This window comes from Pinus tabuliformis, chromosome Q, assembly GCF_031772625.1.
Source record: "Pinus tabuliformis cultivar Carrire ecotype Pingquan chromosome Q, CPIR1, whole genome shotgun sequence".
Lineage (NCBI taxonomy): Eukaryota > Viridiplantae > Streptophyta > Pinopsida > Pinales > Pinaceae > Pinus > Pinus tabuliformis.
In genome coordinates this window covers 465547564-465619652 of record NC_142296.1, presented here as the reverse complement: position 1 = coordinate 465619652, position 72089 = coordinate 465547564, and positions in this window count along the sequence as shown.

The following is a 72089-nucleotide window of genomic DNA, read 5'->3' as shown; positions in this document are numbered from 1 at the left end:
CCGAGCTTGTTAATTTTATATTATTTTGAAAGATTTTTAACAAAGTTTTTATTTTGTTATAGGTAAAGGATATGGGTCCTCAGACATGGTTCTATTTTTCCCTTGGGTATAATATTCACCCAATTGTTTTTTTAGTTTCTGCTTTGTTAATATTTTTTTTCTTTTGATAATCCACAATTCATATTTCATATTGTTGGGAATTCTCAAGTACACTAAATCGTGTCATTCTCAAATGATTTTATTTATACTCAATATGGAACTCTTCTATTCCCTTGATGATTTCGGCTTCCTCCCTTACATGTTGGATGCTCTTGAACTCCCTGGTCGCTTCTTATGTATGTATTTGATTCTCTCATCGAGGATAGAGACACTAGGGCTTCTACTTTAAATTAGTTATCATGGAATTTTTTCATAATATTAGACTCAGGGGAAATCTTAATGTTAAAGGCTATCATGCCTTATTTGTATTATTAAAATGACTAAGGTTGAAATCCTTCATTCAAAGAGTATTGTTCTTTTTCAATTGTAATATGTTTATTTTCAACCATTACATATAAACCACATTGTGTACTAAGTTTTTGTTTAACTATTCAAAAGGAATTGTTACTTAAACTATAGTTTCATTTTTCTTTGTTATTTCATATATTACCAGTATATGCTCTTGTTATCTTTCATCGTCTGCATGTTTTTAATGAACTTCTAGGATAAATGTTATCGAATAATTCTCCCCGCTGATGGGTTTCTTTCTCTTTCATCTCGAATTATAAAGGTTGCCTATTTCCCCTCATTTTCTCACTTAAATTATTGTAGTAGACTTACCTGAGATTATCTATACAGAATTATATTGTTCTCTAAAGATTTATTCACATACGCTTATTTGTCCATATCTTTTATAGTTAAAAATGTGTTTGGCCTAGAGTTGTGACTCAAATTATGTTATTTCCTTATGTATAAGGCTAGTTTGGCCTCATCATTTGAATTCATTAGTTTTTATGGTTACAATATCTTCTTCTTAACTGGAATTTCATACAAGGGAGACTACCAACATACCCTATGTATTTTGTATTATACTTGTGTTCAATTATAGGAATTATCTAATTTAGATATTTTCTTTAATGTTTACATATACGTGATGAGCCCCAATTTTGGTACAATTTGGGCTCATTTTGGCCTATTCTACTTGCTCAAACCATTCATATTTTATTGCTTATGCATGCATTTCTTAGTTTGTTCGTGTTGTTTGTAGGAAGAAGGGTAGACATATTATCTACATGACTAATGCATGATGCTTTCAGGTTTTTTGCATTTAAAGGGAGAAAAGACACGAAAAAGGAGACAAGGGGACAATGAGGTGGCACTGCTGGTTTTTAGGAGAGGATGTCCACAGTCTTGGGGACCTTCCTCGTGATTCCCACCGTAGCTCCGAGCTCCAACCAATCTCCCCACCGAGCATAGAGCACCGAGCATAGAGGCAGCCAACTGTTCTACAGGAACAGCAGTCATAACTGTTCTACAGGATCACCAAGTTAAACTTCAGTTGGACAGCCGAGTTCCTAAAATCAAGGAGACCTGTTGGATGATCGTTTTTGCATAAGTATAGAGGCCGTAGCCTTTGATAGGTTGTTGAAATTTTCGCATTACTATTGTAATTTTTGAGCACAGCTCGGTGTTAGTTCTTGTTGTAAGCCAGTTTTGGCATAACATCAGATTATGAATAAAGAAGGCAGATTTTGATCTAGCTCTGAGTTTTCTTAAGGAGACTATAGCTCTCAAGTTAGGGCCCAACCTGAGAGCCATAGATCTCCTCTGCTGTAGTGTTGTTTTCATTTCGTTTCAGCACTCTGAGTTTTCATTTTCACATGCAATTTGAATTATAGGTTGTTGAATTAGTCTTTTTCATGAGCATAGATAGGACTAGTTTATGGTTGAATTGCTTTCAGTTGTTTAGTTAGATTAGCAGGTTGATAATACATTGGAGCTCCAGCAAAAAAGGTTGAGGAAGTCTCCACTGCCATCTCCGTTTGGAGATTGGAGTGCAGCCTATACCAGCCACAAAAACACGCAGTTCTTCACTTCCTACATGCTGCAACATAGTCTCGTTATGATAGATCTTTCCACATGATTCACACCTGCACACACGCCTTCATCACAGCTTCATGCACATTCTCCTTCGCGTTTTGGATTGCTGTTCATTGAATTTATACGCACAGGTAGTTTAGGTTGATGCATTTTCGGTTTGGTGACAGTCATAAGCATTTGTTTCACTTACACTGCTCTCTCTTGTTCCATTACCTCATTCTCCATCTTGATCCCGCATGCAAACACATCGTTGACCCCTGCTCCGCTCTGTTATCTCCCAAAGTCTTTCACTCCTCACATAGTTTCATTCTCTAGCCCTTTCGTTGACCTAGTCCTCTATCTTCCAACCTACTCCCTACACTCACTCCCTATCCTATTCTTCCACTTCTGAGCCATCACCAGCCTTATTCCTACCTTACACATCTCCCCCTACCATTCCATCACTCCTCCATCACTTCAAACACTCACGGTAGGTCATCCTGTAGCAATTTGTAGACATCCTGTAGAAATCTCTGTGTATCCTGTAGGATCCCCTGCAGACATCCTGTAGGAGGCCACTCACTCGGTTGTTGAGCATCTGAATACGAGGAACCTCTGTGGATGGATGCTAAGGATCCCTAGGGACCTCTCCTAGCCTCCCCAACCTGTCCCACGCTTTCCTTCCTTCTTCATCCCATCTGCACAACCAAACCCTAGTTAGCACAAAATCACAATCATTCCATCCACTTAAAGGAAAAATACAAAAACATGTCTTTTATGATGCAAGTAGCTTAGATCCATGCATTTCCACTTATAGAGGTAACAGCAGCATTGGTAGAGGTTTCATTCACATTCTTTGCATTGTAGAGGTTAGACTAGTTAAATTAGGGTTTCCTAGGTTTACATGCTTTGATTTGCTTTCAGTCCATTTTGTCAAGTAGAGTAGTTTCCCTTTGAGAATAGCTTTCGTCCATCAATTAGCAAGCTTCTTCTGAGAGCCTATAGAAGTTGGCTTGAGCCCTAGCGGACTTGTGCCAGCTGACCAAGTGACAGCTGCGACAAGAGCTAGTACTTGTGCATATAGCACCGTCGCTTCCAAGTTTGTACGAACTACCGGGTTGATAAAATGAGAGACAGGAAGCCCCAGGAGTTGTAGCATTATTGCTACAATACTGGAGCTCACCATCTTTTTGGCGCCGTTGCCGGGGAAGCGTCAGAGTATTAGTAATTGTTGCTCTTCTTCTACTTTCGTACTCTTACTTCTGCTCAGTAGTTTATTTCATTTCCATTCTGCAAAAGTAGCTTAGTATTTCTTGCTTTCCTAGCTTAGTATTTCCTGCTTTCATAGATTAGCATTTCCTGCTTTCCTAGATTAATATTTCCTGCTTTCCTAGATTAATATTTCTTGCTTTCCTAGATTAATATTTCCTGCTTTCCTAGATTAATATTTCTTGCTTTCCTAGATTAATATTTCTTGCTTTCCTAGATTAGCTTTCCAATTCCGCAAATTTCATTTGAGCAATATAGTTAGTTGTAGATCACTCTGTTTCAGTTTTGCAGGTACCAAAGAAAAAGCAAAAGCACTCAAAAAAAAAAGTCCTTTCCATTTCATGCCTCGTAGGAACCGAGATAGATCAGGCAAATTCCTACCAATCACCCCCACCACATCTCTGAGTCACCCTTCTCTCTTCTTTGGTGACAGTGACCCAGAGGAACCTATAGGTGAACATCCTGAGATATACCAAGACCCTATAGAAGAAGAAGAGTTAGAGACCACTCCATCTGAAGCCATGGCTGATAATAGAAGAGAAGATGAGAGAATAGAAGGAGCTTTCCCCATCCGAGAGACCAATGGAGAGATGAAAATGAAGAACATTAGCCCCTCCGCCTTGCCTCACTTCCATGGACTGACCACTGAGGATCCTGATACCTTCTTGTTTGAGTTTGCTGTCCTTTGTAGAACCTATGACTATACTGAAGATGAGCAAAAGCTGAAGCTTTTCCCTTCCACTCTTAAGGATGCAGCACTACGCTGGTTCATGGGATTACCTGGGAATAGCATCGCTACTTGGGCTCAGATGCAGCAAGCCTTCAATACCAAGTATCGGGATTACTGTAGGTCTAAGGAAACCAAGGGAGAGATCTTTCGGATGACCATGGGGAGTGATGAGTCTTTAGAGGATTATGAGGAGAGGTTCCAACTTAGCTATAAGCGGGCCAGGTGCACACTTGACCCTGAATCCCTCAAGTTGGTTCTACTCCGAGGAGTCCCTGAAGATCTCTTAGACACCCTTCACATGTTAGCTGGGGGGGACATTTACCAACTGCCTTATGAGGACATCAAGACTGTGTTTAGAAATCATTCCAGGGCAGCTAGGAAACGAGGTAGAGGAAATCTCCTCTCCACTGGTGTCCCTTTCTCCAAACATGAGTTTACAAACCAATTAGAAGATCTTAAGAGCGAGGTGAGACAGACCATTGCCATGCAGCTGGACACATTCAGGATCCAGCAGAAGAAAGAAGAAGCTGAGAGAGCCTTGGCTGTCTTCTGTCCTAGGTGCACCAGAAGACACCCTAAGAACGAATGCCCATTGCATTCGGTTGAAGTGTGTTTCGTTTGTGAGGAGGACCACCCAACAAATCAGTGTCCAACCTTACCTGGGTTTAAAGCCATGTACCAAGGGACCGAAGCTCCCACAAAGCCTCTCTATTACCTCAACCAAAGGAGGCCTCAAGGATCTAGACCTTATCAGCAGGGGATGCAAGGGGCATCTCAAGCTTATTACAACCCCAACCAGTCAACTCCTATGCCTTCCTGGGGTCCCCCTGCTCATCCTTCATGGTCCATGCCTCCTCCATGGTCTTATCCACCTCAGTACCCCACTCAACCTACTTCTCATCCATATCACTCACATACCCAGCCACAGCCTCAATGGAATGCACCTCAGTCGGGGTGGAGGCCTCAGTACAACACTCCACCCGCCATTCTGCCTCCACCTCCAGTTCAACCACAACCATTACCTCCTGCTCCTCCAAGGCAACCTCAAATGCCTGCTCAACCGAACCCGAACCCCAACAATAGACAGGCCCAGCAGGTATACACTGGGGAAACCTCATGCCCTACCTATGCTGTGGAGATCCAGGAGATCAATCTTAGATCTGGAAAGACTCTTCCAGATCGCCAGCCTCCTCCCCCAGAGGATGAGGAAGACCATCAGGAGAGTGAACCAAAGCCTATTCCACCCTTTCCTAAGAGACTAACAGCCACCACACAACCTAACCCAGAAGAAGATGAGCTTTTGGGTGAGCTCAAGCAGTTGTGTGTAAAAATCCCACTTCTCCAAGCCATCAAGGATGTGCCAATATATAACAAGCTGGTTAAGGAGAAGTGTTTCAAACACCCAGGCAGACGGAAGAAAGATGCCTCAACTATCAATGTCATAGGACAACTGTCTGACCTTATGCTAGGACAAGTCATCTGCCCAAAGTACCTAGATCCTGGAAGTCCTGTAGTAGATGTTCACATCAATGGCACCATTATCCCCCACACCTTGATTGATCTGGGGGCGGCCATCAATGTGATGACCAAGGATACCATGCTTAAACTCAATCTTCAGGGTTCCTTGAGAAAGACCTCGATAGTACTGCAATTAGCAGATCGCTCCACCGTGACTCCCGAAGGGATTGTGGAGGATGTCATGGTCTCCATTGATTCTTGGGAATACCCTGCAGACTTCCTGGTTCTGCAACCAAAGGCCAAGCTTACTGGATATCCTCTCATTTTGGGAAGGCCTTGGTTAGCTACTGCAGATGCTTACATAAGTTGTCGGGCAGGAAACATGACCATCAAAAATGGTCCCATGTCCAAGCAGCTAGTCCTATACCCTCCTGCCCAACCTTCTTTAGAGCATGATTTACCACTCTGGTTGGAAGAAGGAGAGGAAGACAAGGTGTACTCAGCACCTCTGTGCACCTTAGATACCACTAGGAAAGACCCCCTAACCGAGGATGACTTGATCGAGACCTTGATCCAGGATCCACCTACCAGTGCACTACCCTTAGAGGAATTGGTGGAGGATGCCCAAGCTAGCACCTTAGTGGATCTTTGTACAACCAACCCTGTCACTCCCAGAGTTAAGAATGTGGAGTTCGGCCCTGAGAAAGCATTGAAGATCAGCTCCTCTTTATCTCCTTCCCAGGAAAAGGAGCTGTGTAGTCTGTTGGCCAACCACCTAGATGCTTTTGCTTGGAGCTATAAGGAAATGAAAGGGGTCCATCCTTCAGTCTGTACCCATCATATATACATCAAAGAGGATTGTAAACCGGTTAGGCAACCTCAGAGGAGAATGAATCCAGCTCTTAAGGACATTGTCAAGGAAGAATTGCAGAAACTGTTGGATGCCAGATTCATCTACCCCATCTCAGATAGTGAATGGGTGTCCCCTCTAGTGTTGGTTCCCAAGAAGAATGGGAAGTGGAGAATCTGTGTGGATTACCGGGAGCTGAACAAAGCTACCAAGAAAGACCATTTCCCTCTACCTTTCATAGATCAAGTGTTGGATGGACTGGCAGGAAAGAAGTTCTTCTCTTTCCTGGATGGGTTTAGTGGGTACAATCAAATCCAAATCAGCCCGGAAGACCAAGATAAGACCACCTTCACTTGTCCTTGGGGTACCTTTGCCTACCGAGTCCTTCCCTTTGGGCTATGCAATGCTCCTGCTACTTTTCAGAGAGCTGTCTTGAGCATCTTCTCGGAGTTGGTCCATGATGCAGTGGAAATATACATGGATGACTTTACTCCTTATGGGGCCAACTTCCAGGAAGCATTGTCCAACCTTGGGAAAGTCCTAACCAAATGCACCGAGATGAACTTGTCCCTTAGTCCTGAAAAATGTGAATTCCTAATGACTGAGGGGACCGTGCTAGGCCATACCATTTCTTCCCAAGGATTGCAGGTGGATCCTAACAAAATTGCTCTCATCAAGAGGGTTCCACCTCCTCAAAAAGTAAGGGATGTCCGGAGTTTCTTGGGATTAGCAGGATACTACCGGAGATTCATTAAAGATTTCAGCAAGCTAGCCTCGCCATTGTTTGGTCTGTTGGCAAAAGATGTGGAGTTTAAGTGGACTGACGATTGTCAGAAGAGTTTGAATGAGTTAAAGGACAAGTTGGTGTCAGCACCAATCTTGAGAGGTCCAAACTGGGCCCTACCTTTCCACATCCACACTGATGCCTCGAACAAAGCCATAGGTGCAGCTTTAGGACAAGTTGAGCAGAAACTTCCATATGCCATTTACTTTGTTAGCAAAAACTTGTCCAAAGCTGAGCTGAATTACACTGTAACCGAGAAGGAATTCTTGGCTGTGGTCCATGCATTAAACAAGTTCTGACATTATATTACTGGTTACCAGACCTTTTTACATACTGACCATGCTGCTATTAGATATTTGATGAATAAACCAGATGTGAATGCTCGTATTATTAGATGGTTACTTTTATTGCAGCAGTTTGATCTAACCATTGTTGATAAACCAGGTAGAGAAAATGTTGTTGCTGACTTCTTGTCTAGATTGGATTTGTCTGCAGATGAAGATGGGACGTTGGATGACCAGATGCCTGATGAGCATCTGTTTGCTATCTCAGTACTCTCTCCATGGTTTGCTGATATAGAAAACTACCTTGTTTCGGCTCAGTTCCCTCCGCACCTCTCTTCAAAAGAGAAGAGCAGAATCATCAGAAAAAGTGCCTCATTTACTTGGATTGGGGGCAACCTGTTCAAGCTTGGCCCCGATCAGATCTTAAGGCGTTGTGTAAGGGAGGAGGAAGTCTTTGATATCCTCCTCACTTGTCATGATGGGCCTTGTGGAGGGCATTTTGCAGCAAAGAGAACTGCCTTCAAGATCCTGCAGGCAGGCTACTATTGGCCCACACTTCATCAAGATGTCAGAAGATATGTCAGTCAGTGTGACCAATGCCAAAGAATGGGGAAACCGACCCAAAGGGATGAGATGCCTCTCCAACCTCAAGTGACTCTTGAGCCATTTGAGAAGTGGGGCATGGACTTTGTGGGTCCAATCAATCCCTCTTCGAGGCAAAGATCCTACATCATTGTGTGTACTGACTATTTGACAAAGTGGGCAAAGACCAAAGCAATCAAAGCAGCAACAGAAGAGAAAGTGGCCGAGTTCCTAAGAGAGAACATCTTCTACAAGTTTGGCTACCCAAGAGAGCTGGTGACCGATCAAGGGAGCCAGTTCACATCCAACTTGGTTGAAGATCTCCTAGCTCATCACAAGATCAAGCATAGGACTTCCACTCCCTATCATCCTCAAGCAAATGGGCAGGTGGAAGTCACCAATAGAGCATTAAAGGGGATCTTGACCAAAGTGGTGAGCAGCAGCAGAAAAGATTGGGCAGATCGCCTGGTTGAGGCCACATGGGCTTACAACACCACTTGGAAGACCACCACCGGCTTCACACCTTATGAGCTGGTCTATGGGAAGAAAGCTTTGCTGTCCATTGAGTTTGAGTACAACACCTTGAGGATGGCAGCTCAGCTGGATCTAGATCTCAGCCATGCACAACAAGAAAGGCTACTGCAGCTGAATGGACTGGATGAGCACCGCATGCAGGCCCTCCTTCACTCAGAAGTGGTCCAACTTCAGAGAAAGGTGTGGCATGACCAACATCTCCATGACAAGCAATTTCAGCCGGGAGATTGGGCTTTGTTGTACGATTCCAGATACAAAGATTTCAAGGGGAAGTTGAGAACCAGATGGCTAGGACCATATACAGTGGAGAAATGCCATGACAATGGATCTGTCCTCATTCGAACCATTGATGAGGAAGCCATTCCCATGCTTGTCAATGGGCATCGATTGAAGATCTACAAGAGACCTCTCTCAAGACAAGAGTTTATCAAAACTATGGAGAAATCTGTATTGGTCATAGAGAAGGGTTCTGCCTCTGCCTCTGGCACACCCTGAAAGAAGATCTGAAAAAAAAAAAAAAAAAAAAAAAAAAAAAAAAAAAAAGATCCTTGGGTGAAAACCTCTCCGAGGCGCCCAAGGCAGGTAGTAGGGGTGAAAACCTCATTGAGGCGCTCCTATTGCTTTTGTTTAAATTAAAAAAAAAAAAAAAAAGGAAAAAGTTGAAAAAGATCCTTGAGTGAAAACCTCTCTGAGGCGCTCAGGGCAGATGGCACGGGTGAAAACCTCCTTGAGGCGCCCCTGCTATCTTTCAAAAAAAAAAAAGGAAAAAAGAAAAAAAAAACAAAAGAAAAAACAAGATCCATAAGTTATTTGCATGCAGATTGCAGGTGTTCTATGGAGGAGAGGAAGCCTCTCAACTCAAGGTCAAAGGTCCTTATCATGCGGCCAGGACACCTCACCAGCACCTCCTCCAAGAATGCTTATGTTCTTCAAGGTATATGCACTTTCATTATAGATTGAGTCTCCTACAGGAAGACACAGATTTTCTACAGGAAGACACAGATTTTCTACAGGAAGGTGCGAGTTTCTACAGGAAGGTGCCAGTTTCTACAGGAAGAGATGCCTGTCTACAGGAAGCTCTGTATTTCTACAGGAAACTTCCTGTAGAGGCTCAGAACGGGCCAGAATGCATTTCATGAGCAGATCTAATGACTACGGGTTGGTGTGGACGCATGCAAGCCTCTTTTGGGCCCATGCACGACGCTGTTACCTTGCTCCACCATCCTCGTCAACATGCATCCAAGTCCCCTGCACCAGCAAAACAGATCAATGAGTTCTTGCGAAAAAAGGCATTTTCAAAGATAAACAAGCGCGGAGATCTTACACCACAGGCATCAGAAGCTCCGGAAGCGGGATTGAAAGACCAGATCCTCCGCCGTGCAGCATACACCCAAGGAAGAAGAACTGGTACGAGACACCCGCGGGAATCCTGTAACAGTTCAACCTGCTGGAGTGGATACCGTTCACAACACCGCCATTTCCAAGGTAATGCGAGCGCATGCAACCACAGCATTCCCTCCATCGTCAGCAACCTGTAACCATGAGCCTCCGGGTCTGTGCGAGTGCGCATGCAGCAGGTAGATCCGCTCACCATCATCGAAAAACTGGAAAAATCGTGTGTAGCCACGCAGGTAAGCGTCTAACCCCTTCCTTCCATCAAATCGCATGAATATTACTTTGATTTGTTTGCATGGCGTAAAGGTGAATGGTTGAGCAGCCGTATGGCCAAGTAGACTAGCCACGTCGGCGAGTTATGGTATAGTTGAATGTTCGGGTGGCGGCCACAAAAAAATCAGCAGCACGCACGTGAGAATCCGTGGGAATGAGTTCAACAGAAAAAGGCGGCGGCAGATCTGTGGGAATGAATGCGGCAGCAAGTGAATACGCCGGTGAGTGGTTGATGACATCGCTCAACGGTCCGGCGGGGGATGAGCTGTCCCCCGCGCCACGGATCGCGCCGATTCAAAATCTAATCGGCTAGATTTTGACATGCATTCAATCAACCACCACTTCGAACTCGAGTGGCTATTCCGATCGTCTCTGCACCTTGATACGCCGAGCTGTTGGCTACCAGAACACCGGTGAAGCGCACCTCAACCGCGGTCCAATTGCAGTCCTCCCGGAAATTTGCGCACTACTCCTACAGGAACACAGTTCTACAGGAATGCAGTCTACAGGAACGCAGTCTTCTACAGGAACGCGGGTGTTCACGTAAAAAAAGGTGGCCGAGTAACGAGGTAACCCTGGACTTCTCATGCAAATGGTCATGTAAGGTGGTAGAATTGTCAGTTACTGTCTGGGTATAGAGAAAATGGTGAAATTGCTGTCTGTAGACTTATACTGTCATTCTACAGGATTGTTGAAGTAGTTAGACTGTGTTGTAAAATTTTGTGGATTATACGCATTGTTCTGCACTCTGTCACCGAAACTTCACACTCCTCCACCATCACCACCTCCGGTTAAGAAAATTGTGCATCATGCCGGGTGGATTTATCAGGCGAGAACCCACAGATTCAGAAAAATTGAGGAGAAATCAGGCCGTGGTAGAGCTTTTTACACGAGCACAGTGGATGTCTTTTTGTGATAAGTTGCAAGGGTACGATGAGGAAGTGGCCGAGGAATTCTTGCAGGCCCTGAGGCCAAAATCCAAGGTGCTGGCCACAGTCAATTTCAGAGGCCTAAGCTTCAAGATCACCCCGGAGTCTATCAGCAGAATCACTGAGCTTCCTATGGGTGTCCCGTGGGATAAAGAAGAACGAAAGCTAAGCCAGCAAGCCAAGAAAGAGTTCTTCCCACCTGAAGAATCATTCACAGAGGACAAAAATGGGGTGAGAAGGACAAGCCTGTTGCCACCATGGAACGAAGTCAGTTTGCAAATCATGAAATATATTACCTGTGAGGGTCGTTACAGCATTGTGTATGCATATCACTTCCGGCTGTTCAGTGAACTAAGACACTGGATTGATCTTCCTGTAGAACAGAAATTAAGCATTCCTTATTTCCTGTTACAATCCTTGATTGAGTGCGCTACAAAGCTCAGAGAGGGAATACCAGATCAAGTCGCACACCATGGGCTTATCAAGCTTCTTGTAGGAGACGCGCTCCACTCACAAAAGGTTCCCCTCTCATGGGAATCCTTCCGGAATTTAACTCGAGAAGGAGACATAAAAATGTTGATGGAAGAAACGGGGTTGTCTAGCAGTGAAGAACAAGAAGCAGAGGCCGAAGAAAAGAAGGAAACTAGCCCAAGTACCCCGACTACCATGCAGGAGAAGCAGCACGAAGAAAAAGATGCTGAAGAAAAAGCTGACTCCCCCATCCTGTCAGCAAGGGAAATAAGGTCAAAGAGCAGAAGGGACAAAGTTGGGGCGGGCCATGTCAGCCCAATTACCTCTCCAGCACTCACAAGCAAACAGAAAGGTAAAACCCCTGCAGCAAAGCAAGTGAAAGTGAAGACACCTGTCACTACAGGAAAGGAGAAGCGGGCTTCTACAGGAAGCCCGAAAACAGCTTCTACAGGAAGCACGAAAGCGCAGAAACTGGCTTCTACAGGAAGCCATGCGAAATCAAAATCAAAGGAGCAGAAGGTGGATGTTTTGGCCAGGGAGGCAGCGGCTGTATTAGCTGGCCTCAGTACGCCGCCTAAGCCAAAAGGAAAAAGGAAGAGGGACCCTCCTCTCTACTTCAAAGCCCGGAGAAGTGTTTGGATAAAAACAGGGAAACCGTAGACGCAGTCCAGCAGCCCAATTGTCATCGAAGACACTCCTGCTTCTCCCAAAGAAAAATCCCCCTCAAAAATTACAGTTACCTACAAAAAGGGAAGTCCAAAGAAGAGCACATGGCGAGAAAGGTTAGACCTGTTGGATGAAAAAACCAGGCTACAGGAAGCCGAAAATGTCCTACAGGACACCTTGGCTAGGCTACAGGAAACCGAACAAAGAGAAGAGGAAGGACCCTCGTCACCAAAGGAGGGTGAGCTAGCACCTCCTGGAGAGGAAGAAAGAGAACATATCCCCGAGCCTAGCCCTTCACCTAATCTGAACTCCTACTACACCTTCCTGGAGGCGGGAAAGGTCATACCGCAAAAATTTACTGTACCTCTATTTTTTGCATTAGAAGAGGAGAGGGTCCATTCCCACACATGGATGCAAATCGCCAAATCCAAAGGTGTGGCGGACATAGGTCCCCTGCAAGAACAACTTAAAGAAGTCAGGAGTGAGTTTGCATTGGCTAAGCATGTGGCTAATTGTCAACGTGTACTTCTACAGGAAGAAAACCAGAAGTTGAAATTGCAGCTACAGGAGCTAAGGGCAGGGGTAGGAACATCCTCCAAAGACACCACAAATGAGCAGCAAGGAAAACAAAAGCTGACCACCCATCTGGAGGAGCCAATTACACTTCTACAGGAAACAATGCAGCAGGGCCAAATTGAAACACAAGCTCTGAAAGAGCAGCTGAAACAAAAGGAAACACAATTGGCCTGCATGGCCAGTTGGGCCATGGAAGCCCTGCAGTGCAGACATCCTGCAAAGTCTTATGGGTTGTACTTAAAGGATCAGTGGCTACAGTTCCAGATAAACACATTAGCACAAAGAGGTATTGCACAAATCCATAACCCACAGCAATTTGCCGAATTATGCAATACTAGCTCAGCAGAAGACAAAGCCAAGCTAGCAGAATTCTACATCCACAATCTGGTTTTGCCTAATGAAGTCTCTTGGGATCCCAATATCGCCTTGGGTGATATGCAGTTGATGGCCTTCGCTTCATGGTTAAATCATGAGGATCAGAGAGCAACCGAAGAAAAATCGGTTATGAGCCGAGAAGTGAGAGAGCCACTGTACATTCGAGCAGAACCAGAGAATCCGGTTGCCCTCATCTCAGCCCGCCAACAGTTGTCTAATGATCCCACAGCTTCCTTGAGATTTATGGACCAACAAGCCCAAGCAATAGCCCACTTTGAAGACATGGACAGATTATTGGGAGAAACTGCTGCCCACGCATGTGCACGCAGGTGGCATACCTTGGCACATAGTTTGAAGATCCGGGAATACCATACCCCGACCCGGATGAGGGGAGCATTGGCAAGAGTGGACCTTTACAAGAAATCCATGCAAAGACTTCAGGCCAGCTGGATTGGCCTTAAACTCAGCCCCCCATTGCTGCTAGGATTGACTGAAGGAAGTACAGAGAAAGATGACAATGCACAATGGGAAAAGGTGGACCAAATAGCCGGGTTTCATATCAACAAAGAGGACATCACCATAGAAGCTTGGGATGTAAGGGGAGCAGTGCAAGCCATGAAGGATGAGGATCTTGACTGAGTTGCTCAAGGATGAGCAAATGGTTCAGCTGGGGGGTGATGATGAGCCCCAATTTTGGTACAATTTGGGCTCATTTTGGCCTATTCTACTTGCTCAAACCATTCATATTTTATTGCTTATGCATGCAGTTCTTAGTTTGTTCGTGTTGTTTGTAGGAAGAAGGGTAGACATATTATCTACGTGACTAATGCATGATGCTTTCAGGTTTTTTTCATTTAAAGGGAGAAAAGACACGAAAAAGGAGACAAGGGGACAATGAGGTGGCACTGCTGGTTTTTAGGAGAGGATGTCCACAGTCTTGGGGACCTTCCTCGTGATTCCCACCGTAGCTCCGAGCTCCAACCAATCTCCCCACCGAGCATAGAGCACCGAGCATAGAGGCAGCCAACTGTTCTACAGGAACAGCAGTCATAACTGTTCTACAAGATCACCAAGTTAAACTTCAGTTGGACAGCCGAGTTCCTAAGATCAAGGAGACCTGTTGGATGATCGTTTTTGCATAAGTATAGAGGCCGTAGCCTTTGATAGGTTGTTGAAACTTTCGCATTACTATTGTAATTTTTGAGCACAGCTCGGTGTTAGTTCTTGTTGTAAGCCAGTTTTGGCATAACATCAGATTATGAATAAAGAAGGCAGATTTTGATCTAGCTCTGAGTTTTCTTAAGGAGACTATAGCTCTCAAGTTAGGGCCCAACCTGAGAGCCATAGATCTCCTCTGCTGTAGTGTTGTTTGCATTTCGTTTCAGCACTCTGAGTTTTCATTTTCACATGCAATTTGAATTATAGGTTGTTGAATTAGTCTTTTTCATGAGCATAGATAGGACTAGTTTATGGTTGAATTGCTTTCGGTTGTTTAGTTAGATTAGCAGGTTGATAATACATTGGAGCTCCAGCAAAAAAGGTTGAGGAAGTCTCCACTGCCATCTCCGTTTGGAGATTGGAGTGCAGCCTATACCAGCCACAAAAACACGCAGTTCTTCACTTCCTACATGCTGCAACATAGTCTCGTTATGATAGATCTTTCCACATGATTCACACCTGCACACACGCCTTCATCACAGCTTCATGCACATTCTCCTTCGCTTTTTGGATTGCTGTTCATTGAATTTATACGCACAGGTAGTTTAGGTTGATGCATTTTCGGTTTGGTGACAGTCATAAGCATTTGTTTCACTTACATTGCTCTCTCTCGTTCCATTACCTCATTCTCCATCTTGATCCTGCATGCAAACACATCGTTGACCCCTGCTCCGCTTTGTTATCTCCCAAAGTCTTTCACTCCTCACATAGTTTCATTCTCTAGCCCTTTCGTTGACCTAGTCCTCTATCTTCCAACCTACTCCCTACACTCACTCCCTATCCTATTCTTCCACTTCTGAGCCATCACCAGCCTTATTCCTACCTTACACATCTCCCCCTACTATTCCATCACTCCTCCATCACTTCAAACACTCACGGTAGGTCATCCTGTAGCAATTTGTAGACATCCTGTAGAAATCTCTGCGTATCCTATAGGATCCCCTGCAGACATCCTGTAGGAGGCCACTCACTCGGTTGCTGAGCATCTGAATGCGAGGAACCTCTGTGGATGGATGCTAAGGATCCCTAGGGACCTCTCCTAGCCTCCCCAACCTGTCCCACGCTTTCCTTCCTTCTTCATCCCATCTGCACAACCAAACCCTAGTTAGCACAAAATCACAATCATTCCATCCACTTAAAGGAAAAATACAAAAACATGTCTTTTATGATGCAAGTAGCTTAGATCCATGCATTTCCACTTATAGAGTAACAGCAGCATTGGTAGAGGTTTCATTCACATTCTTTGCATTGTAGAGGTTAGACTAGTTAAATTAGGGTTTCCTAGGTTTACATGCTTTGATTTGCTTTCAGTCCATTTTGTCAAGTAGAGTAGTTTCCCTTTGAGAATAGCTTTCGTCCATCAATTAGCAAGCTTCTTCTGAGAGCCTATAGAAGTTGGCTTGAGCCCTAGCGGACTTGTGCTAGCTGACCAAGTGACAGCTGCGACAAGAGCTAGTACTTGTGCATATAGCACTGTCGCTTCCAAGTTTGTACGAACTACCGGGTTGATAAAATGAGAGACAGGAAGCCCCAGGAGTTGTAGCATTATTGCTACAATACTGGAGCTCACCAATACGTTGAATTCTAAATTGATTTATTATCAATGCATTCAAAAATAAATATTTATCACAGGGTTTTCTAGAAAATCCATATACAGTAAAAAAAATACCTAACTTTTTCAGATATTTGTAACATGATCTTTACCAATCTATGTATACATGAAATACTTGTACAATTTTAAATTACTTGAACAATATAATTTTATTTTCCTTTTCATTCACATGTATATTTAGAAAATTTTCATATTTTAACAACACTACTACTACTACACATCTATTCAAAAATAAAATACTTAACATGTAACAACTACTAAAATACAAAGTATTTAGTAACTGACTTGTCGATTTGTTCTGGAAAACAATACTAGAGCTACAATACTCCCCCCAACCCTGACTCTTCCTCCCGGATCAGTCCCCCCTAAGCTTTAATGGGATAGAAAACAAATATATTATTCTCTTCTTCCTTTTTTATTATTATACCTGCTCACCCCTCAGCTTCCACACTGCGTGAGTCTACCTCCAATATAAGACAAAAAGTCCCTTTTTCAGTATCAATTTATCAGTTAGTAACTACCTCCTCCCTTATCCAATAGCTGGAAGGAAGTTAATTTTCTCATTAATGAGCTCCACCCTCCCTAGCTTCCTAAGAAAACATTATGTCTATTAGGGGGCATTATTAACCAATTTAATATTCCATAATTAATAATCTAATCGTTAGATTAGATTCCTAGGTCTTACATCATCCAAGGTTAAATAAATCCAATCATTTTCTTGCAAACCATAACTTCTCTTTAGCCAGTTGCCTTTAGCCAGTTGTAGCTCCAACATTATTTTCTAGATTCTTTTTTTAATAACTTAAAAACCTATTTACATAGAATAACTATCAACAACAAACTATTTAAATTTTGTTGTTAAACCAGTTTCATTTAAGTCTAAAATTCACAACATCGTCACACTTGACATATCCAAATTCAAAACTAACACTAAGTTAGGGGATATCATGCTAGTAGCCGCATACAATTGGCTCACCAGCCTAATATCATAAGTACACATCTTTACATTATCATAAACGATTAGGGGTATTACATTCCCCCCCACCCCCCGGCTTATTTAGGAATTGTCCTCAGTGCATCATATATATACATGTATATACCACATATTAGTCAAAAATATGAGTGTGTTCCTACCTAATTACATCTTCCTACCCTCAAGTCACATTCTCAAGACTAAACATGATCCACTGCACCTTTATCATACCAATAGCTTGATTCCAGAGAACTTTGAATTTCCTTTCCAAAATCCATACCGACTAGACCTAGAAGTCTCCCTTAGGATCCACCTGAATCATATGCAATTCAATTACATGATTAGTACCAGGAACGTACCCTTTAAGAAAATAAAAATGAAACGCATCATGAATATGCATAGATGATGTAGGCAATGCAAGCTTATACGCAACTGGGTCGATAATATCTAGGATCTTAAATGGCTCACAGTGTCTCACTACCAACTTGGCACAACTACCCAATCTTATTAAGCTCCTCTTTTCTTTCAATTTTAATAATACATGTTCCCCGATATTCAATTCTATGTTAATTCTATGCTTATCTGCATAAATTTTCTTCTTGACCTAGGCAGCTTTTAAATTCTGCTTAATTTTCACCACCTACTCTTCCATATCCCTAAGCAATATCAATCCAATCACAATCTTGTCCATTGGATTATTCCAAATCATGGGAGTATTACACCTCCTGCCATACAAGGCCTCAAACAGACCCATTTTCAATGATGTCTAATACTTGTTGTTATATGCGAACTCTACCAAATGCATGTAGTCCTTCCATCTTGATGGTTTTTCCATCACATACATCTACAACATATCCTCAATTATATGATTAACTTGCTTTGTCTGTCCATCATACTCTAGGTGGTATGTTTTGCTAAAATTCAAATTGTTACCCAGTCCTTTAAATAAGCCCATCCATAATTTTTTTGTGAACTTCATATCTCTGTCTGAAATAACTATCCTAGGCACTCTGGGAAGTCTAAAAATTTCCCACATATAAATTTCAGGTATATTAGTTTCCATATGTATTGAATTTACCATAATAAAATGCCCATCTTTGAGGATTTTATCCACCACCACCATTATAGAGTCATGCCCTTTCATTTTTCTGGAAAACTGGTAATAAAGTTAATTGATACCACATCCCATTTCCACTAAGGAATGGGGATTAGTTGTAGCAAGCTAGGTGGGTGCTTGTGCTCAACCTTAACCCTCTGACATTTTAGGCATCCAACTATGTAATTAACCACTTATCTCTTTAAACTTGACAAAAATTATTGTTTTTAATTGTTGTAAGAGTTTTATGCTGACCTCGGTGACCATCATACGGTACCTTATGCACTTCCTTTAACATTAATTTTTCACTACAGGTACAGCTAGCACATAAAATCAGACTTTATAGAGAATAATCCCATATTTTCCTAACTCATTATCTTGGTATCTTGGTTTTATATTACATTGTTGTAGGTTATTTTTAATTTCCACATATTGTTGGTTTGAATTCCCATCTTCTAGAATTTTACTCATTGAATCGACCTTGCAAATAATTTATTTTGAAGTCATACTCAGCTAGCAATTCTAGCTATCTAATTTGTCGGGCATTTGAATTTGTCTGCTCAAACAAATTATGTAATCCATAGTGATCAGTCTACAATTTAAATCTTCAGCGCATGATATAATGTCTCCACATTTTGAGAACATGAATTATAGTTTCTACCTCCAAATCACGGACAAGATAATTCCTCTCAAGCTCTTTTAATCTTATGGACTCATCACAGATTATCTACCCATTCTACATGAGGAATCCTCCCAAACCTTCCCTACACGCATCTGTGCATATGAGGAAATCATCATTTTGATCTGCAATTTTCAATACTGAAGCTCTGTTCAATAAATCCTTTAAATATAGAAAGGATTTTTCACACTCAGCTGACCATTTTAATTTTACACTATTTCCTTTTAATGAAGTAATAGGATGTGCTATTATAGAAAACCCTTCAATACCACCTTCTAAATTGAGTTCCACCAAAATTCCATGGCCACCAAGCCATAACCAAAGCCACAAAGATCTTGGAGCTACCAAGGCTCTCAAAAACCAGGATAAATCCAATATAGTATGATTAACAGAATAACCACACCTTAGTCAGTTCCAGAGTTCAAGCCCTAGGACTCATTGACTCTAGGTCACATAATGACCTCCTTCACATGAAAAATTACACTTCTTATATGTATGGTTTTATCTCTCCATGTGGTACCCTTCAAAGCCATGTGGAAATTAGGTTCCTTTTCACCAAAACACCACACAATTGTTTCCTTTTTCCATGGAGTTACTCCCCCCCATACTCTTTACCATTGAGTGGGCTCCACAACTAGCCTATTTTATTATGAAAATATGTACAAAGGATTACATCATATTTACAATCTTGGCCCCATCAGCCAGATAGCCAAAACAACATACATACCTGGGCATTCTAACCCCAAAACATGGGAGTGTAGGCCCGCAAAATAACTCTGACTCACCAACCTAATAGTAACTTACATTTGGCTCACCACTCCATGGTAAAGATTATTGGGGGGTGCAACTCCATGGACAAGGGAAACAATTGTGTGGTGTTTTGGTGCAAAGGCATCCAGGGCCCACGTGGCTTTGGAGGGTGCCACATGGTAAGATAAATCCATGCATATTTGAAGTTTGGTTTTTCTTATGAAGGAGGTAATTGTGTGACATGGAATCAGTGAGTCCTGAGGCTTGGATATTTTCATCGTGATCTAATGGGGAACTTCACAAAACCTATCGGAATGCTTGTCCATCATCTTGAATCATTCTTATTCATGCAATTTTAGCAATTTATTGCCAAATTTATTCGTTGTTCCGCAATCTATAAACTTGTAATACCATTTAATCACCTGATTTAGGGCCATTCCTACAAATATTGCTTCAATATGAGCAATTTAACCATTTCCAATTATGAACTTTATCAAATAGTTTGTAGGCAACCAATATTCCCTATGTCTATTTTCATCCCAAGCAAGTCTAGAGTTGCAACCTCGACTCTGGTACCTCCTTGTAACCTCCCTCACCCCTAGTCGAGTAATGCTACATAACTGGAATTGCTAAAATTTATAAGATTTTCACTACATGAGCATTAAAACTCTAACTCTTCCATGATTATTCTTGTACCTGGAAGCTCCTTGTTAGCATGAATGCAATGCTAAGTTCCATTAATTAAGTATTCACACACATATTTTATGTGCACATGAATGCATAGAAGAAAGTAGAATTTAATTAAAGACAATAAACATAGAACACCGAAACTAGGGTTTCAACATAAATTCAATAGACAACACAACACGCACACACTCACAGACATATATATATATATATATATATATATATATATATATATATATATATATATATATATATATATATAGAGAGAGAGAGAGAGAGAGAGAGAGAGAGAGAGAGAGAGAGAGAGAGAGAGATCAACACACATGAACTTAGGCACGCACCTCGTAAAAGAAAACCAATTGGCAGTAGGCTCTCCATTTTCCACCAACCCATAGACCACATGGTTCATAAATCTCAACCACAGTTCACCCCCGAGTTCGGACTACAAATCCATAGGTAACCGTTTGTAAACCAAACATAGATAAAACATTATCTAATGTGTGAACCCCAGCAGACTCAGTCTCCAGCGACAAAACTCATTGACTCCATGTCACACAATGATCTCCTTTAGAGGAAAATATACACTTATATGCATGGCTTTATCTCACCATGTGGAACCCTCCAAATCCATGTGGGCCCTAGGTGCCTTTTTACCAAAACACCACACAATTGTTTCTCTTGTCCATGGAGTTACACCCCCCCATACTCTTTACCATGGAGTGGACTCTATAGCCAGTTGTTATTTTATTAATATATGCATGTGTACATTATTTACATCACAAATAAATTTATAGGATCTTCAGCCTCACAACCATTAAAGGCATATCTACCCAAGCATGCTAACCCAAAACATGTATACATATATACATGTGCACACCCCAAATATAACCTCTTCTCACCAGCCTGATAGTCACATACAACCGACTTACCAACCTAATATCATATGTACACATATTTACATTATCATGAAAGAGCAAGGGTATTACAACTATGGTTTAAGATTAATGATCATGTTAACCATGATTGACCATTGTTGAGTTGACTAACTATGGTTGAACTTCTTGACCTTGTTCGACCACAGATGAGCTTGTAAGAGAATGGTTTGACTATGGTTGGCCATTGTTTAACTACGATTGACCATGGTTTGACTATGTTCAATCATGGTTGACTATAGTTGATCATGGTTTGAATATGGTTTGACTACTATGGACCATTATTTGACTATTTTTTTATGGTTGACCATGGTTTGACTATGGTTCCCATTTTGATAACGGTTAACCATGGTTGATTATGGTTTTCCATGGTTTGATTATGATTGATAATGGTTGATGATGGTTAACCATCATTTAATTTTGGTTGACCATGGTTGATTATGGCTTAACCAAAATTGACTATGGGCTATGGTTTGATCATGGTTGTCCATGGTTTGACTTTGGTTGATAATGGTTAATGATGGTTGACCATGGCTTAGCTACTGTTAACCATGGTTGACTATGGTTAACCATGGTTTGACTATGATTAACCATGGTTGTCTTTTGTTGGCCACGTTGACCATCTTTAACCATGGGTGATTATAGGAGACCATGGTAGTCCATGTTGAGAATATATGTCCATGATTATCCATAGGTGGTGACCATAGTTGACTATGGTTGACCATGGCTTAACTATTGTTAACCATGGTTGACTATGATTAATCATGGTTTGACTATGGTCAACCATGGTTGTCTATGGTTGGCCATGTTGGCCATATTTAAGCATGGGTGACCATATTATACCATGGTAGTCCATGTTGAGCATATATGTCCATGGTTGTCCATAATTGGTGAAAATAGTTGACGACAATTGACCATATTGACTATGGATGACCATGGTTGAATGATGTTTGATTATGGTTTCCCATAGTTAATTATGGTCAATATTAGTCAACCATTAACAACTATGGTTAACCATGATCAACCATGTCAATCCTGATCAACCATAGACTACATGGTAAACCGTGACCAACCACGGCCATATTTTGTTAACCATATTCACCCATAGACATAATGGTCAGCCATGGTCAAACCTAGTAAACCATGTTCACCATATTCAATGTCATATTTTTTTCATTACATTGTGACATTACTACTTGTTTGTCTTATTGTGACATTATTTTTTGTTTCTCACATTGTGGCATTGATTTTGGTTCATCATATTGTGACATTGATTTTATGTCACATTGCAATGTTTATTTATTTTTGTCACACTTTGACACTAATTTCTTGCTCAGAACATGAAACATTGAAAAATTTTGATTATGGCTTGACTATGGTTTTCCATGGTTGTACATAGTTGGTGGCCATAGTTGAATATGGTTGTCCACATTGATATTTTCTTACGATGGTTGATGATGGCTTATTATGGTTTCCCATGGTTGATTATGGTAAATCTTAGTCAACCATGAACAACTTTGGTTTACCATGATCAACCATGTCAATCTTGATCAATCATGGACTACATGGTAAAACATGATCAACCATGGCCATTTTTTGTCAACCATAATAAAACATAGACATAATGGTCAACCACGGTCAAACCTAGTAAACCATGTTCATCATATTTCATGTCATATTTTGTTCGTTACATTGTGAATTGTTATTTTTTCGTCTCATTGTGACATTGTTTTTTGTTTGTAACAATGTGACATTGATTTTGGTTCATCAGTTTGTGATGTTGATTTTTATTTGTCACATCGCAATGTTTATTTTTGTTTGTCACATCGCAATGTTTATTTTTGTTTGTCACATTGTGATTCTAATTTCTTGCTCATAACATTCAACATTGAAAAAGGTTGATTATGGTTTTACGCTAACTACCCATGGTTGTCCATAGTTGGTGACCATAGTTGACTATGGTTGACCACATTAACTATGGATAACCATGGTTGATGATGGTTGATTATGGTTTCCCATGGTTGATTATGGTCAAACTTAGTTGACCATGAACATCTATGGTTAACCATGATCAACCATGTTAATCCTAATCAACCATGGCCTACATGGTAAACCATGGCCATCTTTTGTTAACCATAATCACCCATAGACATAATGGTCAACAAGGGTTAAACCTAGTAGACCATATTCACCATATTCAATGTCATATTTTGTTCATTATATTGTGACATTTTTATTTGTTTGTCTCATTGTAACATTTTTTGTTTGTTTGCCACACTGTGACATTGGTTTCAATTCATTAGATTTTGACGTTGACTTTTATTTGTCACATCGCAATGTTGATTTTTGTTTGTCACATTATGACACTAATTTCTTGCTCATAACACTCAACATTGAAAAAGGTTGATTATAGTTTGAATATGGTTGTCCATAGTTGGTGACCATAATTGACCACATTGACTATGGCAACCATAGTTGATGATGGTTGATTATGGTTTCCCATGGTTTATTATAGTCAATATTAGTCAACCATGTAAATCCTAATCAACCATGGCCTACATGGTAAACCATGATCAACCATGGCCATCTCTTGTCAAGCATATTCATCTATAGACATCATGGTCAACCATGATCAAACCTAGTAAAATATGTTCACCATATTTGATGTTATATTTTGTTTGTTACATTGTGATATTGGTATTTGTTGGTCACATTGTGACATTGTTTTTTGTTTATCACATTGTGACACTAATTTAGGTTTGTTAAATTGTGACATTAATTTTTATTTGTCACAATGCAATGTTGATTTTTTTTGTCAAATTGTGATGTTAATTTCTTACTCATAACATGTACAACATTGAAAAAGGTTGATTATGGTTTGACTATGGCTACCCATGGTTAACTATATTTTTCTATGTCAACCATCTTGGAGTGTGGTCGAGCATGATAATGATGGTTGACTATGATTGACCATGGTTAACTATTGTTGACCATGTTTTTACGATGATGTGACTATGGTCAACTATGTTTGACCATGTTTTAACTATAGACGACCATGCTTAGACTATGGTTGACCATGGGTGATGATGGATAAACATGGGTGACCATGTTTTTACTATTGTTGTCTATGGTCAACATCACTATTTCACTATGGTTGACTATGGTTGTCCATGTTCACTATGTTTGACGTTAGGTGACTGTAAGTGACCATGTAATCCACGTTGAGCATGGATATCGATGGTTGACTATGTTTGACTATGGTTTACCATGTTTGACTATGTTGTCCATGGACGTCCATGGTTAATTATAGATATACAAAAATAGATGTATACATTGCTCTATGAGGCAACACTCATGCACTAAATAGCAGGTTGGGTTTGAAATAAAAATGATTCTAGTCTAACTTGAGCAAAGATCATAAATCCCCAAAATTACATACAATTTACAATTATATAATCAAGGATATGAAAAGTAGAGGGTTTTAACAAAGGAAAGCATTATAATGTTTTGTTTCTACAAAACTCTTCATAGACTTCATGGAGCTATGGAGCATATACACCACTCAATGCTTGCAAAGTCAAGGAAGGAAAGAGTAACTATAGAGATAAGTATCAATTACCAGTTTGAATAATTTCCCTGTTAAATTTGTGATGTGAATTGATTTAAAATTTTATGGTTAAACTCATAATTAATTTACTGATGAAAGTCTGGTTTAATTTGATTTAAAATTCTTATGATGAATCAATATTCCTTAGCAATTAGCACTTTTAAATATTTTCAGACCATTAGTTAATCTTCAATTATTATTAATGTTTATGCAATAATAATAGTAAATAAAAGAACACAGTAACCACAAGAATTTTAGGTAGAAAACCCCCTCGAGTAAAAATTCACCGAACGCTTTTCTAATAAATTCTTTAATCTTCAACCCCCAACTGAAATGAAAGCAACAAATTCCTATAATTCTATAAAACCATTCTTCTCCATCTCCCACTAGAAGGACGCCCCAACGCCCTGGTTTCTTCAATAATCAACTGAATGGATGTTCCAACACCCTAGTGAACCATAACTCACCCTAGCACCACCCTACCACCCTGAAGTTTTTTTGTCACTTTTGTTATTGACTTGTTGCAGCAGTAAACAAAGACTCCCACTCTTGATATAGGCCTAGACTTTATGCAAGAGTATATCCAAAACTGACCTAAAGATATATACAATTAAAACTGATGACAAACCCTAGACTTGTCATGGACCAACTTCTAAGTACAACAATAGAGACCATTCTATCAACTACGACAAGACAAGTAACATGAACATACAACATCATACAGATTTAGCAGACTTGGTGTAGCATCAAGAATATGTAGCATCAAATGTGTAGTATCAATAATAGGACATTTGAAAAGCTAACTGTGACATATAGAGACATACAGATATAACCGAGACCCTGCATATACTTACGTTGTCCTGCAAAAACATATGTCAGAGATGATACTAAAAATTCAAATGTAAACACTAATCATACATACCTTGTTGTAGGATACTTACCCTTGAATGTTGATGTGTGGTCCTTACTGCAGTGATCCTTGAATGCATGTTTTCTCTTTTCTTCTAGGATGTCGATATTGAATCTATTGTATCTATGTAATTTCAGATTTATGGGGTCTAACATTTCATCCTGTGGTATCCCTCTGATTCATCTTTCCAACCCCATAAGTCAGATCAATATTGGATTCTTTAAGAAAGAGTTAGGCCCTATCTCCCACGATGACTTGATTATTCACTATTTTAGTAGAGCGAACTTGTACAAAGTTCCATGTGTCACTGTTGCGACCTTCGGCCCTAAAAATGATACCCAACAAACTACAGTCCGTCCACTTTCTGTCAATATTTAGGAAATTTGAATCCAATGCTCAGAGAGACAGTTATGACAATTTTCCCAATGTCACCTATTTGACATGGAATTCTGGAGCCTGCAAAAACCTTAACGTCCTCAGATCATATCTCTGAAAATATAGCAAACCAAAATTTGAAATTAGGTCACAAGTTTCATCAAGGTTTCAGCTCAAATGGGTCTTAATTTCCACTTTTGAAGCTTCGCAAAAACAAAAAACAAAAAACAAAAAACAAAAAAAAACAAAAACAAAAAACAAAAAAACCAAAAAAAAAAAAACGTTATAGCAAAAATTCCACGATGACCTGTTTTAGGCCACAAAATCCCCACTAGAGGAGGATATGAGGGTCACTATTTATATGAATGTCTTGAGTTGAGAGGGTCCTCAACAAGTGAACATTGGATGGATTTTAGGAGAGAAAAAAACAGTATTAATTATTGAATATTCAATTACCACAACCAATTATGGGTATCATGCCACAACCCCATAGGTTTTTAGCCCACTAACAGGGGTTACTTACTTCAAACACAAATATATCTCAAACCATGAATAATTATGTGGCGTTCCATTTATCAACGGAAACATCTCAACGAGTAGAATCCATCTAGAAGATCCTTGTCTCAGAATAGACTAAGTTGTTATGTCAAAATTCCGAGGCAAGATTGGGGTAGCCACTGGTGTTTCTTGGGTTGACATCAATGACAACCACCGATCAACATACTACAAAGAAAAGAACATCAACTCGATAATATTAGTGTACACAGCAACAACATACCGTAGTTGGAGACTTCGGGAGCTCGGCCATTATGGTGACACTAGGAACCTATGATATGCATTGATCGCCATGAGGTATGTCATGAAACATACATTGTATTATTAAATAAAGGAAAGGGTATGCGTTGGATCAGAATATTATTCTTGTATAAGGAAACCTTGCCAAGGTATGGATCGCCTGAGGGACTAAGGAAGCATAGAAAGGGATGCCTGAACTTGGAAGGTGAGTGGTTGAATGGAAGATGAAACAAATTACCTGAGGGACTAATGAGTAGAGAAGGGGATGTCATAGTTTGGAAAGTGAAGTGGTTTTAAATGAATAATGTGAAAATTCATTAGGATCATAAAAGAATTGGGTGTGTCCCAGGAGAGCTGAATTATCTTTGAAGGAGCATTGAACTTAGTGGAAAACATAGCTAGACATTATAGGTGGATTGCGCTCCAAATTTGAGTAATCGAGTAGGACAAGGTGTAATGGAAACACTTTGAACCAAATGAAGATACTTGGGAAATGGTTTTTCAGATGAGGATATTTTACCCATTTTTTTTACTACGTAAGTAAATGTAAAAATAGTTATGTATATATATAAATCTCAATGTTGAAATTTTGTGTTTTCTATATAGAACACCGAGGATGGTGTTCCTATAAGGGGGTGGGGTTTGTGACAAACCTTTTTCCTACCCTTATTTTAAATATCACTACAAATTGCAATTCATGTAAATATTTTGGAAATTTAAAAAATGGTTGTGTTGGAGGAGTGGACATGGATTCAGAGACTAAGGAGGAGGAGTTGCTTGTGCTGAGTGTAAACCCAAGCCACTACATTTATTTTACTACCTATCTCCCCATTAAATTTATGGCTCTGTTGGTGCATGCATTAAAGTTGTGTATGGGCTTCATGATTAAAGGACATGCCCATATTGTTCATGTCTTGTGCAACGTTGAGGAATTCAACATGTAAGAGATGGATGTAAAGAAATTTGGCGAAGTAGGAGTGTTATGGGAAAAATGAATTGCTTTGTGTTTAACAGTATTAGCAAGGAGTGATTGGGTAGAAGAGTACCCATGATTGTCTATTTTTCCCATGATGTGAGTGGAGGGAAGTAGGGTCGTTAGATGAAAATAAAGTGAAGAAAGAAGAGCATATGCACTGGAGTAGGAGCGCTCAAGTACTAATTGCACTATAGAAAACCCAGGTTGTGTGATTGAACATGTTCCCTATATTTTGGTGTGAACTTTTGAGTGTATTAGTGTTGGTTTTGGTCGAGAAGTCTCAAGGGAGATATTGATTGACTCAGTGCTTTCCTTGAGGTTGAGAAAACCACCATTAGAGTGAGATCATATCCTGGACTGAGAGAACCCTACTTGGATCTTAGTTGAGTCCTTGTGATTGATTTCTGAGAGATAGAGTGAGTCACTGCAGTGCTTACTTGCTAGGAGTAGTCAATAATGCACTTGAATAGTGGACTCCTCCTCTTGATTACATATCTGACTAATTATTGGTGTGAATACCCTTCATCACTTGACTCCTCTGAATTTGAATCTGGCTTGTGGGTGTTCAAGTGCAAGAAATATGACAATGAAACTTTCCTATGGTTGGGAGGAGATTCGAAGTTCCTCGAGTTTCCATCCACACAAGTTAATCATATAAGTGTACATTCCTGTATATATTTGTGCCATGGATGAGTAACAAGTAACCCTATAATTTCTATGTAAGAATGTCTGACTTATTATATAGTCTTGGTTGACCATCTAATTGTGTGTCTATGGTGAATATGAGTTTCTTGAGCTATGTGGTTGTAGCCCTATTAATTCATTTGTATGTTGCTTGATGCGTCTAGTACTGGTGGTGTAAAAATAATCAGAATTAACTATAACAACCTTGGGTTAAAATTTCATGTAATAAAGGTTAATAAAAAAAAATAAGACCAAGGCCATGGGACACATATTCCAAGATAAATGTTGGGAAAAGCATCATAGTGGGAATCACTTGTAGAAATTTTGAATAATATGACACTTATTCACAGAGATTATCCCGATTATACACTATTGTGGAATACATGCATAATACATAACCTCCTCTACGTTGATCATCAATTTAGCAGCATCAAAAACAATGAAACATCAATAGCATGCACACATTAACATAGTGTGTAACCCGGGGAAAGCTTACGGCTGAAAACCCACACTATCTGTATATTAATGATTGAGAACATGTAACAATACATAGTACAATACTCCTCACAATTACTCAGTACTATCTCCACCTGTTACACACAATACAGCTCAGATCTGATCTCCAAATCTCCCCTGCTACTTGCCTGCCTCCACTGCACAATCCTACAAGAGAATGAATCCAAACTCGTTCCAAGTTCTATTTACCTTGGAAAATCACTCACACTGGAAATCACGTGAGCACAGGCTATATCACTGGGCATATGCAATTCTCATGGGCATACTCAATCCTTTGATTGTGCAAGATCTCATGCACAACTATAGTCACAACTGATAGCAATTTCAACCTCTAACACCTGTCTCCACTGAACTGTACATGCACTGACATGCAAATGAGTTAACGGATGTATTCTTTAGTTGCTTTATGAGTTAATAATTAGTTCACAACTCATCACTAGTCTATTTGCAGTTAGACTAATTACAACTAGTTTAACCAAGTCAAACTGAACACAACTCCATCAACTCCACATCCAACTCCACCAAACTCAACTGCTTGAGTTCTAACTGAAGTCCTGCATGCAATAGCTCAACTGACCCACAAAGAAAAGTGTATTTCCTTCTGACAGTTGCATGTGCCACATATGTATCTCAAACTGAAGTGCTCCAAGAGGATAAGATAAAGTTTATAGTCTAAATATTATTATGAGACAATAATATTTGACTTTTCTATTTTTGACTAGCAGTCTAAAAATAGACTCTGATCACTCCTACTGTGATCCAAAAATAGAAGTCCATCTATTTTTTCCCAACATGACCAATCATCCATAAACAACATCCTGCAACTCATATACATGATCCATATGTCTAAAAATAGACATAGTCTAAAAATAGACTTTGCGCCATAATTTGCCTGCGGGCCCACTTAGTGAAGACGACTCCTTTCCACTAAGCTCCATCATCTTGTTGCATTCTCAACATCACTTGTATTTTATTAATGGTTATGGAAATTGGTAAAGGCATTGGCAAAGGAAAAGAGGAATTAATTGACATTTATATATGATAAATAAAGGAAAATAGGATAAAAGGAAGGTGAAGAGACACAAATTTGCATGAGAGGGAAATTAGAGGAAAAATGAATGGAAATGAAGAAAGTAGAGTCCTCAATGATAAAAAGGCTTTTGAGAATCACTTCACAACTTTTGTAAGTTTTATCTTGGGTGAAGTGAGAAAGAGAGAGAGAGAACCAAGAGGAGAAAGTAAGCAAGAAAGAAAAGGACATGCAAGGAAAACAAGGAGAAGATTGGATCAGTAGCTTCAATAGGAAGATTTTGCAGGTAACAGGTTGCATGTGTGTTTTCCTAGTTGAGGTGTGAATGCATGGTACATGCCTTCATTTATTTGGTTCATTTTTTTTCATTGGAATGGGGTTTTGTCTGGTTTGACAGTGTTTTCAGCCTTGCCTTGTCATTTCCTGGATAGCCATGGTGTGATGGGATTCATTTCTTGGTTGAGCTTTGGATTGTCTAAAGGTTTTAGAACTCGATGAGGTGGTATAAGGAAAATTCCCAAGGGTTGCAGGTGGATATGGTTTTCTCTGAGAATCCCTCGACAAGTGGGTGGAGAAAGGAAAATTTCTCGAGGTATGGTGAAGAAATTCTTAGGCATCCAAGCTTGTCTTGTTTTTTTTATCTCTTGACTGTTTTTGGCGAGGTTGCGGTAGTTTGAGGGTAGAGGTGGTTTAACCTATGGATTCCCTTGGTTGTTTATGTCTTGGTTTATCCCATGAAATCCCACAATCATGCTTATAATATGGCATAGGGGTGATTGGCTAAAAGAAATATTTAGTTCAGCTCAATCTATGGTCGGGTGGTACGTGGAAGTCCCTAACTTGGTTAGCTTTTTCATATGTTAGTAAGAGTTATTTTCCTATTGTGATTTATGAGTACTTGTACTTATTATTATGTTGACTTGATGGTTATTATGGCATGGTTAATATTATGGTTATATGTTGGTTATAACATTGATTTAAGATGTGCTCTAGTTATGGATCTTGTTATGCTTGATAAGTTAATGAATGGTTGATGAATACATGGACTAACTAGTGTGGTTGTAGCTACTTGAGAGGGAATTAGACCTTCTTGGTTATTTCCAGCTAAAGTACAAAGATTTACGCTCAGATATGCATTCATGACCTATAGTTTACATGTTTTCCATGTGTTTGATGAAATTTATAGTATGTTCTAGCCAGTATAGGTCAAGTTCTGACTTCAAGTTTGAATGATTATCATTTTTGTTATGATAAATATGATTGTTGAAAGTTACAGGAAGTTTTGGGTAGTGGTCTAGAGGCTAGCCTAGAAAAGTGGCTCAGATCTCGAGATCGCACACACAAAACTAGAGATCTGGGGACATAATTGCATGGAGAAAGGCTTGTGAGTGTAGTTAGAGGGTCATGATTGCATGAAGGTAGTGTCAAGGGTGCGGTTATAGGTCTATGTCTAAGAAAAATGGTTCCATCTCAAGGATTGGTCACCTGAGGTGGTTGTTCAGCCTCTGAGTGATCTATGGTTCTTGAGGAAGGTCAGTAAGTCTTAGATGAAGACTCCACTTCCTTAACTGGAACTAGGATGTCGGGTCATGTCATAGTGGCAAGTTTCTTCACATTTACCAGGAGGGCTTGTAAAAGCAAGTAAATGTGGGGTGGCATGTTACAGGGTGGTATCAGAGCTTCCAATTTCAACACTTGGACTAGATGGGTGGGAGGTGGTTGTTATGCATGCATGTCGGTCATATCCATGCATTATAGTGGCTATGGTTGTTATTTATATAATCAGTGTTATATTTTATGTTATCATGTATGATGTTGATACATTGGTGTCATTCTGTGCATATATACATGTTTTTCATGCTAATATGGACTAACTATACAAACAAGATAGTCTCCCCTGAACTTCACTAAGGTACATTTGATTATGTTTATGTTTGGTTTATTTGACATGGTATGTTTGTAGGAAGAATAAGATCGGAGATGACAAGAAAAATGGTGGATTAAAGTTCATGTGAATCTTCTTATAGATTAGTTGAGCAGCATGGGGAAGAGTATTCTCCTGACATAGCAGATACATGGAGAATTCTGAAGGCATAAATTAGAAGTTGCAAGGCGGATAATGATAGGATAATTCAGTCACATGAAAGGCTTTCCAGGGTCAGGGAAAGCAAGTCGAGGTCAATGCAGTGATCCTTCTGAGTTTTATCAGATTTGTAGAGACAAGGACAACCAAGGATCAGTTATGGATAGGAGGAACAGAATAATGGGGCATATGGTAGCAGGTCTCATGGAGGGTACAGGTCAAACAGGGATGACATGATCAAAGGTGGAAGATAGATGGATACACCTGATAGGAGAGTTAATGGTTATGGGTTCTATTCTAGTTTTGGTTCATATAAACACCATGGTCATCATCACTATCATCCTTACAAGAGGAGTGGGAGGGGATACTTTCTAGTTGAGTTCAAGAAATCCAAGCCTCCTACATTTGATGGAGAGATGAAGAAACCAAAGGATGCAAAAGCATGGTTTCTTGGTATGGAGAAGTTCTTCAAGTTGCATGACTATACAAAGAACACGAAATCCATGATAGCTATTTTCAGTCTCAAGATAAAGGTAGACATTTGGCGGGAATATTTGAAGCGTGTTAGAGGCATCAGGATAGAGGAGTTGAGTTGGAATGAGTTCAAAAGACTCTTTAGGAATAAGTACTTGTCAAATATATATTACAATGGAAATGCTAAGGAGTTCTTTGAGCTTAAGATGGGATCTATGACATATGAGGAGTACACGATGAAGTTCCTAGAGTTGTTTAGGTATGTGACTTACCTCAATGATGAGAAGACAAAGGTCCAAAGGTCCATGAGTGGATTGTCATTAGCATTCAAGGATCAGATTGAGTATGATGAGCCTCGGTCATTGGAGGAGGGTATTGGGAAGTTGAAGCATTATTATGAGCAGTCGAAGTGCAAGATTGAGCCTAAACATGACTGGAAACGCAATGACAAGACCAAATGAAAATGGCGTCCGAAGCATAAAAGACCTCAAGATGCAGGTGAGAAAGAAATTGTGGCTCTTTACAAGAAGTTTAACACAGTTGAGAAAGGGCATGGATCTCAGCCTGGAGAGGAGCAGAATAAAGGTAGTGACAGTAAACCGATGTAGTGTTGGATTTGTGGCAAGGATCATCGCAAGAAGGATTTTCCATTGTACCAAGGTGGAAAACTTTAGATATACAATGATCAAGAGGTGCAGGCAGTTGAGGATGTTGGTTAGAGCATTCCTCAAATTTATGCAACATTTGATAACAAGTAGAAAAATAACCAAGAATCCATTATTGAGATGGAAGATAAGCTTTTTCATTGATTTTTTTCCATTTTGAATGATCATGGATCTAACTATAATTATGTTAATCCTTACATGGTGGATAAGTGTGGCTTGAGTAAATAAGTGCATGTAGAGTTTTGGTTGGTGCAGCTAGCCACAGGGACCAAGAAAAGAGTTCATCATTGGGTGAGAACTTATGCATTTGAGCTGAATGGTATGCCTACTTCAACACATCTAAATGTCATTCCATTGGGATCATACAACATTCTTTTTGGCATGGATTGGTTGTACCTTCACAAGAATAAGGTAGATTCTACGAGAAGGCTATTTAGTGTTTGGATCATGAAGGAGAGAATAGAATCTTGCAAGGTAACAAGAAGCCTACATCTATGAGAATGGTTACATCTATGCAGGCAAAGCGTAGTTGTAGGAAAGGGTGTGTATTATTTGCAGTGCATATATCTAGTGACAAAGAGAAGGATGTTGAGGATGAAAAAGTCTTGAAGCGGTATATGGCTTTGCAGAAATTTTAGGATGTATTTCCAGCAGAGATTTCAAAGTTACCGCCCTATAGGGAAGTGGATTTATTTATTAAGTTCATACCCAAAGTAGCACCAGAGTCAAAGGCACCTTACAGGATGAGCACTCTAGAGTTGGTGGAATTGAAGTTGCAGCTTAAGGAAAATCTTAATAAAGGACACATAAGGCCATGTGTGTCTCCTTGGGGTGAACCAGATTTGTTTTTGAAGAATAAGGATGGTACTCTTAGGTTGTGCATTGATTACAGATAGTTTAACAAGGTGACAATCAAGTTCAGGTATCCTTTGTCGTGGATTGATGACTTGTTTGATCATTTGAAGGGAGCAGTAGTGTTTTCAAAGAATGAATTTTGATATCATCATGTGCACATCAAAGAAGAGGAAATCTACAAGACAACATTCAGTATCAGGTATGGACATTATGAGTTTGTAGTGGTTCCATTTGGTCTTACTAACTACATTCACGTGTTTAATGAATAGTGTGTTGTATATTTATCTGGAAAAGTTTGTGACTGTATTCATTAATGACATATTGATATACTCTAAGAATGAGGAAGAGCATGCAGAACACCTTGTAGCAATATTGAGACTGTTGAAAGAACATTGGTTGTATGCAAATCTTAGTAAGTGCAATTTCTTTTAGATAGAATTTCATTACTTGGGACATGTTGTTTCCAAGGAAGGTATAGCAGTGAACCTGGAAAATATTAAAGCTATCATGGAGTGGGCATCTACTAATAATGTGGATGAGGTTAGATCATTCATGGGACTAGCAAGTTATTACAAGAGGTTCATCATGAAGTTCTCATGGATTCCCTACCCTATTAATTTTTTATAGTGAAAAGCAAAGAAGTTTGAATGGACTGAGGAGTGTGCAGCTAGTTTTGAGAATTTGAAGAATTTGCTTAAAAATGCTCCAGTCTTGAAGATTTCAGATCCAAATAAAGAGTTTGTAGTATGTACATATGCTTGCAAGAAGGACTTGGTGGAGACCTGATGCCGGAAGGACATAAGGTATGCTATGAGTCAAGGAATTTCAATTAGCATAAGAAGAACAATGTGACGCATGATCTTGATTTGACATTTATCATTCATGCCTTGAAGATGTGTAGACATTATCTTCTTGGAAGGAGGTTTCTTCATATGATTAATCATATTGGACTGAGGTACTTGTTTGACCAACCCAATCTAAATGCCAGACAACCTAGATAGCTGGATACCCTCAGTGAGTTTAACTTCAAGATTAGGTACATTAAGGGAAAGGAGAACAAGGTGATAGATGCTCTTAGTAGGAGAGTGTAGACACATTTCAGCAGTGATTTCATATGGGACAAAGTTTCAAGAGTGGATCTTCTAGGCAAGACAACATTATGAAAGGTATAACCATCTGAAGCACAGGTTGCAGTAGTAGGGTGAAGGTAATAGGGATGTGGAGTATCATCTCATAGAAGATGGCTTGGTCAGATTGTTGTGTGTGGAGCATGATTGTTCAGAGGTCTTTGTTTCAGCCAGATGTATACCCCAGGAAGTTTGTACACCCCTCCACACGGGGGGGTGCAGGGGGGGACTTGTCCCCCCCGCGGGGGTCCGGGGGGGCCGATCCCCCCGGCTGGGGGGTCCGAGGGCCAGCGGTCCCCCGGCGGGGGCTCGGGGGCAGCGCCCCCAAAGCTAAAAACAAATGTAAAATTGCCTTGTAAAAGTATAGTAATTTCTAGTCAATCTGGGCCGTTCATTAGGCAGATGATCTGACGGTAGAACTTATGTTTAGTTTATGGTTTTTTACCCTAGAAGGCAACCCCCTCTCTTTGTATGAGGGCATTGTATTTGAGGCTGAGATATAGATGTGTATTCTGTGAACGAGAAACAGAGAGGTGAGACTGTGAGAGAAAACAGAGGATATTACAGCGGATTTGCTGTAGGTTGTGTTTCTTCATTTTGCTGGATAATAAAAAGGAAGGACTGGCTATTCGGGGTGGACGTAGCCCAAACTGGGTGAACCACGTATATCTGTGTCTCTCTTGTTTTGTGTGTTTTTTGTGTTTATATTTCTGCAATATTTTATGTGTTCCATTGCTCCGTAATATATAATTTTCTAACAACTGGTATCAGAGCCGAAGGTCTATTTGGCTGATAAACTCGCAGGAAGGAAGGGTTCCTGGTTCGAGTGGGAGCAATGGCGGAAGATGGTAAGTTTAGGGTTGAGAAATTTAACGGCCAAAACTTCTCGCTGTGGAAGATGCAGATGGAAGATTATCTGTATCAGAAAGATCTATACCTACCATTGGGCGGAAAAACAAAGATGCCAACGGGTATGAAAGACGAAGAATGGAACCTTCTCGATAGAAAGGCACTCGGAACAATACGGTTGTGCCTTGCTGCATCAGTCGCCTTCAACATTTCGAAGGAAACCACGATAGAGGGTTTGATGCAGACGTTGTCGAAACTATATGAAAAACTCTCGGCCTCAAACAAGGTATTTCTTATGAAACAGTTATTTAATATGAATATGTCGGAAGGTGGATCTGTTGCAAACCATTTAAATGATTTTAATACAGTTACAAGTCAGTTAAGTTCTGTAGGGGTAAACTTTGATGATGAAGTTAGAGCTCTGTTATTCTTGTGCTCATTACCAGAAAGTTGGAATGGTTTGGTAATGGCCATTAGTAACTCAGTTTCTGGATCTAGTACTTTAAAGTTTGATGATGTTGTCGGTGCTATCCTTAGCGAGGAAATGCGACGGAAAAGCTCCGGTGAGACATCGGGAAATGCTTTGAGTGCAGAGTCTAGAGGAAGAAAAATGGAAAGAGGAAAGAGCTCAGGATATCGCAGTAAATCAAGGAAAGGCAGATCCAAGTCCAGATCGGGGATAGTGTGCTAGAAATGTGGAAAGAAAGGACACCTAAAGAAAGACTGTAGATCTCGGAAGGGAAAATAAGGAGATGCACAGCAAGAAAACAATCATGAAGCAAATATGACAGGTGAGGTGTTACAAGATGCTTTGATTCTTTCTTTCGAAAATATTACTGATTCCTGGGTGGTAGATTCAGGGGCTTCATTCCATGCCACACCTGATAAGAAATACTTTCATGACTATGTTCAAGGAGATTTTGGACAAGTTCGTCTGGGTGATGATAAACCCTGTAAAATCGTTGGAATGGGTAAGGTTCTTGTAAAACAGCAGAATGGAAACCAATGGCTATTAAAGGAGGTAAGGCATGTTCCAGATCTAAAGAAAAATCTGATTTCAATAGGGCAGTTAGGCGGTGAAGGTTGTGTGACAACTTTCACAGATAAAGCTTGGAAGGTCACCAAAGGAGCCCTGGTAATAGCAAAAGGCGAAAAGGTTGGTACATTGTATTTATGCAATGGTATTTCTAACTCTGTAAATGCTTTAACTTCCAAAGGAGCAGATGCAGCATTATGGCATCATAGGCTCGGACACATGAGTGAAAAGGGGATGAAGATTCTTCACTCAAGGAATTTGTTGCCGGGTTTGAAGAATGTTGATTTGGACTTCTGTGAGAATTGCATTTATGGAAAACAGAAGAGAGTCAGATTTCTCAGAGTTGGGAAAGAAAAGAAGAATGAAAAATTAGAGCTTGTGCATACAGATGTATGGGGACCTGCTCAGGTATCGTCTCTCGGTGGCTCTCGTTATTATGTTACTTTTATTGATGATGCAACTAGGAAAACTTGGATTTATTGTATTAAGAATAAATATGATGTATTTGATACTTTCAAGAAATGGAAAGCTTTGGTTGAGATTGAGACAGGAAAGAAATTGAAGTGTCTTAGATCAGACAATGGAGGTGAATATTGCAGCAAAGAGTTTGATAGGTATTGTTCAGAACATGGAATTCGCAGAGAGAAGACAGTTCCAAGAACACCACAAGAAAATGGTGTGTCAGAAAGGATGAACAGAACAATCATGGAGCGTGCAAGGTGCATGAGATTGCATGCAGGATTGCCTTTACAGTTTTGGGCAGATGCTGTAGATACTGCTGTTTATCTAATAAACAGAGGGCCTTCAAGTTCCTTGGATGGTGGTGTTCCAGAGGAAGCATGGACAGGTAAAAAGGTAAACTACTCCTTTTTAAAGCCTTTTGGTTGTGAGGCCTTTGTCCATATTGATAAAGAAAATAGAACAAAGCTTGAGGCAAAGTCAAAGAAATGTACCTTTATTGGATATGGTGTTAATGATTTTGGTTATCGCTTATATGATTACGAAAATCACAAAATCATTAGGAGCAGAGATGTAATATTCAATGAAAAGGTCTTGTATAAGAATCAGTTGCAGGAAAAGAAACAGGAAAAAGAAAACAAGGAATACGCAGTTCTTAATGAAATCACTGAAAAGGTAAAGGTGCCCGAAAATAATAATAATCAACAAAAGCAACCACCACAGCAGCAACAGGCACCCCAAACACCTGAAAGTGGTGTTAGAAGATCTACCAGGATAAGTAGACCCCCTGAACGATACTCTCCTTCATTATATTATTTATTGTTGACTGATTCTGGTGAACCCGAATGTTATGAAGAAGCAATGCAGGTTGAAAGCAGGAAGAAGTGGGAGGTAGCCATGGAAGAAGAGATGGACTCCTTAATGCATAACCAGACTTGGGATTTAGTCAGGTTGCCTGCAGGAAAAACTACATTGAAGAATAAATGGGTTTACAAGCTGAAGGAAGAAGATGGAGGAAAACAGAGGTACAAAGCTAGACTTGTGGTGAAGGGGTTTGCACAGAAGAAAGGTATTGATTTTGATGAAATATTTTCTCCTGTTGTTAAAATGACTTCAATCAGAACTATTTTAAGTCTTGTAGCAGCTGAAGATTTGCATCTTGAGCAGTTAGATGTAAAGACAGCCTTTCTCCATGGGGATTTGGATGAAGAGATATATATGCAGCAGCCACAAGGATATGAGGTGAAAGGGAAGGAGAAACTAGTGTGCAGGTTGAAGAAGAGCTTGTATGGCTTAAAACAAGCTCCAAGGCAGTGGTATCTAAAATTTGACAAGTTTATGTCTGAACAAGGTTATACTAGATGTCACTCTGATCATTGTGTTTATCTGAAAAAGCAAAATGATGGCAGCTATATTATATTGTTATTGTATGTGGATGACATGCTTGTTGCAGGATCTAACATGCAGGAAATAAATGTACTCAAAAGAAAATTGGCAAATTCATTTGCAATGAAGGATTTGGGAGCTGCAAAACAAATCCTTGGTATGAGAATAACTAGAGACAGGAAAAATCGCAAATTAACATTGTCTCAAAATGAGTACATACAAAAGGTGTTGAAAAGATTTAATATGCAAAATGCAAAACCAGTTAGTACACCTTTTGCTAGCCATTTCAAACTTAGCAAGGAAATGTGCCCAAAGACCCAAGAAGACATGGATTATATGTCTAAAGTTCCATATGCATCAGCAGTTGGAAGCTTAATGTATGCAATGGTCCGCACAAGGCCTGATATTGCACATGCAGTGGGAGTTGTAAGCAGGTACATGAACAATCCAGGAAAGGAACATTGGATGGTAGTGAAATGGATTCTCAGATATTTGAAAGGTACCAAAAATCAAGCATTATGCTTTGGTGGTTCAAACATTTCTCTACAGGGATATGTTGATGCAGATATGGCAGGTGACAGAGATAACAGGAGGAGCACTACAGGATATGTATTTACTGTTGGAGGAACAGCTGTCAGTTGGGTTTCAAAAATCCAAAGTGTTGTTGCACTTTCAACAACAGAAGCAGAGTATGTTGCTGCTACAGAGGCTAGTAAAGAAATGATTTGGTTACAAAGGTTTATGGGTGAATTGGGTAAGGAGCATGATATGGGCACGTTATACAGTGATAGCCAAAGTGCCATTCATCTTGCAAAGAACTCAGCATTTCATTCTAGGACTAAACACATACAGCTCAAGTACCATTTCATACGATCAGTGTTGGAAGATGGAGAGTTGAAGCTGGAAAAGATACACACTAGCCAGAATCCTGCAGATATGCTAACAAAAGTTGTAACCAGGGAGAAACTGAGAATATGCTCAGTTTCAATTGGTCTTCAAGGATGATGATGAAGATGAGAAACAGCCAGGTCCAAAGAGGAGTCATTGTCCAGCAAATGAAGCAGCGGTGGAGTTTCTACAATCATTCTCCAAGTGGGAGATTGTTGTGTGTGGAGCATGATTGTTCAGAGGTCTTTGTTTCAGCCGGATGTATACCCCAGGAAGTTTGTACACCCCTCCACGCGGGGGGGTGCAGGGGGGACTTGTCCCCCGCGGGGGTCCGGGGGGGCCGATCCCCCCTGGCTGGGGGGTCCGGGGGCCAGCGGTCCCCCGGCGGGGGCTCGGGGGCAGTGCCCCCGAAGCTAAAAACAAATGTAAAATTGCCTTGTAAAAGTATAGTAATTTCTAGTCAATCTGGGCCGTTCATTAGGCAGATGATCTGACGGTAGAACTTATGTTTAGTTTAGGGTTTTTTGCCCTAGAAGGCAACCCCCTCTCTTTGTATGAGGGCATTGTATTTGAGGCTGAGATATAGATGTGTATTCTGTGAACGAGAAACAGAGAGGTGAGACTGTGAGAGAAAACAGAGGATATTACAGCGGATTTGCTGTAGGTTGTGTTTCTTCATTTTGCTGGATAATAAAAAGGAAGGACTGGCTGTTCGGGGTGGACGTAGCCCAAACTGGGTGAACCACGTATATCTGTGTCTCTCTTGTTTTGTGCGTTTTCTGTGTTTATATTTCTGCAATATTTTATGTGTTCCATTGCTCCGTAATATATAATTTTCTAACACAGATTTAGGAACATAATTTATGTACTAGATGATAGTGAACTCAAGAATCTTATCTTGAGGGAGTTTCATGTCAAGTTGCATTCAGGTCTCCCGAGATATCAGAAGACTTTGAAAGTTGTTAAGAAGTTCTAGCATTGGCCGAACTTGAAGAAAGAGGTGGTTGAGTTTGTTGCTAGATGTTTGGATTATTAGCCAGTAAAAGCAGAGGGTAAGCATCCATGTGGTTTATTACAGTCGATTCTGATTCCAAAGTGGAAATGGGAGGTCATTTCCATGGACTTTGTTACTAGTTTTCCAAGGACATTGAAGAAGCATGATTCCATCATGGTTATGGTTGACAGGTTAAGTAAGGAATCTCATTTCATTGCATTTAAGTCTAATAATTTATCCAATGAGGTAGCTCATATTTTCATCAAGGAGATAGTAAGGTTGGGTGGTGTTCCTAAGAAGATCATATCTGACAAAGATGCCAAGTTCACTTCCAGGTTTTGGAAAAAAAAAATTGTAGGTTTGGGGACATGTTGAGGATGTATGCCATGCATCAGTAGAGGAAGTGGGAAGGGTATCTTCCACAAGTAAAGTTTGCATATAATAATGGGTATCAATAGTCCTTGAAGATGATTCTGTTTGAGATTCTCTATAGGTGGAATTGTAATACTCCCATCAGCTCAAGTGATCCAACGAATACGGTATTGATTGGACTAGATATGTTGGCAGAGATGGATCAAGAAATGTAGGTTATTAAGAGGAATTTGAAGGCAACACAAGATAGGCAGAAGATTTATGCAGATCAACATAGGATGTTGGGGAAATTATATGTGTTATAATTCTAACATTAAATTATCAAGCTGGGGTCGTAAGACTTAGAGGCACAAGCACAAGTAACGTGGGATCAGATCATCTAACCTAAATTAACATAAAATTCCTAAAATTAATTCCTATTCCTATTCCTGAATTAAGTACATAATACAAATCACTAAACAATTTTAATCTCAATCTAAGTAAAGTAAATCAATCAAAAATTAATTTCAATGCAAGTAAAACTTAACTACAATGAAACCACACTAATGCATTAACTACAAAATACTCATTATCTATCTATGAAATTAAACTTATGTTCAATGAAAGAATTCATTCAATCACTCTAATGCTAATTAAGATAGAACATTCTATTCGAAGAACATGAATACTAAATCAAAAGCGTGAACACTAAATCTATGCTAATCTCACGAATATGAAATCTAATGTAAACTAATGAATACGAAATCTAAACTAAGCTGCGGAGTTTCTGATCTACTTTGGCTCAATCAACAAAATACATTCAAATGCAAAGGCTTCTAAACTAACGCTATCTCAAGCAATCGAATTATAAAACTCAGAGCAATCGAAACAAATTACATGTAAGGAAATTGAAACTCTATTATCAAAGAATTCATCAAATATACTTTCGTAATCAAGCTAGTGACAAAACTCGGATAAATCAAAACCTTCGTTCATAATTAAAACTACTATTCACAATCAAAACTCAAAGGAATCTAACTATTGTTTATGATAAAACTCAAAGGAGATCTAACCTATTGTTCATGACAAAATTCAGAAAATGTCAAAGCTATCATTCATAATGAAAGTTCAAAGAAATCCAGACTCTTGCACATAGCAGAACTCAAAGGACTAAAGCTATTTAACGAAACTCACGAAATCGAAACTATTTCTCATACGAAACTTCAAAGAGATTCTACAGTAATGCACGCAATTCTTAATGTTAACATAAACCTGTTTTCACTATATTGCATAGTCATACGAGGAACATAGAATTGGAGCATTCATGTAATTCCTTCAAATTCATGAGGAATACAGAGTATGGGTTTAAAATACTTTCAATGCTTCAACTGTGAATTTGAATCAAGAAGATTTAATAAATGTTTTTTTATAGTAAGATTCTCAAAAGAAACAATGATATATTAAATCATCGCTCAGCATGACCTTGATCAAGTTATATCATTCAAGTAAGTTTATCTTTGTCCACTTGGTCTATGAAATTACAACAGGAACTTTAAGTATAAAAGAAAAACATAAGCAATCACACAAAATGTTGTTGTAAATTAACAAAGAAAACTAATCCTAAGATCTAAACTAATTATAAGACTTGTTTCCAGAGGTGGTGGATTCTTGCCACTCTTGGAGCAAGCCCAGATTATCTCAAATCACTTAAAACTCAAGAACCAAAATCACTTACAACATTTAAGTACAAAATTGGAGTTGTATTAATATTCAATACATAAATTCATGTATACCTTCTTTCAGTCCTTTCAATCTATCCTCCTTCTTCCCCCAGAAAATCTTTTCAATACAGGCCATGGCTAAGCCATTTATAATATTTACAAGGTGAATTAGTCATTTTCCCCAATTCTAGAAAATTGCCCATTTTTAACAAATTGACCTCAACGATATTGGCATATCTTCCTAACCATGCATAATTTTAGAAACCGATTTGGAGGGAGAATAATTTGTTTTATTTTCAACAAAACCCCCTCTTGGATTCGTCTCATTCAAATCTAGCACCTCGAAAATTGTGCCCAAAGTTGGTTGTCTCGCTCTTTTTGCAAGATTCTATAACTTTGAAAAAATAGCCATTTTGTATAAACTTGCCTCAAAGACCCAAGTATAAATCTTACACCAATTCGAATCTAGATAAATGACTTTGGATATAGATAATTTTTTATAGTGGTAACAAACCCAATTTCTCATATTTTCCACACTCACCTTCAGCTGCACAAAAATCGAGGTCCAACTTGGCAGTTTGGAAACTGAGCGAATTTTGAGCAGATTTGTTGATTTGCTTCTAGAGACCCACATGTGCAACCTGGGTGAAATCAAACTCATGGGAAGGTGTTAGAACATCATTTTGGACAATAACCTCCCTCGGTTTTCCCTGAAAGCATGCCGAAATGTCGAAGCCCCAAATTGGATATTTTCATACTTTACTTGCACCAACTAGTTTAATTCACCTATGAGGAATTTTGGCAATGGAAACCTGTGGAAAATGTACTTAGAAAAGCTAAGAAAACTAATGATAATCAACCAAAAGTTGCAAAATGTGATTTGACGACAAGTTGAGGAATTATGGTACGGAATGAGTGTAAAAGTATATGAATTTACGTTATGAATAGCAGTAATATATAGTGGAAAATTTAGCATATTTGAGGCCCAACATCCCCCCATGCCTGAGGATTTTCATGTCCTCATGCAAACAGATCCCTTGCTCATTGACAAATTCTTAAAATTGTTTTGCAAATGTTGGTTCTTGTGGGACAACATTGCTTGAATATTTGGGAGTACTAGTTCTTGTGGAGTAGCACTGCTTGAATATTTAGAGGTGTTGGTTCTTGTGGATCGGCACTCTTCACATTAACATATAATATTGATTTTTAGAGCAATACAAATTGAGGACAACAAAGGGATGGATGAGGAAGAGATAATGGATGAAATGAGATGGTGATGGAGATAGTAAGTATGTGGATGGATGCTTGCATACTCTATCATCACAAGACCAATGCTTATATTTGGTTTCCTTTATCACTTCATGGCATTAATGACTGCATCCTACGATTTTTTATCACGGGAGGATAAGACAGTAAAGATACTTCTTTTATACCACAAGGAATTGCTTTTACATGGTCTTGTATTTAGAGTATCAGTGTAATGAATGGAGGGCAGACAAAAGGTTTATGAAAGATAAAATGCATGGAATGATAAGTGGTGAATCATTAAGTTTCCTAAACCTTCTAATTAATTAGATAATCTTAATCAAAATTTACCTCAATTTTTACCTTTTTCGTTGAAGTGTCTGGTGCTGCAAGATGAAGTGGAGGATGGAAAGGTTGGAGTTGATGTGACTGTTGATCTGACCTACGAAGAAGGTTGAAGGATGAACTGAAGAGCTTAAGCATAAACTAAAGAGATGAAGGATGAACTGAAGGTCCCCTTCTCCCCCATGCCTAAGGAGTTGTATGTCGCCAAACACTGAGGAAAGGTGACTGCTACTGCAAATGATAATGGAAATGCTTATACAAAAATCCAAACTGCTACAAATCTGTGTACAAAACTATGTAGTCTTCAACCACTACACAACCATGTGCAATCTTGCATATGTGAACAAATGGTGTCGATGTCGAACATAAGCAAGAATCATTGGATTACCAATGATTAAGGAAGTCGTTAACCAATGCAATATATCCCATCTTCGACGTCAATGGGAATCAAGGCACTATGCACATTCTGCTAGCCATGAATGGATTTGTCGAAGTCGAATGGACTACAAAATTCATCCACCAAGAAACATTGATGTATTTCCTTAGTAGATGACAAGGATACCTACCATTAAGGCATGCAGGCTCCCAGATACCTTATCTAACCCTAACCTTAATCCCAGATAATGAGTTGGTGTCGATGTGATAAGGCTTGTTGGCAGGTGGGCCTTAAGGAATCCCACATCAACCAACTCAAGTATAAACATAATGAAGGATACATGACTTGAAGAACTCATACAAATTTATAAACTTTATTAGGAAATTTTCCCGCCAATTTCCTTGTTTTCAAGCAAAGTCCCTGTCCTATTGCGCCAAAAGAGGTGGTTTTCACAAAAGGACTTATTTTTCTCTTTATTATTTTCATTTATTTGTTTATTTATTTATCACAATACTAAATTTCCTACTATACTTAAGAAAATATGTCCTCCTTCAAGTGAAAGAGAACTTCCAATGAAGCCATGTGCGAATCAAGTACAAAGATATATTCATGCCCAAATTTAACATATAAACTTTAGAAGGTACATGAGCATGAAAAATCAACAGTTTTGAAAGATGTGATACAAAGAGTATTTGAACATGAGAGTGGTACTTTTACTAGATTGTGATCTAGAACCAATTCTCGATGTAATCCTGGTGGTATTGGACCATTTCTTCATTTGGACCACTCTAAAAATCCTCCTCAATCATGCTAGGAAAATTTGGATAATTGATCTCTTGTATGCATACAAGGTTTGTTGCTGGGAATGGTGAAAGTTCCTCGATCTCAGGTTCAGATGGATACTCCCCATCAGATTTAGTATATGATTCATCGATCTACTTGATAAACTAGCAAGAGGAATCAAGGGAGGCTTCCAAATCCTCTTCTGGATGTGAAGAGATAGATAATTTCCTTAATGTGGTCAGGATGAACTCTTCCTAAGAGGTAGATATCCCAGCTACTTCTAGGATTTGAGAAAGTACTTTGATGGAAATTCTTCAAGATCTCAATCGTCATGAATTTATCCTGTTGATTGTTGATCCCTGTCTCGCAACATGGATTAGTACACAGGGGTTGAATTTTTAATCTAAATGAATAAAAACTACTAATTGCAATAAAACTCACGAAACATGCTTACTTGGACAACCAAACTTTGGAGAGACCCCAAACCAAAGTGGATGCATGGCTCTTCACTCATGTCTTACCATCTTCTCTACCTTCTAATTGCCCTGCAACTAAGATCACAGCAAAAACTTGTGAAAGAAACTATGCCTCTAATCCCTTTAGAATCTCCCTGGAAACAATGCCAAAAATGTTGTAGAAATTATTTGTGTTATAATTCCAACATTAAATTATCAATCCAGGTTTGTAAGACTTAGAGGTACAAGTGTAGGTAACATGGGATAAGAGCATCTAACCTAAATTACCATCAAATTCTGAAAATTGATTCCTATTCCTATTCCTGAATTAAGTACAGAATACAAATCACTATAAAAATTTAATCTCAATCTAAGTAAAGTAAATCAATCAAAAATTAATTTAAATGCAAGTAAAACTTAACTACAATGAAACCACACCGATGCATTAACTACAAAATACTCATAAGTTATCTACAGAATTCAACCTATGTTCAATGAAAGCATTCATTCAATCACTCTTTGCTAATCAAGACAGAGCATTCTATTCGAAGAACATGAACACTAAATCAAAAAGCATGAACACAAAATCTATGCTAAGCTCACGAATATGAAATCTAACGTAAACTAATGAATACGAAATCTAAACTAAGCTGGGGAGTTTCTTATCTACTTTGGCTCAATCAACAAAATACATTCAAATGTAAACGCTTCTAAGCTAACGCTATCTCAAGAAATTGAATTATAAAACTCAGAGCAATTGAAACAAATGACATGTAAGGAAATTGAAACTCTATTGTCAAAGAATTCATCAAATCTATTGTCCTAATCAAGCTAGTGACAAAACTCAGATAAATCAAAACCTCTGTTCATAATTAAAACTACTGTTCACAATCAAAACTCAAAGGAATCTAACTATTGTTTATGATAAAACTCATAGGAGATCTAACCTATTGTTCATGATAAAATTCAGAAAAAATCAAAGCTATCATTCATAACGAAACTTCAAATAAATCGAGACTCTTGCACACAACAGAACTCAAAGGACTAAAGCTATTTAACGAAACTCACAAAATCAAAACTATTACTCACACGAAACTTCAAAGAGATTCTACGGTAATCCACACAATTCTTAATGTTAACGCAACCGTGTTTTCATTATATTGCATAGTTAATTGAGGATCATAGAATTGGAGCATTCATGTAATGCCATCAAATTCATAAGGAATACAAAGTATTGGTTTAAAATACTTTCAATGCTTCAACTGTGAATTTGAATCAAGAAGAGTTCATAAACGTTTCTGTATAGTAAGATTCTCAAAAGAAACAGTGATATATTAAATGATCACTCAGCATGACCTTGATCAAGTTATATCAATCAGGGAAGTTTATCTTTGTCGACTTGGTCTATGAAATTACAACAAGAACTTTAAGTACAAAAGAAAAACCTAAGCAATCACACAAAATGTTGTTGTAAATTAACAAAGAAAACAATTCATAATATCTAAACTAACTATAACACTTGTTTCCAGAGGTGGTGGATCCTTGCCACTCCTGGAGCAAGCCCAGATTAACTCAAATCACTTAAAACTCAAGAACCAAAATCACTTACAACATTTAAGTACAGAATTGGAGTTGTATTAAAATTCAAAACATAAATTCATATGGATACCTTCTTTCAATCCTTTCAATCTATCCTCCTTCTTCCCCAAATAAATATTTTCAATACATGCCATGGCTAAGCCATTTATAAGATTTACAAGGCGAATTAGTCATTTTCCCCAATTCTGGAAAATTGCCCATTTTTAACAAATTGACCTCAAAGATATTGGCATATCTTCCTAACCATGGATAATTTTGGAAAACGGTTTGGAGGGAGCCTAATTTGTTATATTTTCAACAAAAACCTCTCTTGTATTTGTCTCATTCAAATCCATACCCTCGTAAATTGTGCCCAAAGTTGGTTGTCTAGCTCTTTTTGCAAGATTTTAGAACTCTGGAAAAACAGTCATTTTTTATAAAACTCCCTCAAAGAACCACGTATAACTTTTATACCAATTCGAATATGGAGAAAAAAAAATTATGTAGATAATTTGTTATATTGGTAACAAACCCATTTTCTCCTATTTTCTAGATTCACCTCCAGTTGCATGTAAATTGAGGTCAAACATGGTAGTTTGGAAACTAAACGAATTTTGAGCAGATTTGTTGATTTGCTTCTAGAGACCCACATGTGCGACCTGGGTGAAATAAAAATCATGGGAAGGTGTTAGAACATCATTTTGGACAATAAGCTTCCTCATTTTTCCCTGGAAGCATGCCGCAATGTCGAAGCCCCAAATTGGATATTTTCATACTCTACTTGCACCAACTAGTTTAATTCACCTATGAGGAATTTTGGCAATGGAAACCTGTGGCAAATGAACTTAGAAAAAACCTTCATTATTAAATCATGTAAAAATCATCCCTAACCATTTAAAAGCTAAGAAAACTAATGATAATTAACCACAAGATGCAAAATGTGATTTGACGGCAAGTTGAGGAATTATGGTATGGAATGAGTGTAAAAGTATATGAATTTAGGTTATGAATGGACTAATATTTAGTGGAAAATTGGGCATACTTGAGGCCCAACACCCCATGCCTGAGGATTTTCAGGTCCTCATGCAAACAAATCCCTTGCTCATTGACAAATTCTTAACATTGTTTTGCAGATGTTGGTCCTTGTGGGACAACATTGCTTGAATATTTGGGAGTACTAATTTTTGTGGAGCAGCACTACTTGAATATTTGTAGGTGTTTGTTCTTGTGAAGCAGCACTCTTCACCTTAACATATCATATTGATTTTCAGAGCAATACAAATTGAGGACAACAAAGGGATGGATGAGGAAGAGATAACGAATGAAATGTGGTGGCGATGGAGATGGTAAGTATGTGGATGGATGATTGCATACTCTATCATCACAAGGCCAATGCTTATAGGTGGTTTCCTTTATCACTTCATGGCAGTAAAGACTTCATCCTATGATTGTTTATCATGGGAGGAGAAGACACTAAAGATACTACTTTTATACCACAAGGAATTACTTTTACATGGTCTTGTAATCAGAGTATCAGTGTAATGAATGGAGGGCAAACAAAAGGCTTATGAAAGATAAAATGAATGGAATGATGAGTGGTGAACCATTAAGTTTCCTAAACCTTCTCATGAATTAGATAATCTTAAGCCAAATTTATCTCAAGTTTTACCTTCGTCATTGATGTGTCTGGTGTTGTAAGATGAAGGTGAGGATGGAAGGGATGGAGCTGATGTGACTGTTGATTTGACCTGCCAAGAAGGTTGAAGGATGAATTGAAGAGATGAAGGATAAAATGAAGATATTAAGGATGAATTGAAGGTCCCCTTCTCCCCCATGCCTAAGGAGTTATATGTCCCCAAACACCGAGGAAAGGTGACTGTTGCTGCAAATGACAATGGAAATGTTGATACAAATATCCAAACTGCTACAAATTTGTGTACAAAACCATATAGTATTCAACTGCTACACACTCGTGTGCAAATTTGCATATGTGAATAAATGGTGTCAATTTCAAACATAAGCAAGAATCATTGGATTACCGACCATTGAGGAAGTCATTAACCAATGCGAGATATCCCACCTTTGATGTCAGTGGGAATTAAGGCACTAGGTACATTCTACTAGCCATGAATGGATTTGTCGAAGTCAAATGGACTACAGAATTCATCCACCAAGAGACATTGATGTATTTCCTTAGTAGATGATAAGGATACCTACCATTAAGGCATGTAGGCTCCCAGGTACCTTATCTAACCCTAACCTTAATCCCAGATAATGTGCTGATGTCGATGGGATAAGGCTGGCTGGAAGGTGGGCCTTAAGGAATCCCACATCAACCAACTCAAGTATAAACATAATTAAGGATACATGATTTGAAGAACTCATACAAATTTACAAACTTTATTAGGAAATTTGTCCACCAGTTTCCTAGTTTTCAAGCAAAGTCCCTGTCCAGTTGTGCCAGAAGAGTTGGTTTTCACAAAAGGACTTATTTTTCTCTTTACTATTTTCATTTATTTATTTATTACAGTACTAACTTTCCTAATATACTAAAGAAAAGATGTCCTCCTTTAAGTGAAAGAGAACTTCCAGTGAAGCCATGTGCGAATTAGGTACAAAGATATATTCATGCCCAGATTTAACATATAAACTTTAGAAGGTGCATGAGAATGAAAAATCAACAGTTTTAAAAGATGTGATGCAAGGAGTATTTGAATATGAGAGTGGCACTTTGACTATATTGTGATCTGGAACCAATTCTCGATGTAATCCTGGTGGTATCGTACCATTTCTTCATTTGGACCACTCTAAAAATCCTCCTCAATCATGCCAGGAAAATTTGGATAATTGGTCTCTGGTATGCATACAAGGCTTGTTGCTGGGCATGGTGAAAGTTCCTCAATCTCAAGTTCAGCTAGATACTCCCCATCAGATTTGGTATATGATTCATCAATCTCCTTGATAGATAGGCAAGAGGAATCAAGGGAGGCTTCCAAATCCTTTTCTAGTTGTGGAGAGATAGATAATTTCCTGAATGTGGTCAAGATGAACTCTTCCTAAGAGGCAGATATCCCAGCTACTGCTAGGATTTGAGAAAGTACTTCGAGGGACATTCTTCAAGCTCTCAATCGTTCTTTGAATTTATCCTGTTGGTTGTTGATCCCTATCTCGCAACATGGATTAGTACACAGGGGTTCTTACAACACCCCAAAAATGTTTTATCTTTAAAGAGCTTGAATTTTTAATCTAAATGAATAAAAATTGCTAATTGCAATAAAACTCACCAAACATGCTTACTTGGACAACTAGACTTTGGAAAGACCCCAAACCAAAGCGGATGCATGGCTCTTCACTCACGTCTTACCATCTTCTCCACCCTCTAATTGCCCTGCAACTAAGATCACACCAAAAACTTGTGAAAGAAACTACGCTCTAATCCCTTTAGCACCTCCCCAGCAATGGCGCCAAAAATGTTGGGGAAATTATGTGTTATAATTCCAACATTAAATTATCAATGTGGGGTCGTAAGACTTAGAGGCACAAGTGTAGGTAACATGGGATTAGAGCATCTAACCTAAATTAACATCAAATTCCTAAAATCGATTCCTATTCCTATTCCTGAATTAAGTACAAAATACAAATCACTAAAAAAATTTAATCTCAATCTAAGTAAATTAAATCAATCAAAACTTAATTTCAATGCAAGTAAAACTTAACTACAATGAAACCACATTGATGCATTAACTACAAAATACTCATAAGCTATCTACGGAATTCAACCTATGTTCAATGAAAGCATTCATTCAATCACTCTAATGCTAATCAAGACAGAGCATTCTATTCAAAGAACATGAACACTAAATCAAAAGCATGAACACTAAATCTATGCTAAGCTCACGAATATGAAATCTAATGTAAACTAATGAATACGAAATCTAAAATAAGCTCCAAAGTTTATGATCTACTTTGGATCAATCAACAAAAGACATTCAAATGCAAAGGATTCTAAACAAACGCTATCTCAAGAAATGGAATTATAAAACTCAGAGCAATCGAAAAAAATGACATGTAAGGAAATTGAAACTCTATTGTCAAAGAATTCATCAAATCTACTATCTGAATCAATCTAGTGACAAAACTCAGATAAACCTCTATTCATAATTAAAACTACTACTCACGATCAAAACTAAAATGAATCTAACTATTGCTTATGATAAAAATCTGAGGAGATCTAACCTGTTGTTCATGATAAAATTCATAAAAAATCAAATCTAGCATTCATAACGAGACTTCAAAGAAATCAAGACTCCTGCACACAACAGAACTCGATGGACTGAAGCTATTTAACGAAACTCAAGAATTAGAAACTATTGCTCACACGAAACTTCAAAGAGATTCTAGATTAATGCGCGCAATTCTTAATGTTAACACAACCCTGTTTTCGTAATATTGCATAGTCAACTGAGGAACATAGAATTGGAGAATTCATGTAATGCCATCAAATTCATGAGGAATACAAAGTATGGGTTTAAAATACTTTCAATGCTTCAACTGTGAATTTGAATCAAGAAGAGTTCATAAACATTTATGTACAGTAAAATTCTCAAAAGAGACAGTGATATATTGAATCATTGCTCAGCATGATCTTGATCAAGCTATATCAATCAGGGAAGTTTATCTTTGTCGACTTGGTCTATGAAATTGCAACAGGAACTTTAAGTACAAAAGAAAAACCTAAGCAATCACACAAAATGCTATTGTAAATTAACAAAGCAAACTAATCTTAAGATAATGAGGTGTATTTACCTCCTACAATCCCTCTCCCTTGTCCCATTCGAGTTTCAACCTTAGTCTTTGCCAAAATCCCTTGATTTCCTCCTTCAAACCTGCATTCAATGCATATTAGCCCACTAGGCATGATATCCCACTCTAACTCATCTCATAAAAAAAACTATAATCAAAAACATGTAATAAGTTGTGAGAAAAGTTGGTTTGACTAAGCTAGGAGGTGAATTAAGGCCCATATAATTACCCAATGATGAGGCTCATCAACCGCCCTTCCACACTTCCATGGCTTAATCTATGAGGATCTTGATACCTTCATGTTTGAATTTATTGTTGTCTACAGGACCTATGACTATGCCTCTGATGACCAAAAGTTGAAGTTATTCCCCTCTACCCTTAATGATGGAGCCTTGTGCTGGTTTATGGGTCTGCCTGAGGGTAGCATCACTGCTTGGGCTCAAATGCAACAATCCTTTAATAACAAGTACAGGGACTATTGTAGGTCCAAATAAACCAAGGAATAAATCTTTATAATGACTCTTGGACTTGATGAATCCCTAAAAGACTATGAGGAGAGATTTCAACTCAATTATAGGAGGGCCACCCTTGATCCTGAATCACTCAAACTAGTTCTTCTCTAAGGGATCAGGGAAGACATGTTGGAGACCTTGAACATGTTGTCTGGGGGATATGTTTATCAGTTATCCTATGATGACATTCAAATTGTGTTCAAGAATCACTCTAGGGCTGCTAGAAAGAAGGGTAGGGCTAGTCATGGCTTGGTCAGTACCTCTTCCTCCTCAACATCCATCGAAAATGAGATTGGGAACATGTTGGAGGACTTTAAAATTGAAATGTTGCATACCTTTTCTTTGCAAATGGATACCATGCCTATCAAAAGGAAACAAGAGGAAGCAGAGATATCCCTGGATATTTTCTACCCTAAATGCACTAGAAGGAACCCCAGGAGTGAATGCCCATTAAATGTCATAAAGGTTTGCTCAATCTCTGAGGAAAACTATGCCACAGATAAATTCCCATCTTTATCTGGTTTAAAATCTTTATACCAAGGGGAAAAAGGTGGGGTCAAGCAACTCTGCTTTATAAATCAAAGGAGGCCTCAAGGACCTTAGCCATACCAACAGGGCATGCAAGGTGTATCTTACTCTTATTACAATCTAGACGAGAATGTACCCTTTCCACCCTAGTACTCTTTCACTCATCCATCCTGTTCCATACCCCCTTCTTGTCCTTATGCTCCTCCATATCCTCCTCAACCTATCAACCATCATTTTCGTCCATATCCACCCCAATCTTCTTAATGGAACAACCCATCACAAGGGTGGAGGCCTCAAGTTCATGAACCTTTTGCTTTACTACCTCCACCCCAACCTCAACCACAATTCACGCATCCTACTCCACCTAAGTAACGTTAAATTCATGCTCAACCAAATATGAACCCGAACAACAAGCAAGCCCAATAGTTCTACAATGGAGTGACATCTTACCTTGCTTATGCTATGGAAATCCAAGAGATCAACCTCTGGTCTGGGTGAGTGCTTCCAGATCACCACCCACCTTCTCCACCTGAAGAGCTTGAAGGAGAGAAGGAAGTAATTGTTCCTAAATTAAATCCACCTCTTTTTCCTGAGAGATTGATCCACCCTGGCTAGCACACCCCAAAATAGATTGAACTTCTGGGAGAATTGAAGAATTTGTGTGTTAAGATACCCCTTCTCTAGGCTATTAATGATGTTCCCATATATAATAAGCTTATCAAGGAGAAATTTTTCAAAAATCCTAGGAGAAAGAAGAGATACACCCCCACCATCAATGTTGTTGGTCAATTATCTGATTTGATGTTGGGGAGAATGATTTTCCCAAAATACCTAGACCCTGGAATTCCAATAGTGGATGTGCACATTGATGGCATCATTATCCCTCATACCCTGATTGATATTTGGGTTGCCATCAATACGATGACTAAGGAAACCATGCTCAAGCTAAACCTCCAAGGAGCTTTGAGAAAGACCACCACAGTGTTGCAACTTGCAGATAGATCCACAGTAGCTCCTAAGGGAGTTGTTGAGGATGTCATGGTCTCCATTGACTCTTGGGAGTATCATACTGACTTCCTGGTGCTCCAACCAAAAACAAAGTTTAATGGTTATCCTCTTATCTTAGGAAGACCTTAGTTGTCCATTGTTGATGCCTATATCAGTTTTTGAGCTAGGAACATTACCATCAAGAATGGGCCCTTATCAAAACAACTAATATTGTATCCTCTTGCTCATCCTTCTCTTGAACATGATCTACCTTTGTGGCTTGAGGACGAGCAATAAGATAAATTTTATCATACAACTCCCTACCAAATATGTACCCTAGATTTTGTTATAGGAGGGGTAAAACCTGATGAAGATGCCCTCATTGACCATATCCTTTAGAACTAGTTCCCCAATATCATTCCTTTTGTTGAGTTAGTGAAAGTATCAGAGAGTAGTTCTTGGACTAAGTTATGCTCAGTTGACCCAAGTCCTAAACATGTCTAAGTTGTATAGTTTGGCCCATCCAGGACCTTAAAGATTAACCCCTCTCTCAACTAAAAAAGAAGATAAATTGTGCAATATGCTGAGAGAACACTTAGATGATTTTGCTTGGGACTATAAAGAAATGAAGGGGGTGAATCCCTCAGTTTGTACTCATCACATCTACATTATATAAGGATGCAAACCTGTGTGCCAACCTCAGAGGAGAATGAACCCAACCCTTAAGGACATAGTGAAGGAAGAATTACAAAATTTGTTGGATGCAGGGTTCATATACCCCATCTCAAATAGTGAGTGGGTGTCCCCTCTAGTCTTAGTCCCAAAGAAGAATGGGAAGTGGGGAATTTGTGTTGATTATATAGAATTGAACAAGGCCACAAAGAAATACCATTTCCCTTTGCCTTTCATTGACCAAGTTTTAGATGGTCTTGCAGGGAAGAAGTTCTTCTCTTTCTTGGATGGATTTAGTGGTTACAATCAGATCTAGATCAGCCCTGAAGACCAAGACAAGACTACATTTACATGTCCTTGGGGTACCTTTGCTTATAGAGTCCTCCCATTTGGTATATTCAATGCCCCTGCTACTTTTCAAATGACAGTTTTGAGCATATTTTTTAAGCTTGATCATGACTTTGTGGAGATCTACATGGATGATTTCACTTGCTATGGATGTAACTTCTTAGAGGCTCTCTCTAATCTAGGTAAAGTCCTCAGAAAATGCATTGAAATGAACCTCTCACTAAGTCCTAAGAAATGTGAATTCTTAACTAATGCAGGGACTATCCTTGGCCATTCCATATCTTAGGAAGGGATACAGGTGGACCCAAACAAGATTTCCATCATAAAAGGGTCCCTAACCCACAAAAGCAAAGGGAGATTAGGAGTTTATTGGGCTTATATGGTTATTATAGAAGTTTTATCAAGGATTTTAGTAAAGTGGCTTCACCATTGTTTGGATTATTGGCCAATGACTCAGAAATTATGTTGGACAAGTAATTGCCAAGAGGCCCTTGAAATATTAAAAGAAAAATTGACCATTGCACCCATACTTAGGGGTCCCAATTGGGCTCTTCCTTTCCATATAAATACCGATGAATCAGACAAAGTTATGGGAGTAGCCTTGGGGAAAAAATATGATAAGTTACCCTATGCCATTTATTTCATTATTAAAAAAAAATATAAGGCTAAATTGAACTACACTGTCACTGAAAAATAACTCTTAGTTGTTGTACACTCCTTAAACAAATTCAGGCACTGTATCACTGGATACCAAAATTTTGTGCATACTGATCATGCAACTATTAAATATTTTATGAATAATCCTGATATTAATGCTAGGATTATTATATGGTTTTTATTGTTACAATAGTTTGATTTGACTATCATTGATAAGCCAAGAACAGAAAATATAGTTGCATATTTTTTGTCTATACTCACTTTTACTTTAGATGATTAAGGGATGGTCGATGATAAACTTCCATATGAGCACCTATTTTCTAATTCAACACTCTCTCCCTAGTTTACTGACATAGCCAACTACCTCGTTGCTGGGAGATTTCCACCAAATCTGTCATCCAAGGAAAAGATCATAATTGTGAGGAAAATCACCCCTTTCACTTGGATCGGGGGAAATATTTTCAAACTGGGACTATATCATATTTTGAGGAGATGTGTCAGGGAAGATGAGGTCTTTGAAATCCTCCCAAAATGCCATGATGGGCCCTGTGGAGCTCATTTTTCTACCAAGAGGGAAACTTACAAAGCCTTACAAGCTAGCTACTATTGGCCCACTCTCCATCAAGATGAAAGAAGGTATACCAGAAAATGTGATCAGTGCCACAGGATGGGGAAACCCACACCCAAGGATAAGATGCCTCTACAACCTTAAGTGGTCGTAGATCCATTTTACAAGTGGGGCATGGAATTCATTGGGCCAATTGATCCACCATCAAGACAAAGGAAATACATTATTGTGTGCACTGACTATTTGACAAAATGGGCTGAGACAAAGGTAGTAAAAGTAGCAACTGAGGAGAAAGTGGCAGAATTTTTAAGAGAAAATATTTTCTACAAGTTTGGGTATCCAAGGGAGATAGTCACCGATTAGGGAGATCACTTCACATCACATTTGATTGAGAATCTCCTGAGGCAGCATAATATCAAACACAGAACGACTACTACCTATCACCCTTAAGCAAATGGGCAAGTAGAGGTTACAAATAGGGCATTGGAGAACATCCTCACTAAGGTTGTGAGCAGCAGTAGGAGAGATTGGGCAGATATATTAGTGGAGGCCACTTGGGCCTATAACACCACTTGGAAGACAACTACTAGGTTCACTCCATATTATTTAGTTTATGGAAAGAAATATTTGCTTTCTATTGACTTTTAATATAACACTTTGAGAATGGAAGCCCAATTAGACTTAGATGTCACCAGAGCACAGGAAGAAAGGTTTCTCCAAATGAATGGCTTGGATGAGTTCAGAATGTAGGCCCTCCTACACACTGAAGTTATACAATTGCAAAGGAAGGTATGGCATTATAAGCACATCAAGGAAAATATTTTTCAAGAAGGGGATTGGGCCTTATTATATGATTCCAGGTTCAAATATTTTAAAGGGAAGCTAATGACAAGATGGTTGGGCCCATATCTAGTGGAAAAATGTCAGAACCATTGATGAGGAAGGAATCCCCTTGCTTGTAAATGGTTACAGGTTGAAGTTATACAAAAATCATTTGTCCAAGGAGGAATTTATTAGTTTAGTCAATAAGGGATTGAATGTGATTAGGAGTTTCATAACTTCTAGTCCATGACACTTTTAGATATTTTTGTTAAAAAAAAGAGAGAAAAAAAATAAAAGGCCTAGATGAAAACCTCTATGAGGCATCTAAGGCCAACTCCTAGGCTAAAACTCTCTCTTAGGCAGCCTAAGAGCAAAAAAAAAGAGAGAAAAAAATAATAAAGATCCTTAGCTAAAAACCTCTCTTCAGGCACCTAGGGCAGGCATCCAGGTTGAAAACCTCTTGTGAAGCAGCATGTGTGTCTCAACAAAAAAAAAAAAAAAAAAACAAAAGAAGAGAAAAGAAAATAGGAAAAGGAAGAAGCTTATATCTCGTTTGCTAACCTTTCTTTTGTTTTGCAGAGTTGTACACAGTGGCATATTTCATGGTTACAGACCAAGACCTATAGGCTACCATCCATTCCTTTATCCATACACCCCATAATCTTCCTCTACATTCACATCTCTATCTCTCTCCACCATCATATAATCAAGAAATATGAAATTCACCTCCTCTCTATGCTGCTACAGGAAGGCCCTGTGTTGCTACAAGAAGGTTTTGTAATGCTATAGGAGGAATATGTGGAGCTACAAGAGGGAGATATGAGGACAAGGACATCCCAACATGAACCTTATGTCTTTGAAAATTATGAAGAAGGTTCCCCCATTATTTTCAATCATTCATCCATCACTCATCCATGTCACTTAACAAAAAGATTCACTCAAAGTCCCCACTCAGTCCTACCTTTTAAAAAATATATAAAAACGTAGAAGTCATCATCTTCATTTCTATAAGTCTACACTACTCCCTCATGATCCTAGTATTGTCAGGACTTGTTATGATTTCTCTCATCACCCCCATGCAGATTGAAGAACCAAAAGGAAAAGGAAAGGACTGCTACAGGAAGAAAAACTCCTCTTGTAGCACCCTGTGCAATTACCACAGAGAGAATTGTTATTATTTTCTTTCTCATCAGAGGGAATGATGGAAACTTATGAGACAACTTTGAAGAAGTCGTATCACTCCCAGGAAAACTTTCCACCACCACCAGCAGTTTGGACATCAACGAGGTACCTACACACACAAAAAACACAACATTCAAGTATCATGAAGAGAAATGAAGAAATGCACAAGAAATAAGCCAGCAAGTCAACTCCCTTGATGTCAATAATATGGTCCAGCTCTAGCATGCAAATCCCTGCAGCAGTTCGATCATGAGGTAGGCTCAGGTATGGAAAACTCTTACCTCCTCCCTATTTGTAAATAACTAAAATGTATGAATTTCGAGAAGGGATGTTTTAATAAGTTGTAGGTGGCCAGGTAACTTGGCCACCCTCAGCTAGTGAACTAAAAGTGATGGTAAGCACTCATGCAATGTGGATATGTCACATCGACCGATTTGGGATCACAAATAGTGGGTGGTGATTACAAGGGAAGGAGAGATGATTACTCAGAGTGGGGATAACGGTCCAAAAGAGGAAACCCCATGTGATTGCTAGGTCACCATAGCGCTCCAAGCCTCAACTCAAAAATAGCATATTATGTACTTGGGCTTGATTTATTTTACATATTCGCTCATTTCAAAAACAGTTAGAGAGAGGACAAACTTGGTGTGCCACCGAGGAGCTTTGAACCCTATTATGAAATTTCTACATGAAGGAGCTACAAGTAGACCTACAATTGCTATAGGAGGGTCGAGATGAGCTACAGGAGGAATTGAGAGGAGAAACAAGAGTCATTGTGGCTCAATACTCTCTAAAAAACTTCATACACGCCTAGGATTTATCTAATAAGAAGTAAGTGATACCCTCCTCCTTTGTTTCTACACCCAATTTCATGAATAGTCAGCTTGAAACTAAAAGCATATAGCAGTCAATTGATCAGTAGGGGATCCTATTGGAAGTTGTTATGGTTAAGACATGAGGGCGTCACTAACAAACCAATATTATATCACGTGCATTCATATTGGGGCATTAAAAATGAAAAAATCACAAAATAATATATTGGGGTCATAATGAGGGCCTAAAGGATTTTAATATACCATACAACAATATATATAACCTAAGGTATTTTTTATACAAATTTTTGGCCAAGCGAAGAGAAAAATATCAGGCTACACGTCACCAGCAGAGGGAAAGAGTTGGAAAGGTTTCATTCACGTTTCATTTTGGAGTTGAGCCTCTCTTCAACCACTCTGAAACCCACCTGCAACCCTAAGCCTTTCTACTTTTAAACCCTAAGTGTTGTAGGGAAAAGTATCCGATTCGGATGACCCTATCCCACTCTAAGGGTGATAGTACCTCAGCAACAACTGTAAAACAAACTACTTAAGGTTTACTTCTTTATGAAAGCAAAAGAGAATGGAGAAATGCACTAACCGTTGCCTTGCGCTTAATGTCGAATCCAAACTCTTCTCTTTGGCTGCTTGCTCCCAGCTCCTTACTCTTTTGCTGGCCCAGCTACAATGAGATCCTGCAACATAACAAAGAAGGAAACTACAAGAAGCATGCAATCATAAATGGTTTAAGGATTAGTGTAAACTAAACATGCAATTATCACAATATATTATTGAAACAAGAGCACATAGAAGAACCTCAATAGCTTTTATTAATGAAGAAGTAAAGGTTCTGAGAGTATTACAACCATTGAAGGCTCCAATCCAGCAACACCTCCCAGCAGAAAGAATTTCTCCTCTTCACCTCTCTCAAACAATCACCCAATAGCTCTATAGTGAAACCAACAGCATATCATTACTTTGCACAAAATTCCAGCCTCCTGAGCTCATAGGAGAGAGCTCAATATATAGATGAATTGAGAAAGGATGAGTCAGCTTGCAACTGATGTGTAGCTGCCTTGTGTCCTCTCTCTCTTCAGTTAATCTTTAGTTGATCTTCAGTTCTTGAGTCCACTTGGAGAACCTTGCTTCCACTTGGAGAAACAGAGCCTCTGACTCATCACAAGGCGAAATCCCTGATCCAAGTGTCATTTTTGGAAGATTCCAGAGCAATGACTCATTGTGCCACTTGTCCCATCTCGCTCAGCGCAGGTGGCCTTTGTTCCACTTGCTTTGCAACGCAGGTACACCATGGAGGAACTGAGTTTCAGCGCAGAAACCTAGTGGAGCACCTGCTTTGATTTCAGGATTGCTTGTTTTTGAGTATTTTCAGGTGGAGAACTGATCTGAGAGCTGTTGGTTTGCTGACCTTGTTCCTCTAGGGGTAGGAACATCATGTTTAGGGAACTTTGGATCCCTTGGATTATTGACAATTCATGTCTGTTGCTATAAGGCACAAAATTGTCTATAACAGATGCCCCCTAAAGTATGAGGTCGTTTATCGGGTGAAATGCTTTATTGAGAGGATCCGAAGTTCATTCAATCTGCTGAGAAGTGTCCTGTAATAAGATACAATACAATACATTATTTTTCATACATTTTCATGATCTAGCTGAGGTGGGCATTCCCATGCTCAGCTTTATAAATACATTTTGGTACATAGAACAGACGATCGTCTGATTGTAGACTGATAATTCTCTGCTGAAATTATCATCCTTTGAGGAGGATGATCATCTGCTGTAATGATGTACATATCAAATGTCTTTATGTCCTGAATATATATCGCAGCCCGGATGGATGAAACTAGATCCGGGGTCTTCAATCTCTTCCGATCTTCACTCGATGTACAAGTCGATCCATGTGAGAATTTCTTGAAGTCGAACATGGAAAGACATCGCTTGATTACCGGTCAATGATGTAAACCGTTAACAAGCGCGAGAGGAATCACCGATAAGGATGATGACCCTCAAGGTACGGCAGTACAATTCACACGGTGGGAATAAAGGACTTGGCGTCGACCACCATGCAAAATCTTCTGGTCGAAGGTTATTGATGTATACCTGTCGCCGGAAGTGAGAAGCTTGCCATTGAGGCATGCAAGCTTCAAAGTACTGAAGGGGGTGTTCCTAGATCAACTCCTTGGATAATGAGCTGATGTCGACAAGGAGCGATCCGTCAAAGGAGGGCCTTAATGAATCCCACATCAGTGACACGGAACGGAGCTAGTGATTGTGATGAGGTGAAAACAAACTATGATGTATGATTCAGGGTGGCGGTCATGAAGTGGATGAAGGATAATGTATGGCAGTGGATGGGACACGGTTGACTCTTTGCAGAACCACATCTCTTGAACATATAACGACACTGATGTGATGGATTGGTAGCATTACCCCAATTGTGGATGGTGTGGCGAGGACCATGGTTATGAGACCGATGAATGAAACAACCCAACCCGATGTGATACGGAGGACAAAGTGTCATGTTCAAGAGCGACTTGCTACCATTAATGCTGTGAGGTTCTCCCAATTTTTCCCCAGTCATTGCTGACCAGTACCTCTTTATTTTTGTCAAGCTTGAGGAGGATAACATATGCTTGTTCTATAACCTGCCCTTCGGGCAAGCCCATCGCTATGTTTTAACGAGCCTAGCGATAGGGAAACTCGTTCTCGTCTAAAGACAAGTTTGTCGCTATTTAATCATTTTAACGAGTCTAACGACAAGGAAAACTCGGTCCTTTTCATTTTTAGAGAGTCTGAAAAGGTACGGAAAGTTAACTCCAAAATTCCTTTTTCGTCTTCTAATCCCTTAAGTCCGAAAAAGTATAAAACAATACAGAAGGGATGAATTTTCGATTTCTTTAACGAGCCGAACAAAACAAGCGCTCGATCTTTTTGTGCAATAATCCCTCAGGTCCAAAAAGATTAAAATCTAGAGGAGGGATAGCTCTTCCGGTCCTTTTAACGAGCTGGAAGGCCAAAACTCGGCAAACTTTTCATATTTTACGAGTTAGTGAAAAGAGCTCAAAGAAGACTCGTCTTTTGAGGAACGAGTGATGAACAGGGATAGCAGCAGATTCCAGGTACAGGTTGGAATTCTCCAATCACGGCAGTGTCACAAGGATGGCTAGGTGAAATCACTCTTCGCAGCTGTTCCTCAAAATGGGTAAACACACATATGGAGATGAACGATTGGCCAAATGAACGGATGGAGGTGAGACTGCAAGAACACGACCAAGGGCTTTAATATGGCTGTCAAAGGTTACATTTCTCAAGGTTATTTACCGGTTCATTTTTTCTGGGTGAGCTTGAACTGTAGGGGAAGATTGCTCACAACTTATGTTTATTTTTTAACGAGCATGAACTATGTGCTAAAACTGCTCGGATCTTGCGTTTATTTTTTAACGAGCATGAACTGTGTGCTAAAACTGCTCGATTATACCAGTCATAATACAAGAAATGCCTCAGGTGAGGTATTCTTATTTAAGGAGCTATACCTCACTAGCTACTCCAATTTGGCAAGTTTTGACTTTTGCCCCACATCCTTTCTTCATGCAAGTTCGGAAATGACTAATCCAAAAAACAGATAAATAACCGCTCTTTGCTTGCACTCCAAAAGGTTTGCATGCCCCCAGGTATAAAATATAATTTCGAGATTCTGTCCTCTTACTTATTATCCGAAAAATGGTTTTGTTTGCTGCCGCAAACTAAACTCTCCTTTCGGCGATGTCTATCATTAGGTTGCTAAGGATGGTGACTACTTGTTGCAGCAATTTCATCTCTTTCTTTGAAGACTGCCCCTACTTATCCTTCAAAACATATGTTTTAATGGGTGAGGCTTGACATTCAAAGATGGTGGCTACTTGCCGCCACAAATGGATCTCCTCCTTAGGAGAGCCTACTTTTTTAGACAAAGGGAGTCGATCTTTTCGCTCACATAACTTTGACAAAAGAATTTTATCCTAGAACAACCCTCTCTTCCTTTTTCGGATGGGGTACGGACTAGTCCATTCTTCTGCGGAAATTAACTTTATACCCAAGGTTTCCTCTGCCCAAGGCAGGCCAGGGTGCATGCCCCCTGGGTCCCAGTTATATCTTTCTGAATCACTCGCATTCATCGGGAAGTAGAACCGGGGGTGGAGGCATTTCTTGAGTGAATAAGCCGTTTAGGGTTGGTATTTGACTATTTGCGATGCGAGATCCCGGAAATGAAAGTTGGTCTACGAGCTTGACCATCTTTCCTTCGTGTGGAAAACACATTACTCTAAAGAGTGAGGAGACTATAGCTCCCATGCAATATATATAGTCCCGTCCAAGGAGTAGGTTATAATCCAAGGGTCCTTGGACGACCATGACGTTCATATGAACTGTCTTCTTCCTCAATGTAATCGGAACATTGGGGAGGATCCCTAAAGGGCGACTGGTTCCTTTATCAAAACCTGATAGATTTCTCATCTCAGGTAAAAGCGCCGGGGAACCCAGTGCTTTCCAAGCAATAGAGGAAAGGATACTCACAGATGCCCCTTCATCAATGATGGTTCCAGCCATTACCATTCTATAGATTTGGACAATGATTCTGAATGGTATACTGGCTGGTAACCGGGGTCTGCCTAGTTGATTCCAATCAAAGGATACAACTAGGTTGCTTGGTGGTGGGACCGAATACACGGCCGGATACGACCCTGACGATGTTCCTTCCTGCGATAAAGGAATGGGCGCATTGCCCTGATGCTCATCAGAGTCTGTGTTGATGAAAAGAATCTGGACGGTGTCATCCTTATTCTCTTCAGTGAGGGTGTCATTTGAAGATGGGTCTTCAATGACAGAGTCATTGGAGGATGAAACCTCTGAAGGAAGAACCGGGTCAACTGCCGTTTCAACCTTTAGACTTTCGTCTGGTCTGGATTCAGTAGGTTCATTCTCAATGACCGACACTTCAGCTGACCACTTGAGCGGGTCAGCTGGATTTTCAACTATCGAGGGATTAGGCGCGAGTTTTTGGTATCCAGGAGGAAGTCGTAGCGGTGAAACCGGACGATCTTCCAAAACTCTCTTTGCCTCATCTAAGAATGGACATCGGTGGATGGCATGATCGCCTTCACACAACATACAGGGTGATCTTGGTCTCCCTCTTCGTCCTTCACTCTCGTTAGTTGACGGACTGCAATCAACATGACTACCAGAGGTTGATGCTACCGGATTGTGCAACCTTGGGGACCAGTCCCTTAGTATCCGGGGAATACAAGGACAATCACGATGGAAGTGGGCCCCTTTGCAAATGACACATGGCGATTTAGGCCCGGTCGGTGCAGTGTGTGGATTTTTGTCAGCTGACTTTTGCTTGCCCCCAGTCGCCTTCGCCATAGGCCCCTTCTGCTTCTTTTCTCTTTTCTTCTTTTCCTTCTTCTCCATGGGAGGCTGACTTTTGCCGGCTCTACCTTGTGAAGATGAAGGATCAGAGGAAGAATTGTAAGAAGTGGAAGGCTGGTGGGTAGTTCTAGACTGGTCTGACTGTTGATTCGACTGCTCAGGATTAGTGGCGATCTGAACTACATTAGTTGAAAAGAGCCATACAGGTAGGCCAATTGTCAATCCTGGAAGTGACAATGTGGCCATATGAGGCGCACCAACATCTCCCCAAGAGGAGAAGGGATTTGGACTTCCACCAAGGTTACTTCCTTGGTTGGTGGGCTCCATACTTTTCAACTGAAAGATCAACGTGGGAATAACAGGTGATTATGTTCCGTTTAAAATAAATTTTATTAGCGACGCTTTTAGACACAAACTTGCTTTTTCATGTTTTAAGAGTCGAGAAAAAGCTAAAGATGACTCTAGTCTCCTTCGATGTATTAACGAGCCCGAAGTGACAAATGCTCGGGTGGACTTTTTCAGTTATAGAGTTTGAAAAAGGCCAAAAGAAACTTCTCTGGAGTTCTAGGCAGAGGGTGTGCCAAACTTTTCGCGAAACCACAGAATACGTTTTACGGTACGGGTGGTCGATCTTCGTGAATGCTGTGTTCACTGCATCGCGATCAGTAGGGCGGCCGACACGGCTTCCTATGGATAAAGGATAATTGCCTATAGGGGTCTCCCAATATATACGCGACGGTACGTGGGAGCACAAGTCCGTATTAGTGCCACCGACTCTTAGGAGGAATCACCCACCTTCGTAGAGATCGACAGTCACTATGTTTAACGACGCCGGAACACGTCTCTACCTAGACCTCTATTTGTTTGCGTTATGTTACAAAGCGTTGTTATGTAAATTGGATTTATTTTAATGTTGATCTTGCTTAGCAGTTTGCCTCTAAGGATCACCACGAGATGTATGTAACAAATTCCTGAATGCAGTCTAAGATGAGAAGCAAACTTTTCAATCTTTCAACTTTGAAAACCTTAACTACTGAGGGAAAAGAAAGGCAAATCTTTTCACACAGATCATAGAGCACACACTAAATGCAAATTTTTCCTAAATCGTCAAGCAAACAGTCAAATGCAAAATGCACAATGCATGTATTTTCTTTTCCCTTTCTTAATGTGGATGGGTTACAAAAAGAAAGTTGTTATATAACTTTGATTTCGATTTAAAGCGAAAGTAAACAAGCTTGTCCAAAATCAAAAGACACCTTAAGATTCACTTGCTTAATCACTGGAAATGCATGAAATCAAACCATAATGACGAAAGTAAATGACTAATCAGCTATGGACAGCAAACAAGCTAACTCTTTAGACCAGCAAAATGCCTAACACAGGTTCAGATCTAAGAGGCCAAAAGCAAGACTAGTTTACTCTTCGTTATGGGAAATTGTAAATGAGTAAGAAATACAAAGAACAAGTACAATTTCGTTATATAACAGAGGCAGAATGATGGCAAGTAATATTGGTTTCAGAACAGGTGCAAGACTGGTAACTGGCAGCCAAATCAATAGTGAAAACATGCAAGAGAAAAGGAGGAAACCCCAACAGCACTAGGCAAATTTGGGCCAACGCAGGTGCTGCACAGCCAGTCTGGCTCTCAGCGCAGGTAGCCCCTTCGAGACCTGCGTTGCAAAGCAGGTAGCCTGTGTACTACCTGCTTTGGAAAACGAAAGTTTCATTTTCACAGTTTCCGGGTCATAATTTTCTCAAAAATGCACAGTTTTTGCTCAAATCAAAAGCAATCAGTCAAGCACACTCAAAGGGATGATTAGGAAGGTGAAAAGCTATCACTAAGAGCTTACAAGGATCCTTGTAGATCAGCTCTTCAAATCATGAACTTGCTCAGAAATGAGCTAGAGTAGCTGCCCTCTACTTCGCTTTTGATATAGTCAAAAGCTTTTCGATTTGGTACTCTTTTGTTCAGGAAATGAATAGCAAGATACTACAAACACAATCAAATGGATACGATCCCCAGTGGAGTCGCCAGTTTGTTGTAGGGAAAAGTATCCGATTCGGATGACCCTATCCCACTCTAAGGGTGATAGTACCTCAGCAACAACTGTAAAACAAACTACTTAAGGTTTACTTCTTTATGAAAGCAAAAGCGAATGGAGAAATACACTAACCGTTGCCTTGCGCTTAATGTCGAATCCAAACTCTTCTCTTTGGCTGCTTGCTCCCAGCTCCTTGCTCTTTTGCTGGCCCAGCTACAATGAGATCCTGCAACATAACAAAGAAGGAAACTACAAGAAGCATGCAATCATAAATGGTTTAAGGATTAGTGTAAACCAAACATGCAATTATCACAATATATTATTGAAACAAGAGCACATAGAAGAACCTCAATAGCTTTTATTAATGAAGAAGTAAAGGTTCTGAGAGTATTACAACCATTGAAGGCTCCAATCCAGCAACACCTCCCAGCAGAAAGAATTTCTCCTCTTCACCTCTCTCAAACAATCACCCAATAGCTCTATAGTGAAACCAACAGCATATCATTACTTTGCACAAAATTCCAGCCTCCTGAGCTCATAGGAGAGAGCTCAATATATAGATGAATTGAGAAAGGATGAGTCAGCTTGCAACTGATGTGTAGCTGCCTTGTGTCCTCTCTCTCTTCAGTTAATCTTTAGTTGATCTTCAGTTCTTGAGTCCACTTGGAGAACCTTGCTTCCACTTGGAGAAACAGAGCCTCTGATTCATCACAAGGCGAAATCCCTGATCCAAGTGTCATTTTTGGAAGATTCCAGAGCAATGACTCATTGTGCCACTTGTCCCATCTCACTCAGCGCAGGTGGCCTTTGTTCCACTTGCTTTGCAACGCAGGTACACCATGGAGGAACTGAGTTTCAGCGCAGAAACCTAGTGGAGCACCTGCTTTGATTTCAGGATTGCTTGTTTTTTAGTATTTTCAGGTGGAGAACTGATCTGAGAGCTGTTGGTTTGCTGACCTTGTTCCTCTAGGGGTAGGAACATCATGTTTAGGGAACTTTGGATCCCTTGGATTATTGACAATTCATGTATGTTGCTGTAAGGCACAAAATTGTCTATAACACTAAGAGGAGCTGTGTTTCTGAGTTTGAACCAGACAGGACCACTCCTCAAATCCTTGCCCTGCCTCTTGTTTGTTCAAACCCATGTCCAACTACCCACTTAGACTAATTCTCTCTAATGAACACATTAACTGTGTCATAGTAGCGGGCTTCTCCAACTGCAGTGAGCACATGAGCGAGACCTACCAACAACTTAAGTTACGGAAACCACAGATACCCGATAAGCAGGCAAGAGCGCTTGGATGGAAGGATACTACTAAGAAAGGAAGGCAAGGCAGGATTTTGTCACTATCGATCGATCCCGAAAAACAAGGTGAGGTGGGGATGATGAATGAAATGGATACTCAGTTACAGAAAGAGATATAGAAGGATACGTGTTTCCATTCCGGGTGGGTAGTGAGATTCATCGAGTTTAGTTTTGTCTGACCGCCTTTCTGCCTTTCCATCTTGAGTGAGACCTATTGCTTTCATTCAAATCTCTGAGCATTTTTTCTTGCTTATACAACCAAGCTACCTTATTTTCACCCACCTAGATACTCTCTCGTTCTCATTCTGGAGGGAGTCCATAACCTAAAATTAATGTGTTATGTCTAGCTACGGTAACCTTCATGATCAAGGATTTAAAAAATGATGGGTTCTACGAACACCCAACACAAACAGAAGAAGAGGTGAGGAGTCAACTTGTGGAGTGAAACAAGCAGTATTAGCAGTTGATTCAGAGGAGTTGGCTTGTGGAGTGCAACAGGTGGTATTAGCAGTTGATTCAGAGGAGTTGGCTTGTGGAGTGCAACAAGCGGTATTAGCAGTTGATTCAAAGTGTTTTCGATCATAGTGTTGTATTAGATTTTACCTAGCGAATCTCTATAATATACAGGTACATCCTTAAATAATTCTCTTGGCTCCTTCACAAACATGCTCACAATTTTGACTTCTTTTAAGAAAAATTGATAACTTGAGACTTCAGAATTTTAGCTTCTTCAATTTGGATTTTGACTTTGCAAAACATTCTCAGAACTTTCTTCATGTAGCTTGAACTTCAAAAATTTGGTAACCTTTGACAATGGTCTCAAAATAGGACTGATGCCCAACATAGACCTTCAACTAATGCATAGGACTAGATTTTTTGGAGATTATCCTTCTAGGGCTTATGCATAGAACCATACACAAATTTCGAACTATAGACAAAGGGTTTTACTCCTTTATAGGATTGATATAGTTTCCAATAGGAGGGCCTTAAGTTCCTTGCAAAACTAGAACAATCCATTCTTAATAATTTCACTAATCAGTAATGTACATACCAAAGTCTGTGTAGATGTTCATAAATTCGGTGATTTGGAAGATTCAAACCTAGGGGGTGCCTTTTTGTTTTTTGCTCCAATGTGAAGAGGTGTGGCTTCTATTATGTTGCTAGATAATTTCTTTGACTCTTCACAAATATGGTCCTTACGCCTTTGCTCTAATAAAGAAGGTTTGCAGTCTTGATTGTAGAGATAAGAGGACTCTGTTGATTTTTGCTTTTCATTGTTCAAGACTTGGGGAAATTGGTGTACAAAACATAAATACTTGTGTTCCTCTAGAGCAACAAATTCATCATTGAGGATTTCATAACTTGTGTAATGTTGATACTCATTATCAGAAATGCCAATGTTTGGTGCAAAATCCTTATTGTTGTCATATTTGGAGCAAAGTCTCTCGTCCTCGGAGGGATATTCTATCCTCAATTCTTGTGACAAGTCTAGGGAGGTTATTCCAACACTTTTATAACATGACACAGTCTCAAAACCCTCATGACGGATGCTTGTGAAGGGCTCAGAATCAAACTTCCCCTCTTCTTCGTGATCACCAGACATCGATGGTCCATGCAAGTAGTGTATAGGACTTGCCTCTACCCAACCCAAAATATATGGTCTAATGATTGATCCATACTGATGAGAGGATCATTATGAGTGTTCAGGATTATGTTTTCATTATTATGATTATCATGTACATAAGCCATAAGAGAAGGGAGTGTTCTTTTTTTTATTTTTGAGCATAAATCCCATGCCAAATTCATCTCAAAACTACTACTACTTTCTTCTTTTGTATCTGCAACATTGTTTCCTATGGGGCAGCCAATAAAAACATCACCAACCTGATGCCAATCCTCACTAGAAAGAGTGACACATGTATCATTTGAAGGTGGTGTAATAATGCCATCACATTTTTCATGTTGGTACTCATTTATGTGTTAAGCAATCACTTTAGATGCTAAAATGGCCCTCCTTCCTGTCATTGTTGCCGCAAGGTTGTTCGTGTTACAAATATCTAGTGTTTTCATATTCAAATATGGTCCTTATGCCTTTGCTCTAATAAAGAAGGTTTGCAGTCTTGATTGTAGAGATAAGAGGACTCTATTGATTTCTGCTTTTCATTGTTCAAGACTTGGGGAAATTGGTGTACAAAACAGAAATACTTGTGTTCCTCTAGAGCAACAAATTCATCATTAAGGATTTCATAACTTGTGTAATGTTGATACTCATTATCAGAAATGCCAATGTTTGGTGCAAAATCCTTATTGTTGTCATATTTGGAGCAAAGTCTCTCGTCCTCGAAGGGATATTCTATCCTCAATTCTTGTGACAAGTCTAGGGAGGTTATTCCAACACTTTTATAACATGACACGGTCTCAAAACCCTCATGACGGATGCTTGTGAAGGGCTTAGAATCAAACTTCCCCTCGTCTTTGTGATCACCAGACATCGATGGTCCATACAAGTAGTGTATAGGACTTGCCTCTACCCAACCCAAAATATATGGTCTGATGATTGATCCATACTGATGAGAGGATCATTATGAGTGTCCAAGATTATATTTTCATTATTATGATTATCATGTACATAAGCCATAAGAGAAGGGAGTGTTCTTGTTTTTATTTTTGAGCATAAATCCCACGCCAAATTCATCTCAAAACTGCTACTACTTTCTTCTTCTATATCTGCAACATTTTTTCCTACGGGGCAGCCAATAAAAACATCACCAACCTGATGCCAATCCTCGCTAGAAAGAGTGACACATGTATCATTTGAAAGTGGTGTAATAATGCCATCACATTTTTCATGTTGGTACTCATTTATGTGTTAAGAAATCACTTTAGATGCTAAAATGGCCCTCCTTCCTGTCATTGTTGCCGCAAGGTTGTTCGTGTTACAAATATCTAGTGTTTTCATATTCAAATTTTGAGCATAATCCCTCTTCCATAGATGCTCCACTTTCATCCCCAACAATGTTATTATTTCCTTCAAAAAGACTAAGGAGGCCTTCCTCTTGTAGGGTTGTCAACAACTCTTGATATGTACCATCAAATTTATGAACCTTGGGTGGCAATGCTTGAGGAAGATTTCAACTAGAGATTTGAGAGAATGTATGCTCTTTGGGCTACAAGAATGCTTCAACTAGCCACCATGCCCTTGTCCTAAAGAAAGCATAAATAACCTTATCATGGAATCTTCATGTCTTTCCATCAATTCGCATATATGCTTCATAAATGCTAGGACATGTGGGGCAGTAGAAAAAGAGTTCCCCTCAAACTGTGGAAGGTCCTTGCTATAGCTAGGAGGACAAGTTTTTTGTGTGACAACCTATTATTCTATGATACACAGAAATAAAATATGCCCAGAAACTTAAGATGTGTATAAACTCATCACATGAAACTCCTATTCTATAATCTCTCATACTTCCATAAAAATTTCATTACAAAAGTGAAATATTTATAGTGTAACCTACAACTACTTTGAGCGATGTATAAGATATTCCTTTAATAAATTGTGGATGGAAACTGCAACCATAATTGCACCTAGAGAAGTGAGGTGATCTTACATCCCAGTTGGAAATCCCATAGAGAAGGAAACCACATGTATCACTTTGAAATCAGATCTTCTAAATCGTCAATAT